Here is a 72,089-nt window from a genome sequence, read left to right on the forward strand (position 1 = left end):
TATATAATATAGTTTTTAATAGTTTTTAAAACTATAATATATAGTTTAAAAAAACATTTTAGAAAATATATATAATATATAATTTTTAAAATCATTTTGAAAACTTATATATATATAGTTTTTGAAAACATTTTTGAAAACATATATATTATAGTTTTGAAAACATTTTTTTGAAAACATATATTATATAGTTTTGAAGATATTTTGAAACCATATATATTATATAGTTTTTAAAACCATTTTGAAAACTTATATAATAAATAGTTTTAAAATCATTTTGAAATTTATATATATATAGTTGAATTTTTTTTTGGAAACATATAATATAGTTTTAAAACGTTTTTGAAAACTATAACATATAGTTTTAAAACATTTTTAAAATTATATAGTATATGGTTTTGAAAATATTTTTGAAATATATATAGTTTTAAAACATTTTTTTAAATATATATTATATAGTATTTTATTTTTATTTATTTCTTGTTTATTATTATTTACTCATTTATTTATTTATTTATTTTTTAGGTCTATCATTAAGGTCCAATCAGTCCAGGATTAGGGCCTGAACCAACTCAGTAAAGGTTTAGGGTTCTATCATTAAGTCCAGCGCCGCATGAATCATAACCGTCAGATCGAGATGGGATCAATGGTCAGGATTGCAAAATAACAAGGGTTTGTCTAACCCTTAAATGCGCAGCTAGATCCAGACCGTTGGATCTGACCCAATCCAACGGTCGAGATCAAATCCGGGAAGGTACCAGAAGCCTCAACGCCACCACACACCGGTCATCGAGATTTTCGGCCGAGGAGATCGGGACTGACCCATCCCGAAATCCCCGGCCAACCAACCACGATGAGCACCGTGACAATCGGAACCAACAGGCCACCGGTGGGGTATAAATACTCCCACCAAGCCACTGCCAAAGTGGGAGGACGACCAAGAAACGAAACCAAACATAGAGATCATTGGCCAAAACAGAGCCAAACCACCATCACCGGGCATCAACCGTACCCAACTTCAACGTACAACAGATAACCCAAACCACACAAGTAAACCAAAACCATCGTTCGAGAAAAGAGAGAACCCGAGAGATATCAACAATACACAACCAACGAAGATACCAACAGTAAACAAAAGCCATCAACACAAGCAAGCAAAACCCCAAAAATATCACATCAACACAAACACAAAAGACCCAGCCACACATAAAATATCAAAGAACCAACCACAAAGCCGAAGAACTTGGGTAAACGAAGGGACACCGACGAGGGGTAAAACATCGAAACTTATGCTCTAGATCTACGTCGAGTCGTAGGGATTTTGGGGATTTAGGTTTGGATTAGTATTGAGGAGGTAGAGGACGTTTTTGGAGAGTTTTGGCTTTTTCCGGTCGCCGTCGGCGGCGGCCGGAGATCGCCTTATAGAGAGAGGCGAGAGAGAGATATCTGTTGAGGAGAGTTGTAAATTGGAAAATGAGAGGAGTGTGGAGAATTAGGCGTATTTTGGGGGGGGGTTCAGTGAAACGACGCCGTTTTGGGGTGCAACAAAACTACGTCGTTTTCCAACTCCCCACCCGTGTTTTCAGATTTCCCTTTTGGTCCCTTGAACTTTGTAAGGATTCATTTTGGCCCATGATTCGAATTTAGCTCTGGTTTCTATTTTAATTTTGTTTTTCAATTTTACTTTATTTTAAAACGGTCCCTTTTCGTATTTTTATGATTTATTTATTTCTGATGTTTTATTTTAATTTCATATATATATATATATATATATTATTTTTATATACATATACATATTTATTATTATTATTGATTATTTACTTCTTATTTTGTTTCCTTTTATTTTATTTTATCTTACATACATTTTTGGTTTATTTAATATTTAATATTTTTTATTTTTATTTAATTTCCTTTTGGTTTATTCTTTTATTTATTCCACTTTCATTTTTCGTTGATTTTATTATTTTATTCACGTTATTTTTACTAACATTTTTTTACTATTTTTTAGAAGAATCCCAATCGATCAAAGGTAATTAATTCGGATTGAATTTTTGAGTTTCAATTTAAATTTAAATTTTCGCAATTAAAGACAACCGATAAATTAATTGGTACCGAAAGGGCGGTTCAAGGGTGCTAATCCTTCCTTGACCGTAATCGACTCCCGAACCCGACATATTTTTGGTACAACGCAGATCAGGTAAGATGGTATCCGACCCACCTAAATTCGTTTTAAAGTGGTCGATGGCGACTCCCAATCCACATTTTCCAAGTCGAAGCCCAATTCCGGGGCCCAACCGAAAGACGGTCGCGACAAATAGATCTGAGCTACAGCTAACTGGCCATGCCTGGCAGCTTCATTATCAACCTTAGTACAAGAAAAAAACTTGTCGAGAAAGATGGTCCCTTTCTTCTTGAAAATATCTTAATTACCACAGTGGGCACCACAAGATTTATGATTTTTTAATATTCTAGAGTAATTATGATGTAGTATATGTTTAAAAAAAAATTAATTTAATTAGAACACACAACACATCTTACATGCATAGTTGCTCAAACGCAAGATCTATAGAAATAATAATATTATCTTTTTATCACATGATTCAAGTTTACTATGTTTCTCTCGCCTTTCAACATACGAAGTAGAATATTTGAACGGTAATACTACTGTTTCTCATTTTTCTTCTACCTCTCCTTTTCTTCCTCTTTGTACTCTTAAAACATTGGAACAATGACAATCTTGCCCCTGCCTTACCTGGTCTTCCTTTGATCTCACCATAGATCACATAAAATATATTCTTATGGTTATCATCACATCTCCACTCAATATTTTTATCATTAATCAATCTTTATCACCACTTTACATGCATATATATAACCTGGTTTTCTTTCATTCTCCCTTTCATTTCTGGTGTAGAATGTGTTTATCGTGGGACAGACACATTAACGGCCACTGTGATATGGGTTATGGGTTTTTTTGATGAAAAATCCAAAGTGTTCCAAGAGAACTCAAGTGGAAGTTAGGAGTTTGAATGGGACAAAATGTTATAATCAACCCATAATAAATATGAAAACAAATCAGGATCAAACCATGCTAAATCACCAAGAACAAGAAATACTAGATTTACAGAAGCGTATCTGAATTAATTGATAGGTTGAAATCTTTAAGTCTTTATCTGGTTGTGTTCTTCCAAGTAGATAGAGTTCTCTTAAGTATAAACTCTCTAACGGGTATAAGAGTAAATACGAGATTGTCTAATTCTTGGGGACCATAACCCCTTTATATAGCTTATTTAAGAATCAGTCATTCTATGTACTTATAACTCTTCCCCTCATTGAATTATAAATACAACTTTAATAGTATTTATACTCTTTATTTCCATGACACTTTTAATACCTTATGACTTTATAACATAATTGGCGACTTTAATTTATGTTATATTTTATGATAACAATATACATTATAAATATGTGCACATAATTTTGGATTTTAATCCAACAATCTCCAACTTGGGCAACATATATTTCCTGATAAATGTATAATATTATGACCTCAAAATTTGTTATCATGCAATACATATTCTATAACAATCTCGTTCATCAACTATATCCATATAGGATCAAAGCGGTCTTTGTCGTATCAATCATGACTAGACCCATCAATGGTCACGTGTACAGACACATTCAAATGACATAGATCAATCATGAAGTGTAACATGAAAATTACATGCAATGTGAACCACACATGTCGATTTCTAACTAGTCCTCTTTAAACATTAGTGAGATCAAATTTTACCAAAACCAGAGTGTGGATAAACCAAAACAAACTTAATTTATGCAAAAATAACTTTAACATAATATCCTTAAAGTGGAGTAAATGAAATTGTGTCTATAAATGAGCATTGAAATTATAAACTCCCACTAAAACTGAATATCCTTAAATGATATTACACCCACATAAGTAGTATGTTCATAAAAGATCTTGGGTGACAATTCCTTAGTAAACACACAATTATAAGTTTGTACCAATATGCTCTATAAACACATACTCACTCTGAATTTTCTTTAACAACTGGAAACATAATATCTATTTGCTTAGACTTAAGGTGTTCCTATTATATATGGAATAAAGGACCACAACTTAGTTGTCACAAAATAACTCAAGTGGTATTTCTTATCAATCCATAATTAGCAATTCATATGACAAAATTTTGCTTCTATATTCCAATAATTTAGAGTCCATAAACATGATGATCTCCTACTTACAAGACATCTGATATGTAAGCATGTAACATTTTTATTCTTAAATGTATTGTATGAATTAATTTGGATGTTATCCAACGATATATACCTAAATTCTAAGATATCTACTTAATATCCTAAACTTGAGTATACATTAAATTCATTATTTGTTTTAAGAATAAGGAACATTTTTGCATTTCCTTAGGGCACCGATGAAGACTAAACTTGTTTCCTTTATCAATAAGAGTATCATTTGATATGCTTCCACTAAACTTATAATATATACAATTGTCAATCAAATTTATCTTAAAACTAAAAGAGAAAATCACTCAGTGAAATTTATTAAACAACTAATGGGAGTCATATTTTAAATCTTAAATGGATTTCCTTAATTTGCATATCATTAATTTTGTATCACCAGATACAATTTTCTGATTGCACTGTATAAAATATCTCATCAATGTTACTATTGAAAAACACAATTTTGAAATCTAACTTACGTAACTCAAGATTAAATATGAGGAACAAGTATCATGATTTACTAAAAGAGTATTTCAATGAAACCAAAGATAAAGTTTCTACAAAATTATTGCCTCCTTTCTAAGTATATCCTTTATATACAAGACATGCCTTATACTTGTCAACATCATCATTTGCATCCATTTTGATTATAAATATCCATTTATAACCAAATAATTTTGCACCTTCAAGTAATGAGACAAGTTTCCAAACTTTATTTTGTTGTATATAACTTATACTCTTCTTACATGACATTAATCAACTTTTGAGAGTCTCAACTTTTATGACATGAAGAAAGTTGATTAGATCATCTTCCATCATTCCACTGTCATCCTTGTTTCTTGTAGAAACATAATTTAAAATATATATTTTCTCATCTCGTGGATCTTCTTAATGACACTTATTCTCTGAGATTGTTGAGTTTGTTCTTTCGAAATGATTTCTCATCTTAAATGGAGATTTGTTCAAAATAACCTTATTGAGATTTTAGTTTCACTTTCTGATTAATGACATGTATAAACACATGTATATCATCAAAAGTGATAATAGGAATTGAGTTATAATCCAATTCCTCCTTAAAATCAATTTCTCAAACCTTATTTCTCCCAACAAACTCAACATCCTCAAAAATAATGTAATAGATATCATCTTAAAAATATTCTTAATTATGAGATCATAAAACTTATAACCCCTAAATCACGTAGAATAACCAAACTAGGTGCTTATTGTTTTAGAATTTAATTTCTCCTCATATGTCTTACCTTATTACAAAAGAGAACAACCCTTTATAACATATTATTGTATCTTTTGAGTTGAAACCTTAACAACTACATTCTGATTTTATTTTTGCCCTTATCTTTATATGCACTTTTCAAATGAGTACTTTCAAACTTATTATGCTTCAACCTTTCTACCTCTTACACATAATGAAAAATGAGCTCATTTAGAGTTCGTTTCTCCTTTTGAGTTGGTAAACTTTATAGAAAGCGATACTAAAATCACAAGAACAAATAATTCTTTTAGAAAAACACGATCTTAAGTGTCTTAAGTCTTAAAGCAATATGAAACATATCCATAATGTACTCCCTCATATTTCCTTGATCCTTATAGTTTGTAAACATCAAAGAAGTCAAAAATTGATATCATTTAAACCTTATTGTTTTGAGGGGGAAAAACATTTCTCAATTTCGTCAAGAAAATTTTGGTCTAAGTAACCTGTTTAGATTATGCGCCCCTAAAAAATGTTGTGCTTCATGATCATTAGACTTATGCAATTCAAACAAATTTCACCTATGAAAAATATCTTATACTAATTAAGGATGTTATCCCCCATGAGAGGAGGAAATTGTTCTTTCCTTAGTGCAAAGTTTATGTTCATACAACCAAAACTTTATGTAAATGCATTTTTCCATTGCATAAAAATTGTCTCATGAAGCATGAGAATAAAATTGATATTACCAAAAAATGTGACATCAAAAGAACTAGATGAATAAATAAACAACAAGCTCACATAAGCAAACAATAAATTCAACATAATGGCTAATTATCATCCCAAGATTCCAAAACACTACATCAATATCAAGTATTTGGACAATAATATTAACAATAAACAATATTCTTGTTGTAGTTATAAAAAATTGTCGATAAGTTATATCGAACAAAATACTAATCTTTAGACTAATGTAATGCTCATATAAAATACATTATTATTGTCACATATTATTACCAACTGTGTCTCTTGAAATTTGGCCAAATATTAACTTTCCTTTATGCCAATTAATAAACTCATGAATTACAAGAAACACATAATCATCTTGATATTTTAAATAAATCATTCTATACAAAAGAGGCCACTTTGGTGGCATTTTGTTTTAACAAATCTACTAAAATATCAGACTTAACTAAAATATGAATTAATTTGTTTTAATATATATATATATATATTCTCTAATAACCAACAATCAAAAATGAAAAATCAAATTGAATATATATATATATATATATATATATATATATATATATTGTATTAACAATATAAATAAAATCATATAAATATTATCAATTAATCAATTTCTCTTAATTTCTCTTTCAATTAAATTAAAAGATAACCAAAATAATAATAAATTTGAATACACTTAAAACTTATCTCAAGATATTAAATGCTCCATTAATATTTCATCTTAAGAAAAAATATCCACCTTAAGTGATATCTGATGTAGTAACCAAACACTGATAATAAGAACATGTCCAACGAAAATCTTCTTTTGGGTTGATTTATTGCTCATACATCAAACCAAACAATTATCATATGCTTATTACCAAAGTTGTACATGCGATTATGTCAAACTATTAATCTTCTTTTTTGTCAATCAATACTAACATATCCTAAGTTACATGTACAAAATATGTATAAAATATTTTCCATAATTGAGGCAACTTAACAACTTATTGCTTTAACTAAGTCATCTCAAAATAAATATTGGTATTCAAAATTAATATTTCTATAATAATCAAAGGTGAAAACTGAAATTTTCGATTGAACTACAGTATCTGAAATAATAAAAAATAGAGTTACATAAATGGTGCTATAAAAAATTGGAAGCTCAATTCTTTGATTGTTTCTGAAGCCTTATATTTGTCGTGTTTTCGTATTTTGGTTACTGGACCTCCCTTTTTTGATTTAGTATACTTTTTATCATTCTATTTTATTTTATTTTAGTCATTGTTTATTTATGATTTAACTACTGTTATTTTATTTTATGCAATTTAGTCACTGTTTATTTCTGATTTAGCTATTGTTATTTTATTTTATGCAATTTAGTCACTGTTTATTTCTGATTTTGCTACTATTTTATTTTGCTATATTTTAGTCCTTTATTCAATATTTCAATTTCAGCCTTACTTTTTTGTTCGCTTCAATTTAGTCCTTTGTTTTCATTAATTGTTTTTTAGTTTGCCCTTTATTAATTTCAGCCTTATTTATGATGTTTTTTAGTTTTTTTGTAGGGACCAAAACTACTATTTTCTCTTTTCCTTATGTGTCTTTATTTTTAGGGGTTATTCGCGTTTTAGTCCCCTTATATTTGTCATGTTTTCGTATTTTGGTTACTGGACCTCCTTTTTTGATTTATTATACCTTTTATCATTTTATTTTATTTTATTTTATTTTATTTTATTTTAGTCATTGTTTATTTATGATTTAACTACTGTTATTTTATTTTATGCAATTTAGTCACTATTTAATTTTGATTTATTTATTGTTATTTTATTTTATGCAATTTAGTCACTATTTATTTCTGATTTTGCTACTATTTTATTTTGCTATATTTTAGCCCTTTATTCAATATTTCAATTTCAGCCTTACTTTTTTGTTCGCTTCAATTTAGTCCTTTGTTTTCATTAATTGTTTTTTAGTTTGCCCTTCATTAATTTCAGCCTTATTTCTTATGTTTTTTAGTTTTTTTGTAGGGACCAAAACTACTATTTTCTCTTTTCCTTATGTGTCTTTATTTTTAGGGGTTATTCGCGTTTTAGTCCCCTTATATTTGTTGTGTTTTCATATTTTGGTTACTGGATCTCCCTTTTTTGATTTATTATACTTTTTATCATTCTATTTTATTTTATTTTATTTTAGTCATTGTTTATTTATGATTTAACTACTGTTATTTTATTTTATGCAATTTAGTCACTATTTATTTCTGATTTAGCTATTGTTATTTTATTTTATGCAATTTAGTCACTGTTTATTTATGATTTTGCTACTATTTTATTTTGCTATATTTTAGTCCTTTATTCAATATTTCAATTTCAGCCTTACTTTTTTGTTCGCTTCAATTTAGTCATTTGTTTTCATTAATTGTTTTTTAGTTTGCCCTTCAATTTAAATTCCTTTTAACATAGTCTTTGTTAGAGCATTTGTCTTTTAAATTAAACTCGTTTTGATTTTTATTTTAACATTTTAGTCCCAATTTAGATTACTTTTATTTTAGGTTTAGTCCTTAAATTAGGAGAATTCTTAATTTGATATTCGCTTTTGCTTGAGGTTCTAATTTATTTATTCGAATCTTAAAATTAATTTAAATTAATACTAGAGCCTCTATTTTATGTTAGATTTCAAATTAGACTTTTAATTTAGGGAATAATTCGAGTTAGCCCTCGCCTAAATGATCAAGGGACTATCTCGGTTATTTGATTCAATAATTGATTTAAAAATCAAATAGGGTAAATATTATAGCCTATATTTAGGTTTAATCCTCTGGGTTCCTTAAATTTCATAATTTGACACTTTTATCTAGAAAAAGCCTTAATTCACCCTTAGCCTAATTAGGATGAATAAAATTTGTTTGATTGAATTTTATTTTTAAACCTATGGCAATGTTCACTTATTAGGGAACTAATGGTATATCTCCCTCAAGTATGCTCAGGGGGTGACTACAAGTGATTCCTGAAATAGGTCAAAATCCTTTTCAAAAATGCATCATGATTTATGAAATTAAGGTAATGTCCGGTTATTAGGCACAATAGTTGATCTCCCGCATTTATGATAGGGGACGAATGTTATCGACCTTAATAAACGAATACCCTTTTGACCTTTGCATCTGGAATGATTTTTAAATTAAATAAAGCTCGATTTCAAAATTTTCGAATTTAAATATAAGGTAATCAACTAGGCACCAATTTTTGGGCGCTTGTAGGGGTGCTAATCCTTCCCCACGTGTAACTGACTCCTAACATGATTTTTGGATTTTCGCAGACCTTAAAATTTGGTATTTTGATAAAAATAAAATGTTATATTAAAATCACCAGGTTTTTATTGTGTCCCAATCGCACCTTAAATGATTGGTGACGGCTCCTCACATTTCGAAATTCTTTTAAAAAAACCCCGAGTTGGTATTTGTGTTTCCCTGCTCAGGCGAAAAACAGTGTCGACAACTTGGCGACTTTGATGGGGACGTTTTGTTTTTAAAATAAATTGAGAGTCGAGCCACGAGTTGGTTACCCTATATTTAGGATTTTGGGAAATTATGAGTTTGATCTTATTTTAATTTACAATTCATTATGTTATTTCAAATAAAACATGATTTTCTCTCTACTTAATGCTTACACTTCTGTGAATTTATTTAAGGCTGTTGCATATCATAGCTCTAAACCCGAGCTCCAACCCTTTTTACCTAAGTAGGGAGAAACTTCACACCTCACGAGGAGCACTAGGCTTCCTTTTGTGGGTCTGATAAAGTATCTCTAGAAATCATCCTAAGTTGCCTATCCAAATATTAGATCTTAGGTACGCTTTAAGTGGTGTGATCCCCCAAGCACAATATGATTCACAAGTCTGTAATGGGCCTAAATCGGAGTCAACCTTAGCAGGTTGTGAAGATGACTTGGGAACCCTTTACTAGAACCCAGCCTCATGTAGAGAATTTAGTAAACCTACCCTGCTAGAGCCATGTGGATAACCTAGGAGAACTAGAACGCATGTGGTTATGACTATTAATTTTCTTTGTATGTTTTATTTTTCAGTCTCAACTTTGAGTTGAATTTAATTATTGCTGCTAAGATTACATTTCTTTGACTAATCATTTTAACTAACTTGATTCTTTTTGTTTCTACTGACATTGATTTCCTTTTGTTTGGTCTTGTTGTATTTTTGCATGAACATGACTATCCTTCAAAGGTATTGATCCCTGAAATAACAGATCATTTAGAAGGTTCTTGAAAAATAATACCCACATTAATGCCTTTCACTGGGATCAGTAGAATTTCGAAGATGTTTTATGTATATCGAGTAGCATCAAGAGAGAGTCTACCTACTAAGGAGATAAGTCAAACATCTACCTACTGAGATAGAATGGTGGACTCGAGAAGATTCAACGTTGAAGCCAACAACTGAAGATCACGAAGCAGCTCAAAGGACTTCTGAAAGTAGGAGATGAAGTAGAGGCTTTGAAGATTTTCAATATGCCTAAATCTGAAAAAGAACAATGCAATACCCAAATGCTCGCAAGAGTTGGACAACTTACAGATAGACCAGATCTTTACTTCCCCAATGTACCGAGACATTATCAGTTTTTCAAGAATTGTTCAAGGAAAAATTATTTTGGGATAAATGTCTTTCGCATACATTCATTTTGCATGACATTTGTATTCCTTAATATATTTCCAAATCATGCATTAAAACATTCATTCATTAAAACAAAAATAATGAGGTAAGGTTTTCGATCGTAGTGATCCTGGTTCATACTAGTAGCAAGAACGCTTAACATCTTCATGACACAAGAAAAATGCCTAAGGAAATGGAGGATAAGCTAGCCAAAATTAAAAGAGAACAGAAAGATATGCAAGAATAAATGAGGAACAAGTTGGCAATAATTGAAGCTAGTATCGCAAACTCTAAGCTCGATCTGCTAAACAAGGTGGAAGAAATATTTAGGAGACATTCGATTGTTGTAAAGACTATTGTGGAAGACCCTACACATCCTTCGAGTTTTACACATGTTCACATTCCTGAGCACACCTCTGTGCACCAAGGAATCCGATCACCAATCTGCTTCACTATCGATAACCCATAATATCATGCTAGAACTTCATTCCCCGCTGATTGTCCTATTACTTCTAGGCTGAATCCAGGTGAACGTTGTACTGATAATGAGGTCCCTGACCTAAATGAATTAGTTGAAAAGGAAAAGATTACCCAAAGAGTGAAAATTTAGAATATGTGATAAAATCTAAGGAGATGGTCGAGTCATTCTATGGGTTTGACGCCAAAGAGCTAAGTTTGGTTCCCGATCTAGTTCTCCCACCAAAGTTCATGATTCCATATTTCGAGAAGTACAATGGGACCACTTGTCCATCAGCTCCCTCACTATGTACTATAGAAGATTGGTGGGTTATACCGAGAATGAAAAGCTAGTGATACATTACTTCCAGGATAGTTTGACTGGATCGGCTGCAAGATGGTACAACTAGTTAACTAAATCTCATGTCAAGTCATGGAGAGATTTGACTAGGGATTTTTAGAGCAATAGTGTAACACCCCTGACCCGTACCCGACCCGAATACAAATCTGAGGTGTCACATTGACTTTTAAAACACTTTGACTCATTTTAAAATTCGAATAAAACTTTACAATAAAAACAAAGCTTTACAAAACATAGTTACAAACATATCAATACATCTATGACTTACACATTTTTGTACATGCCAACAATCAAATCACATATTATTTAGTTTACTATGATCTGATATTCTCCAGAGCTATGTTGTCCTGCCCTTGCTTACCCTGCTGATGTCTCCGAACCTATGTCTGAAAATAATCACACGCTAAGTCTACGACTTAGTGAGACATTATGAGCAATATTAAACCGTAAAACATTTATTTAAACCTTTTAGAGAAAAATATTTATTATGAAAAATCAATTTATGTTTCATATAAATAGAATAGGCTTTTATTCACTGTTCAACTTATAATCACTTTACATCTCATATAACTACATATACACTTATACACTTTTCATTCTTTATCAATTTGTTTAATTTATATTAATTTCTTTAATTAGCCTAACATATATTGATGAGAACTCTAGGTATGAGAGTACATTGAGGTTGTGCACTAATGCAGTCACCACTGCTCACATAATTTGCACCGAAGTGCCACTTATTTGTCCAGAATGACCACATAGGTTTGTCCCGAAGGACCACATAGGTTTGTCCCGAAGGACTACATAGAACCCTCAACTCTTGGCATGCCAACTATACCTCTAATTCTCATACATATACCTTGGGCTTTAACCATATAATTATTTTTCATTTCATTATTCAAAGTTTTTCTTATCCATGTAAAACAGATTCACATAGGGTATTTAAACGTAGAACATTCTCACTTAGCATATTTTCACATTTATTATTCAAGTATCTTTTATTCACATACAAGATTTACTCATAGTAGTTCTTATAACATTTCTAATTTATCATTTATGTTCCATAGAACATATTCACTTAGCACATATTCACATAAAACTTTTACATAGTAGTTCACATAGTATTAGATTTAAATCCATATATCATCTACTCATTTCATTTCAACTAGCCTTTATTAACTTATCATTTATTCATAGAGATCATATAAGCATAGCATTTCATATTTCCTTATTCCAAGTTATCATTTCTTCTGTAAAACATGTTCACCTAGTTCAGATATTTATTCTCATAGAAATACAATTTAAATATTTCTTTATAAAATATGATTTAACTAAAACCATAAATAATTCAAATCATTTAGTTTAACTATATTTGAGGTTGGCTCATCGCAAGCCGTCCTCCAATCATAAATAAATTAAGTAAATAGAACTCACATTTACCTCACTTAAGCCTTAAACAACTCCTTCTTTCTTTCACTTTATCTTGGTACGTCCTTTCGTTCCGCATTTTCTTTCAATCAAATCTACACATAACATGACCCATATGAATACCAGAATTCAATTAATATCTAACCCATTAACTTTTATTTAAGAAAAATGAAACACTTAATTAACGTTTCTAAATGAACAGTATCGGTACTAAAACCATAATACCGATACTTCTCTTCTATGTCATCGATACCCACTTCAGTACCGATACCATTTTAGCATTTTGGAATTACCTTTTCCATGACAATATCGATACCTTCCTCTTGGTACTGATACCTCCACATCAACATCGATAATACTTCAATCAATATCGATATTGTTCATCGTATTCATACTCTTCTCTTACATTTTAACCTTATAGTATCGGTATTGCAGTGCCGATACCTTTACCTAGAATTTATTTATTTCACTTCGAACATTTACCCAACTTCACTCAAACCTCCTACTTTAAACTCCATTCATGCCTTTAAACTCACTTACACTCATTACCACTAACTTATATACATTAAAACCCATTTAACACCCTAATTTCTCCATAGAACTCTTGAAACTAAAAATCATACCAATTTTTTAAACATGTTCTCAATCTTTTCTAACACTTCAAATCCCTTAATTAGACCTTTGACAACTCAAATATGCTTTTAGAATTCAATTACTAACCAAAATTCATCCTTTCACTTAGAAACCCATTTTACTAATTTATTCTTAAATCACCAACTCTTAGTTTCTATTCACCTAAAAGCTTTCCTTAAGCTTCCATGCTACTAAAGGATTTAAAATCAACCCAAAAATTAAGGGAACAACAAACTTGAAAGTAACTTACCTTAACCATGGAGCTTCATGTGAAGATGAAGAAAAGAAGAGCCAGCTTCTAGATTATTATCCCTTTATTTTATCCTCACATGCTAAATATCTCTTAAAAATGAATTTTAAATTCATTTCCTTCTAAAAAACCATAATGCCATTCCACTTATCCATCTTTACTAATAAGTCCTAAACATAAATTTACAAAATTAGTTCATGAACTTTTCAATTTATCAAAATTTAATCACTAACTTTTAAATCCTTACACTTTAATCACTGACCCGATGTTTGGGGTATTACAAATACCACCACGTCACTAACTTAGTACCTGGCAGATGGACGTTGCAAAGCATGGAGATGAAGTGCAACAAGAGCTTCTAACAATATTTACAACGATGTTGGTACGTTGCTTCTCAAGTGCATCTATCAGTGACCGAAAGAGAGTTGGCTACTATGTTCATCCATACACTAAAATCTCCCAATTTTAATCGCATGATAGGGGTTGTCGCCAAGAATTTATCTAAAATTGTCATGTGTGGAGAAATGATCGAATCAACTATCAATAATGGCAAGATAAGAGGTTCCGACGGTACTGACGTCAAGAAAAGAGCTGAAGTCAATACATTGAGGTCTTATTCAGCTAATCAGGGGACCAAACCTTATAAAGTGACCCTAGAGAAGACTCCTATTGGTGAAATTCCAGTGACATATGAAGAACTGCACCCATTACTAGTTGAGAAGAATCTCATGACTCCAGTTCAGTCTAAACCGAAAGAACCCATATTTCCTGAAGTGTTTGATACTAATGCAGTATGTAGCTACCACATGGGAAGCTCGTGGCATACTACTGAGAATTGTGGGGTATTGAAGCGTAAGGTTTAGAATTTAATTGATTTAGGGGTGTGGACATTTGATGAATAACGGGGAAATCTGATGTAAACTAAGAAAAAACCATTGCAACCACTATGAACTTTTGATGCACTTGCATGTTGTCTTGTTTGAATTTCTTTTCTTTCTCTTTCCGTTAAAAGGTTTGTTAGTCACTTGACAATCAAACATTTTAAATAAAATGCTACATTCTGAAGTTATGAGCAATGAGTAATTTTCAGACTCGAAATGCTTTTAAGTATCCACTAGATTAAAAACACTTTTAAAAATCAGAGTTATAGATCTTTGACAAAATGACAAGATTGAAAACTGATAAAACAAAGACCCTATACCTTACCATAGATGATACATTCAAACCCATACCCTTCTCTTGTAGGGACCAATGTAGCATTCTCCTCTCATGAGGAAATTATTAAGAGGCTTGGAATTCAGGTATGAATAGAATTCAGGTATGAATAGAAGCGAACAACATAGGGCATCTCTTGTGTATGACATTGCAAAACTGCCTAGACTACACTTCTGTTGAAGACATTCAGTGATGATCCTAATCTTTACAAATGGAATAGTAGAGTAGACGAATTTAGTTTATGTAAGTTGTTTAGGAACTGAACTCTAAATATGGGATTTCCTAACCATCAAAGACACCTAGACTATAACTGGTTCTTCTCGATAAGCTTAAGAAATTCTAAATCTAAATACTCAAAAGGATAATAAGTTATTATTATAGATTATACAATAAAGCTGAGCTATTCCACTAAAGCAAATGGTTATAGAAGAAACTTAAAAGCCCTGACTTTATGAATAGATTGCATTTGAACCATGACATTACTCGGATACTCGACAATTCGGTGTTTGCTTCACTGCAATTGTCAAGTAGAAGATCTTGTGATGAGACGAACCCCTCAACTAGCCTAATGAAGACGATTATAAGATATATACAATAAAGTTGTATTTAGCTAGCCAAACAATGGAAAATTAAATCAAGTTGATCTAATAATGAGTTCTGATGAAAATGGACTAAGGGAATTAAAGAACACCAATTATAGTCGACTTCACACAAGCACTTAGGAATTTTATATTTTAGACTGATGTCCCCGCACTACATCTGTTAAGGGAAGTCTATGAAGCTTGAACAAATGAAAGATTTCAGATAATCAAAATGCAAGTGTTCTAGAAAGTCTAGTGATTAATTATGCTAGTTGCGTCATTTTTTCGCATCTGATTAAAATGCCAAGCCAAAAATAGGGGCACGTTGTAAAGTTCACAAGGGCCAAAAAAGAAATGACATCTTAATGACTGAAACCTCAGAAAATTTAAGGAACTAACTTTAAACCAACCTATCAATTTTGACACTTTTCAAAGAGCTGTTGATTCTTTTGATATTTAATGAACTCATGTTCTAGGATTTGCTTCAATTGTGAGCCTAAAAGAAGGACATTTTTCTTCAACGAACTTTTCATATTTTGAAAATAAAAAGAAATAAAATATTTTCAAATAGGACAATCTCTATGAAGAGTTTAGCTTGGAAACTGACAAAGGTCCCTCAGATTTGGAAATACATAATCAGAAATTGGGGCAAATAATTTGAATTTTAGGGAGCAAGAAAAGAAGATTTTTGCAAAGAAATGCAATGGTACACCTTGGCGTGGGAGGATATTGAAGGCAAACAGATCAATAAGCGAACCAAGATTGCTTAAGCACCTCTTCATTGCTATTAATAAAAAATGCATTACACATACATGAATTTGCATATTTGCATCAAACATCTATAATCATGTACAATAAAAACTTTAATTTTTACTCTTACGATGGTACCATTAAAATTTCTTTTGAAATCCTGTCTTTTTCAAGGACATTTTCTCTTCTCATGAGGACATTCAGGATAGTTGCATTCAGATACATATTTGTGCATATCTTTCAGAAAAAAAGAGATTAAAAGACAACAAGACGTCCTCAGCAAGTGGGAGCAATCATATTCAGATTCAACATTTTCAAAACAAAAATTATCACGTTGGAGACATTCTTATTTAATACGAATATTTATCTCACTCGAGATTGTTTTCCTTAAAACAATATTCATCTCGCTTGAGATAGTTTCACTTGAAACTGAAGATTAGTCTCATTTGAGTTTGTTTTTCTTAAAACAAGATTTTACCTCGATTGATATAGTTTCACTCGAAACAGAATATTCATTTCACTCAAGATTGTTTTTCTTACAACAAGATTCATCTTGCTTGAGATAGTTTTCACTCAATAAAAAAAATTTATCTCACTTGAGATTGTTTTTCTTAAAACAAGATTTATCTCGCTTGAGATAGTTTCACTCGAAACAAAAGATTTATCTCACTCGAGATTGTTTTTCTTAAAACAAATTTTATCTCGCTTGAGATAGTTTCGTTCGAAACAGAAGATTTATCTCACTTGAGATTATTTTTCTTAAAATAAATTTTATCTCGCTTGAGATAGTTTCGCTCGAAACAGAAGATTTATCTCACTTGAGATTGTTTTTCTTAAAACAAATTTCACCTCGCTTGAGGAAGTTTCCCTTGAAATATAAAATTTGAAATTGTTTCACTTGAAACAAGAAGTTTATCTCACTTGAGATTGTTTTTCTTAAAATAAACTACGTCTCACTTGAGGGATTAACATTTTATTTGTTCGATTCACAACACTTCGAATCAGTAACACCTCACTTGAGGGATTAACATTTCCTTTGCTCGATTCACACCATTTTGAAACAGCGACGTCTCACATTAGGGACCGACATTTCCAGTAAAGAATTCATGAGAAGAACTTATTCAACCTTGGCTCGATTCATGGTATTTCGAATCAGCAACGCCTCACTCGAGGGACCAGTATTTCTAGTAGAGAATTTATGAAAAAAGAACTTATTCAACCTTTACTCAATTCACGACATTTCCAGTAGACAAATCATGATGAGAAGAACATGTAACTTGAAAAACAAATATTGATCTAGAAAATGACACTTTATTATCTTTGCTTCATTCCCGTTTCACAGCAATGAGCAAAGAGGGGCAGCTGCAATCACCATTTTTTGCCCTTAAAAACAACCAAGCTCCAAGGTCCAAATATTAACCAAATCGGGCCTCAAGCCCAAACCAAACCTAAAACCCTTAACAAAATAAAAAACCAAAACCCGAACAGCCCCATATCGGACCCGACCCTGACCAAACCAAACCTGACCCAGGTCTAACCCTAACCCTAACCCCTAGAGTAACCTCCCAAATACCCCTATCAGTGACCATCGATTCTCTGTCCCAATCCCAGCAAAGTTTTGCATGCACGCCCTACTCCACTTAACATGTAGAAACAAGAAAGAAGAAACAAAGATTTCAATCATTTCATTTATGTAATAAACATGCATAAAAAACCCATGCAATGCACTGTAAAAGGCTCTCGGATTCTAAAGAAAATCCTCTGTAACACAATTCTTTTTCAAAGCAATAAACAACGAGCAGTTAAGGTTATTTTTTTCCTTTAATTTTTTAATATCTTTTTCGATTTTTATTATTTTAGCTTCAAATCTCAGTAAAAAAGGGAATAAAACTCTCCTCAGTTTTCGAAGCAATAAGCAACGACAACGTTTTTATTTTATTTTTAAAAAAATAGTAAACAAGTGAAAAATCGTTTTTTAGTAGCATTAAGCACAAAAAAATGTATATTTTTAGTTTTCAAATCAATAACAGCAACCAAGGTAATTTTACAGTAAAAAAGAAATAAAAAAATAAAAGAAAATAGATCTAGTGTTACCGGGTCATCGGAGGAGTCGTCATAGCCTAGGAAAGCCGAACGATCTCGGCCATTTTCACGTCGATGGAGGTCATTTCGTGCAAAACCAAGCCCATATATGTGACGAGGAGCCTGAGACGAGTCTCTCGAAAAATTTTGGTGGCCAATGGCCACCGATAATGGCCCACGACGGCTAGTTTTCTAGAGATAGGGGAGAGCCTCTCTCTACTTTTTTTAAAAAAAAAGAAAAAATGAAAAATATATATAAAAAAAGAAAATTTTTGTATTTATAGAAAATTTTCAAGGGAAATTACTTTCTAGTCCTCCAACTTTTACCGTGTTTTTGCAAAGTGGCCACTGGCAGGGATTGTTTTCATAATTTTCCTATTTCTATTTATACTATGTAATTTTTGGTATATTTACTGTTTAATCCCCCACTTTGAGCATTTTTTTCAGTTTGGTCACCTGTAGGGACCACAACTACTATTTTCCCTTTTCCTTACTTGTCTTTATTTTTAGGGGTTATTCGCATTTTTAATCCCCTTATATTTGTCGAGTTTTCGCATTTTTGTCATTGGACCTCCCTTTTTTTATTTAGTGCACTTTTTATCATTATGTTTTGTTTTATTTTAATTTAGTAATAGTTTATTTCTGATTTAGCTACTCTTTTATTTTGCTATATTTTAGTCATTTATTCAATATTTCAATTTCGGTCTTACTTTTTTGTTCGCTTCAATTTAGTCATTTATTTTCATTAATTGTTTTTTATTTTGCCCTTCAATTTTAAATTACTTTTAACTTAGTCCTTGTTAGAGCATTTGTCTTTTTAATTAAACCTATTTTATTTTTATTTTAACATTTTAGTCCCAATTTAGATTACTTTTATTTTAGGTTTAGTCCTTAAATTAGGAGAACTCTTAATTTTGTCCTCGCTTTTACTCGAGGTTCCAATTTATTTATTCGAATCTTAAAATTAATATTAGAGCTTCCATTTTAGGTTAAATTTCAAACTAGTCTTTTAATTTAGGGAATAATTTGAGTTAGCCCTCGCCTAAATGCTCGAGGGACTATCTCATTTATTCGATTCAATAACTGATTTAAAAATCAAATTGGGTAAATATTAGAGCCTACATTTAGGTTAATCCCCTAGGTTTCTTAATTTTCATAATTTGTCACTTTAAGCTAGAAAAAGTCTTAATTCACCCTTAGCTTAATTAGGATTAATAAAATTTGTTTGATTGCATTTTATTTTTAAACCTAAGCATATGTTCACTTATTATATAATTAATGGTATATCTCCTGCAAGTATGTTCAGGGGTGACTACTGATGATTCTCGAAATAGGTCGACATCATTTTCAAAACCGCATCATGATTTCTGAAATTAAGGCAATGTCTGATTATTAGGCACAATAGCTGATCTCCTGCATTTATGCTAGGGGGCGAATGCTATCGACCTTAATAAACTAATATCATTTTCAACTTTGCATCCGTAATGATTTTTAAATTAAATAAAGTTTGAACTCAAAATTTTTGATTTTAAATATATGGTAATCAACTAGGTACCAATTTTTGGGCGCTTGTGGAGGTGTTAATCATTTCCCACGTGTAACTGACTCCAAAACCTGATTTCAAAATTTTTGCAGACCTTAAAACTTAGTATTTTGATAAAAATAAAATATTCTACTAAAATCACATGGTTGTTATGGTGTCCCAATCGCACCTTAAATGATTGGTGACGACTCCTCACATTTCAAAATTCTTTTAAAAAAAAAACCTCTAAGTCTGTATCGGTCTTTCCCCGTCCAGGCGAAAAACAGTGTCGGCAACTATTAATAGTTAAAGGATCAACGACGACATCATAATTTTGATCCAAATTAAATCAATTTGATAAATAAAAATGATAAGAAATATATGAATCAAAAAATAAATTTAAAAGTGTTCAAATACTTGTCACTAGCAAATTATCATGAATTTCTAAACAATGATAGGTCCCAAAATATGCAATTTATATTATATTACAAAAACAAAATAAATATTTTTTTGTTGAATATACGATATTTCTAAGTGTTCAAGTACTTAGCCACTACGCTAGAACATTATCCTTATTACACTAAAATTAATATTTGATTTATATAATAGTTAAATTAAAGATTTAGATTATTTCAACTTCATTTGTGAATGAAAAATATATTAATATTTATTTATATTTTTATATAATTAATATTAAATCATTCTTCTAAAAATAAATTTATAGTATTTACTTATGATAAAATATAAATTTTAGATTATTTAAAATTATTAAATATTATAAAATTTAAATTATATTATAAATAACTTAAAATTTATATTTTTAAAAAATATTTATTTATGATAGAATCGATTGTATCACAAGGTACCTCTCAACTCAACTATTATTATAAACTTTAAAGAACGGACAATCACGCAAATTTAAATGTAGACTTTGATTCCAACTCTAGAATGATAAATATTAATATTAAACCATTTATGTTATATAACTTTTTAAAATGTTTATTTATGTTCCAAAATAGTGGTATAAAAAATTTCCATAATTATACAATTAATGGTATTGATGCATGCGTGTATATCAAAATGTTTAATATTAGATGACTAATTGATTTTTAGTACACACTGAAGCCATGAATAAAAGTAGAAAGTTCTTATCTACCAGATTTAAAAGATAACTGAATCTTAAACTTTTAGCATGGGGGTAAAATTAAAATTACTGCAAAATCTTTTGCTAAGCAATCAATAATTTACAGATAATAAAGCAAAAAAGTTGAAAAGAAATTACATAGCAATGCCAATAAAATTACTAGTTAACATTGGCAGAGGGAGTAAAAGTGCTAATAGAAACTCACATTTTCGATACGCCATATGCACTCTTTTCTCAATGTTGAGTCTGCAAATATTGCTCTGATGAAATCTTTCAACTGACAAAGAGGGACAGATTGTTACAAATACACGCTCATCAACATACCTCAAAAAATAAACTCATACATACCTCTGGTATTGTGAAACCACAGCTGATGAGTTCACCGCTTTCCCAAGCTGACGTTATTAACTTTAAAGACGTATCTAACAATTCTGTAATACAAAAAGAAATGAGCCTAATTCAATTACAACAATTCACATTTAAACATTACCTCTACCCCAATGTGATGGCACCCAAGAGCCAAGGCCATATAATATAGGGTAAACAACGTATTTAGTCCCCGCGATTCCGTTTTGGTCACCAAACTATTTTTTTCAATATCATACCTACATTACGTTTTCGTACTGTTTTTGGTACCCGCCGTTAAAATATTTACGTGTCACTATACGGTAATACTACATCATCATAAAAAAATTATCACTTAAACAGTTCTGCTCTTTTAACAGCGGTGACCAAAACAGAACAAAAATGTAACGTTAGGTATGATTTTGAAAGAAAAAAATAATTGAGTGATCAAAACCGAACCATGGTAATAGGTGGGTGATTAAATACGTAGTTTATCCTATAATATACGGCAGCAAACCAACTCTTTTCATGTATAGTATAAACGAGATACTTGTACTCAAATTTCTCAGGCTTAGTTTAAATAGAGCTGGAATGTTCAAGTCAAATTCAAGTATTCTAGATCTTCACTCACGTAGCTCATGTAACGATTGAGCTTCTTTTTTAAAAACTAGTAATCTTAAATTGAACTCGATCTTGAAAGTAGACAAAAATAATTTCAAGTTCGAAGTTCAGAATATGTATCAAGCTTATTTTTAATAGATAAACAAGCTTAATCGAGCCTAATCATATAAGCTCAAGCAGTTCGACTTTTATCAATCTCAAGCTTTAAAAGTGAAAATCAATCTGAAACCAAACTTCTAACTTTGAATTTCGAGTGGAACTCAAGTTTCTGAAAACATTAATCAAGAGGTTTAAGGATATGAGACAAACGTGCCTGCTAGTTTCTGAAGTTTCCGTAAAGAAGGAATGCTATCATCTATAGGACGGCAGGAGTCTTCTGACTTCCCACTAGAATCGATGACGGATGTCAGAGAGTTCAATAAAGAGGATAGGTTATCCAGCATCAAATGGATTAGTCTTTGCAGATGTTCAAAAAGTTGGTGGTTAAGATATTTTAACTGAAATATGTAATAAAAACTACGAATACTACGATAAAAAGTAATCGATCAGACCTGTAGTGTTTCTTCCGCAGCCAGATCATCAAGCAAAAGTATGTCTTTTGTGATTCTAGAGAAGACGGACTCTAAAACCATGCACATACTTCTCTTAAAAGTTGAAGGCCGTAACAGTGGCTCCCATATTATATGTACTTTCTCAAGGATAAAAACAACCTGATTATCAACCATTCAGCTTCACTGTCAGTTGAAAAAGAACAAAAATAATAATAATAACAATAAATAAATCAACAGTACCCGTTCTATGCTGAATTTTGCAGATTCAAATTGCTGCATTTGATGGGTATTTTGAAATCCGTCAGCGCCATCTATAGCCTAACAATCAGAAACATCAGCGAAAGGTCGTACACAGAGACAAATAATATTGTAAACAGGGATAATAATCAAATTACAACTGCCACAGATTTATCAGTTATAATTCAACCATTCATCATCTTTGAGATCAAAACTATATAGCTTCACCATTCCCAACTTTATTACATGCAGCCATATATTTACAAATTTGAAAGGCTTCCTCATACTGTACCTTAGACATGCAAACTAACCTAACAATACTTCAAAAGTGCAATAACAAATTAAGAGAAATCAAAATAGTTCAAAGCAAAAATAGGCAAGAGACTTGAGTTTTAGCGAGATGGAAACATTTTAAAAAGTTTTCATACTTGGGGATATTTCCATATGTGACACCAAAAGTATTCAAACTAGTGCACAAGAGTTGCAGGCATCAGTGCAGTGACCAAAGTATTCAAACAAGCAGTGCACAAGTTTTACCCGAATTTGCAAATGGTGAAAAAAAGAAACAAAATGTGGACCTACGCTTCAACTAAACAAGGTTAGGATGAAAGTGTGGCCTTGTAACCTTGTAATTAAATAGAAACTTTAATTTTTTAATCAAATTAATAATGGATTTAACTTGAATTATCCAGGGCGAGGGCAGCCTGACTAGACCACACCCATCTTAGGCCGGCCTTGCGTTTTGATTTCTAAGTTTCTTTTTAGTTCCAATTTTAAACTACATTTAAAATATTTAAAATATCAATATAATAGTTTTGATTTTAATAATAAATATAAAATAAAGGGGTGGGATGAGCCCAAACTTAGGCTTTTAAACAGTAAATTAAGCCTCCAGTTTGAACTCTAAGGTACAATCAGTTTTATGTAATCACCATCCAAAATTTTCAGGCAAACCAGAATGACAAATACAGAGGAAACCTACCTCTATCAAATTAAAAATAACAATCTGAATTTGCCTCTGCAGTATTTCTTCAGCCATGACATGAAATCTTGGAGCCATATCGGCAAATACAGCATGTTCTTTAATGGAATCTGGAAAGTCGGCGCGGTACTGACATTTAGGTTCAAATACATTAGTTAACATGTATGGAGAAAAAAATAAAAGTCAAAAAGACATAAAAGGCCCCTGTAAGAAAAAAAAACCAATGACCCTCGTATTATTTTTCTCTCAATGTGACCCTCCAACTAAGAAAACAAACCCAATGTGGCCTTTTGCCCAACGTTTTTCGTCGTTGACCGTCACAATACTGGCATGCCAGTTTACAGTGCTGATGTGACAATCAATCTGCCATTTTGAGTTACCAATTTAGCTCATCTGCCATGTCATCCGCCATGTTAATATGTCACTCTGGACTGTCATGTTAGCACCGTTGACTGTCACATCAATACCATGAACTGCCACATCAACACATAACAGTAAACGAAGAAAAAACGTTGGTCAATGGGTCACATTGGGTTTATTTTTTGAGTTGGAAGGCCACAATGAGAAAAAAATAATGTGATGGTCACATTGGACTTTTTTCAAAAGTACAAGGACCTCTGATGCTTTTTGCCAAAATAAAATAATGGAAGGGCAAAGGAACTTTACATTAAACAAATACAATCACTAAAACAGTAGCAAAGTTGCATCTATCTCCCTATTCAGAATGAAGGGCAAAGATAAAATATAAATTTATCACACGAGTCCGTATCTTTTTATTGCCATCAATTGAACCCCTTATTTCAAAAAGTGTGAACCCCTATATAGATGGAAATTACAACATCATTAGCACTTTCTTCCAATTTCGATAAAACTGGCACATGAAAAAAATGTGGAATAAACATTGCAACGTGACATTTTTATCACATTTCATTCATGCCTCTCTCCCAAAAGGGAAAAGGAAATTGTTTCAATGTTTCCCTCATGTAAGGGCTCAATTGATTTTGAAAAATAAATCAAGGACTCAACTGATTACGATATAAGGATAGGAGCCCATATGATACTTGAATTAAGTACAAGGATTTATTGAGTTTTTGCCTAGTACTAGTTGTAGATTTGCAAATATGGATAGATATGTCCAAATAGTATATATGCACATTTCATTTTGTTTCTTTCTTTTTTCTCAAGCAAGTTATAAGTCTACAACATACCTCAAATGTAAGCCCAAGTATCTCCCGAGATAAAGAAAGACAATCATTGTGCATGAGAATAGCAACTTGGTTGATACCATCAAGCTGCCTTTCTAGCTTCACAAGAGAAAAATAAAGGTTAGAAACAATAGTCACAGCTCACAAAACCCTGCAACACAGCTATATGTAGTATACCTAGCTTATACAGAACTCAAAGCAAAGTACAATGATAGAAAGTGGGTGATCAAATATACGACAAAAACATTCATGATATTTATTGCAAGCCAGATAAGATCTGTAAAAATTAAGGTCAATTACAGGGTGCACATGATCAACCTAAAGCACAATCAACTAAATGGATGTCAAAAGCAAAGACCAGGCATCTTATAGAGTAATAAATTCTTTGCTCCAAGAGAAAGAATGTTATTATCCATTTATAATAATCGTGTCCAATTAAAAAAGGACCAAAAATCTATGAATGCAAATATTGAGAGAGGGATTTCAGAACCAAAATAATGGAAATTATCAATGGTCCGCAAAGATAGTCCAGATGATATATGGTTGACGGATTGATGCTTTGTAATGAAGAGATTTAAGGATATGCAAATATGACAAGTCAATTTAAGATAAATGAATTGGGATTACAAATTCCCATACATGGGTATAAAACACTTCAAGGCTTTTAGTTAAGGCACATAAATTAAATGGGCACTCTACTTCAGTCTGGGCTACAAACCTCTGGTCTTTTGCATAATCGTAAATGTTGCACATATATCAGTACATAAAAAATTTCTGGTAGCTCAGAATGCATTTTACTCTTGCATGGATGTGCATGCGTATAGGCATACACCAGCCTTCAGTGTGCACAATCAGGAATCACACACTACCATGTCTATAAACACAAGTAAACAACAATAGTGATAATGCGTCTTGATAAATTTGAAAGGATAAGGTGAATTAACTTCATAATTTCAAATACAAACCTTGACAGGGATAACAGCTTCATAAAGAAGTATAGCATCTCTTGCAGCATGATAGAACTCCAAAGCAACTCTTGTGGATGACAAGCAAACATCCTGCAAGGGATATGAATAATATTCAGTTAATTTAAATAAGATATGAAAATGCATGGGATGAGAGACTGCAAATTGTGAACCATGTTTTATAATGTTTTGATATAACAAATTAAGGCAAAATGTTTTTGGACTTGAATTGAATTTATTCAAATTTTTCAAAAATAATTCAAAGTCCATTAAAACTAGAATTTGAACACAAAACTGTTTTTCAGGTACGAAGTACCGATACTGTTTTTACAGTATCGATACCATATGAACAGTATCGATACTGTTCATATGGTACCAATACCTAAGGTAAGAGAAGTATCGATACTACCAACTTGCTCAAATTTCAGAATACAAAATAGGTACCGATACCCAAAGGGATGCCGATACTACTTTACATAGTAGTATTGATACCATGAAATATCGATACCATGAAGGATAATATCGATACCGTCAAGCCCTATAGCTAATTTTATTTAAATATTACAAAGGTAGTACCGATACTCCATATAAGAGTACTGATACCCTCTGCCCGGAGCAGTTTTATTTTGCAGAGAAAACATCCCAATGGCTAGAAATCATCTCCAACGGCGAGAAACAACCACAAAATTATTTCAACATATAAATATAAGTTCAAGACACTTGAAGAAGGGTTAGAACACCTATCCAAGTAATCAAACACAAGAGAAGAGTTTTTCATTCCTATTTTACTTTCTCTTGTAAATATTTTGCTCTTGTGAGCTTTAATTTGTAAACACCCTACCTTGTATAGGTTTTATTATTTACTTCTTTTATCCTTTGTAAAGAAGTTTTTGGTTCTAGCTAAGCCTTTGAAAAGTTAGGGAGTTTGCAAATGTTATCTCTTTGTCCTTGAAAAAGAAAAAACAAATTAGTAGATTTGTTGGAAAATCCTAAGTGAGGAGCTTAGGTAGTGGATGTAGACTTTGGTTGAGAAAGTTGAACTATAAATCCTTGTGCAACAATTTTTTATCCCTTTAATTCTCCTTACTCCCTAAAATTCTCAAAAAGCCAATTCAGCCCCTCTTGGCAAACTTTTCCGTTTGTCAAATTGAGCTTCGTAAATCCTAACAATTGGTATAAGAACTTGACTCTTTAGAAGGCTTCACATCCTTGAGATGGTTCTTGAAGAAGCTCTACTGATTTTCTACACAACCGAAAAGAAGATGGCTTTGACCTCCGGCTCTTACTATAGTGAAAACTCTCAACCCGGTCAACAAGTCACCTTATTTCAATGGAGCAAACTCAACCGGTCAACAAGTCACCTTATTTCAATGGAGCAAACTATGTCTATTTGTAGAATAGGATGATGCTTTTCATTCAAGCAAACGATCTAGGAGCTTGGAACTCTATCATAAGAGGATACTCCATTCCAACCGGTGAGATGGATGATTAGAGTGATGGAGAGAAGAAGAAGTTCCAACTCAATGCTAAGGCTATGCACATCCTCTTTTGTGCATTAGGCCCGGATGAATATGGAATTGTCTCCTCTTGTTCTAATGCGAAAGAAATTTGGAACAAACTCCAAATCACTCATGAAGGAACCAATGAAGTGAGGGAAACCAAGATCAGTCTTCTCAACCATAGCTATGATAATTTCAAGATGAAACCGGATGAAGACATCAAAGCTATGAAGGATAGATTTTCTATGATTGTCTACGGTCTCAAAGAATTTGGAGAAGTGATCCCTAATAAGAAGTTTGTAGGAAAGATGATCTACTCTCTTTCAAAGTCTTGGCAATCAAAGAAGACGACGATTATCGAAACTAAGAACCTCAAGTCACTTACTCTTGATTAGCTTATTGGTTCTCTTCTCACTCATGAGTTGATGGTAAAAGAAGAAGAATATGAAGAAAAGAAGAATAAGAAGGAGGTACACATTGCCTTCAAATACACCAATGAGAAAATGAAGATACAGATGAAGAGGTGGATGAAGACAATGATGAAGAAGAGATGACCAAGCTCTTCAAAATATTCAAGAGATTCATGACTTCCAAGGAAGTGAAGTATGAATCGAGCAAAAAGAAAAGTCCCCTGGCGTGCTTCAATTGTCAAAGAACGGGGCATATCAAGTATGAATGTCCCCTCATAATGAAGAAGGGATCAAGTAAAAAGAAGGCATTTGTGGCAGCTTGGAGTGATGAAGATGACTTCAATGATAAAGATGAAGTAGTCAACCTATGTCTCATGGTCATCGGAGAAGATTCAATGGTAACTTCTAACTCTAGTGAATTAAATTCTTATTCTTTTGATGAATTATAAGTTGCTTATAGTGAGTTGTATTTGGAATTTGCGATCATGAATTCCAAATATAAGAAATTAATTTTAAAATTGAAAGTTGAAAATGATTTGGTTTTGAAAGCAAATGTTGATTTTGAAAAACAAAATGAATCTTTGAAAATTGATTTAGAGTTTTCAAAAGTCAAAATCAATAATTTAGAAAAAGAAAATTTTGATTTGAAAGTTAAGCTTGAGAACTTAACAAAAGAAAAAGAATTAATTTCTAAAAACAACTAATTTCTAAAAACAACTCATTATGTTTAAAAATGGTAAAATGCTCACATTGTCATTTTCATGTTCATTTTGAACATACTTGTCTTTTGAAGAAAGGAAAACGTTTTAAAATTAGACAAGAATGTGTTCCTAAGGGAACAAGGAGCATTGAAACTAATGTTCAAGGATCCAAAGCAATTTGGATACCAAAATCTACTTGAATGCCTTTTGTAGGTGTGTGGGAGCAATGGTGATGAAAGTAGAAATACTCAAATGCTCTAGCCCATAGTTACATAATCGCTCAATAGCCCACGATCTACGAACTGAACGCTGCGATCCAAAACGCGGTACGAACGCGTTCCGGTCGTTCCAAAAGCGCGATTCAGTACAAAAGCTTTTACGATTCGGTACGAACACGTTCCAAAATCGCCGAAGACGAAAAAAGTTGAAGCTTTCTTCGTAGATCTTCGTTGATAGAGACATTTTTAGGCGAAACTAACCTTGGATCTGAAACAAGGGTGAGGAAACGCTTCGGGTGACATCTCTCTTTTAATTCTGATGCCGACGTACGGTGGCGGCCGTCGATGACGCGGCGGAAAACCCACCGAAATCTGGACGCCGGTTGTATCTCCCTCTCTCTCTCTCAAAACTAAGAAATGAAACAAAATAAAAATAAGCCCGTTTTGGCTTATGATGATGATCCAACCTTCCCACCCTTGGATCAAAGTAGATCTAATGCCTTAAAACACTTTGTGTTTTCTCCTATAGATCAATGACGTGGCGCGACGAGAGCCTTAGGATCAAGCCTTCAACCAAGGGCTCTAAGTGATTTGTGTTTGTTTGACTTGGATGGATGAAGTGGCTAGGAATAAGGGCCCTTGGATCAAAGCTCATAATGGTCCAAGTTGATTTGTGTTTTCTTTACTTGGTTTGATGAGCTGCCATCCTAGAAAATACCAAAATTATTAATTTCATAAAAACAAGGGTCCCACCTCATTTACCTGCCAAAACCCGCGGCAGAAATAAGGCAGAGAAGACCAAATTTTTATTTTTAAAATTCAAGTTTATTGGGCTATAAATGTGTTATCTTGAGAAATTCTTGTAATGAACACTTTTTATTGGATTTATCTGGTAAATAGTGATTTTGTAATATGAACAGGTTTGGTCTGGAATAAAATGGACTCTAAAATTTGTTTTTAAAAAAAATGCAATCGTTTTGGCTTTTTCTCATTTTCGTGTTTCTGGTTAAGGGTAAATATTTGTTTAAATCTTTGTTTTTTTTTATGTGTTATTTCAGTTATTAAGAAAGTTTTAATTTCTTTTATTTTATTCTTACTATTTATAGTTACTTATAAAATTTGATGTAAAAAAATAACAACCTAAGAAACTGGTACATCGTACCAATTTACATGGTACATCGTACCGGAGCGAAAGGTACCGAATTTTAGGGTAGCGAATTGCGATCCCGTTCCACGTTCCCGTACCGGAGCTACCGCGATTGTGACTATGCTCTAGCTTGAAAAGGAATGGGTAACCTTAAGCTTGGTTGCCTATTTGTTGTTTACATGCATGAGTTTTGACTTGTAAATAATTTTATGTTTTCTATCTCATGTATGTTAAAAAGAATTGTGATAACATTTTCTAAAGTTTAATGATTTTTCATAGATGTTTGTTCATCATAATTAATTTTGGTCAAAATTGGTTTTAAATGCAAATGATCTCTCCCTAACAATTGATATCAATTTTTTAAATACTTTGATTTCACAAATTTTAATTTTTGATCTAAATTTAAATATTTATGCATTTGATTTATTGCAAATGATATCTCTTTAACAATTAATATCAATTTTTTTTAAATGCATAACATTTTTTTAACAATGATATCTCTTAATGCAAATGCACTTAAATTCAACATTTTGTATTGCATAAAGTTTATTAGACTTAAATATATTGAATTTCATGAGTTACTAACATGTTTGTTAATCTTTGCTGAAATTCAATTTTTTTTAAAGTGTCATGCTCTTAAAGTTTAATTTTTGTTTGGAAAGTTTTTTTTAAGGGAGTTTTGATTTTTCAAATGATTTACCATTTACTCTCAGTTGTTATTTTTAAACTTTAAAGTTATATTATTTTTTGTATAACAAGAAGGGGAAGAAGTATGAGTTTGAAAATTTCAATTTTAAGAATGAAAAAGGGAAGCTTTAATATTTTCCAAATATTTCTCTTTTTCGTAAAATATTTTATTAAGGTAGAGTTTTGCAAAAAAAAAAAACTCAAATGTGTTGTTATATAAAAAATGAGAGATTGTTGAACCATGTTTTATAATGTTTTGATATAACAAATTAAGGCAAAATGTTTATGGACTTAAAATTTATTCAAAGTTTTCAAAAAAATAATTCAAAGTCCATTAAAATTAGAATTTGAGCACAAAACTATTTTTCACGTACGAAGTACCGATACTGTAATATTGTTCTTACAGTATTGATACTATTTAAACAATACCGATAATGTTCATATGATACTGATACCTAAGGTAAGAGAAGTATCGATACTCTCAAGATAGTATCGATACTACCAGTTTGCTCAAATTCCAAAATGCAAAATAGATATTGATACCCAAAGGGGCACCGATACTATTTTACATAGTAGTATCGATACCGTCAAGCCCAACGACTAGAAACGACTAGTTTTATTTAAATATTACAAAGGTAATACTGATACTCTCTATAGGAATACTGATACCCTCTGTCTTGGGCGGTATTATTTTGCAGATAAAACATCCCCAACGGCTAGAAATCATCCCCAACGGTTAGAAGCGGAATAAATTCATTCCAACATATAAATATAAGTTCAAGACACTTGAAGAAGAGTTAGAACACCTATCTAAGTAATCAAATACAAGAGAAGAGTTTTTTCATTCCTGTTTTACTTTCTCTTGTAAATCTTTTGCTCTTGTGAGCTTTAATTTGTAAACACCCTACCTTGTAGAGGTTTCATTGTTTACTTCTTTTATCATTTGTAAATGTAGAAAACAGACAAGTCTGTTATTTTTATTCTTGTGTACATTCAGTAAAACATATTACATATTTATATACAAATTATGCCTCTAAACTAGGAAACTCTAAGAAAGGAAACTAATCCTAGGAGATGTAATCCCTTGAAATAAGGGATTGAAAAACAGAAAATAATTACAGAATCTCGTAACTTAAGGGATTGACAACTCATTTCTATAATTCCTACACTCCCCCTCAAATTGGTGTATATATGTTGTATATACCCAGTTTGAATGACATCTCATCAAAAGTCACTCGTGGAAGGGCTTTGGTGAAGATATCTGCCAGCTGTTTCTTCGTCGGAATGTACTGCAGTTTTGCAACTCCATTATTGACCTTCTCGTAAATAAAATGTCTGTCTATCTCAATGTGTTTCGTTCTATCATGCTGCACTGGGTTTTTTGCTATACTCATAGCTGATTGACTGTCACTAAAAATCTCAAAATTCTTCTTGTCATCTAAGTCCAGTTCTGTGAGCAGTCTTTTAATCCACATTCCTTCACATATTCCGAGAGCCATTGCTCTAAACTCCGACTCAGCACTACTTCGAGAGACAACAACTTGTTTCTTACTTCTCCAAGTCACCAAATTACCCCAAACATAGGTACAGTAGCCACTAACTGACCTTCTATCAATTAATTCACCTCCCCAGCTTGCATCCGTATAAAGCTTCACTGTTTTGTCTTAATTTTTTCTAAATATAAGTCCAGCTCCTGGGGTAAATTTCAAGAACCTTAAAATTCTGTTAACAGCTTCCAAATGTTCTTCTCGAGGATCACTCATATGTTGGCTGACAATGCTCACTGAGTATGCAATATCAGGCCTGGTCAGTGAAAGGTATATTAACTTCCCAACTAACCTTTGGTAGGTTTCCTTGTTTACTGGATTTCCAGTCCTTTCCTTGCAAAATTTCAAGCCTGGCTCTATTAGAGTTTCAACTGGTTTACAGTCGAGCATCCCAGTTTCTGCAAGAAGATCCAAAACATACTTACGCTGGTTTATGACCAGCCCTTCCTCGGACCTTGCAACTTCTATACCCAGGAAATACCTCATACTTCCTAAATCCTTGGTTTCAAACTCTTTTACAAGATTCATCTTTAGCTTTTCTATTTCTTCTATATCACTGTCAGTTATAATCATATCATCCACATAGACAATTAGGAGGGTTATCTTACCACTCGGTGTAATTTTTCTGAATAATGTGTGATCCGCTTGGCTTTGTTTGAAACCATTCTGTGTCATAGCCTTAGCAAATCTATCAAACCAAGCCCCGGGAGACTGTTTTAAGCCATATAAGGATTTATTGAGCTTGCACACAGTTTTCTTAGTGACCTTTCCTTCTAATCCGGGGGGGGGATCTCCATGTATACCTCTTCTTCAAGGTTCCCATTCAGAAAAGCATTCTTTATGTCCAGCTGATGCAATTTCCAATCCATGTTAACAGCTACTGATAACAATATTCTAATGGTATTCAATTTTGCAACCGGTGCAAAAGTCTCCTGGTAGTCGATGCCATAGGACTGGGAAAAACCTTTAGCAACCAGCCTTGCCTTGTATCTTTCCACACTCCCATCAGAATGATATTTGACTATGAATATCCACCTGCATCCAACAACTCTCTTCCCTTTTGGCAAATCTGTCAAACTCCATGTCTTATTCTTTTGCAACACTTTTATCTCTTCTTCCACAACCTTTTTCCACTCGGGAGATTGAAATGCTTCTGTCACATTTCTTGAGATTTTCACAGTGTTAATGCTGGCAGTGAAGGCCCTGAAATTATACTGTAATTTCCCATATACATCATACTTATTTATGGGATGAGCAGTGCATTTTCTTACCCCCTTCCTAATAGCAATAGGAAAGTCATCAAGATCAACAGTAGTAGCCTCTTGGTCACCATCATTACCTTCTGTTTCAGATGCAACAGGATCCGAATCTGGTTCTTGGCAAATGCTAGGTTGACTGATTTCTTCAGCAACATCTTTCCTTCTTCTTGAGTAAACACTGAGTTGTTTCGGTTGGGGAGTTATGGTTTCAGGGTCATTGTAAGGTGCATTTTTGGTAGTGGTGGAAGGTGTTTTGCACGGGCTAGAGTGCTGAGATAAGGAGGAAGGTAATTCATCAGAGTTATTTAGGTTATTCCCATCACCCTCCCTAAGAACTAGGACAGTGCTAGCCGGCTTTGGAGAGACAGTAATAGGTAAGGAAATGATAGGCTGTAAAGAAATATCGGTTTGAACAGGTTGAAATTCCTTGTAACTAATAGGCTGTAAAGAAATATCGGTTTGAACAGGCTGAAATTCCTTGTAACTATCCCCCTGAATTTCTGTTCCTGAAAAATAAGGTTGGTTTTCAAAAAATGTAACATCAAATGAGACATAGGTCTTTTTTGTGGAAGTTGAGTAACACTTGTAACCCTTCTCACTCGAAGAATAGCCCAGGAACACACACTTTATGGACCTAGGATCTAATTTTCCTCTGTTGTGGATATGAACAAAGGCTGTACACCCGAGGAGAAAGACTTGAGTTTAAATGTTTAAAATGGGAATACAGCTGAAACAGAACCTTAGTAGGAATTTTGAAATCTAAGGTCTTACTTGGCATTCTATTGATGAGGTAAGTGGCTGTAAGAAGAGCTTCCCCCAAAGATACTTAGGAACATTAGCAGCAAACATAAGAGACCTAATAACCTCTAGAAGATGTCTATTTTTCCTTTCTGCTATCCCGTTTTGTTGAGGTGTGTTGACACAAGAAGTAAGGTGAACAATGCCTTTTTCCTTAAAGAAATACCCAATGGTTTTATTCAAATACTCACTCCCATAATCACTCCTTAGAATTTTGATTTTTGTGTCAAATTGGGTTTCAACTTTTTGATAAAAACTTTTAAAGAGAGACTCAACCTCATATTTTTCTCTCATTAAGAAAACCCATGTTGTCCTAGAGTAATCATCTATAAAAGACACAAACCACTTATACCCAGAAATACTTTTGACAGGAGAAGGGCCCCAAATGTCACTATGGATGATGGAAAAAGGTGTTGGTTCAAATTTGGCTGGAATATATGGTTTTCTGGTGTGTTTGGCCATTTGACAAATTTCACAGGAAAACAAAGATGAATCTTTATTAATGAATAAGTTCGGTAACATTTTGAAAAGATAGAAAAAATTAGGATGACCTAATCTAGAGTGCCATAACATAATTTTATTGGTATTGAGATCAACAACAACAACAACAACAAAACCCAATTCCCATATGCAATGGGGTAAGGGGGAGGTAGGGTAGTAGGCTGCCCCCAACGCCAGGTTGAGAGTAGCTTCCGTGGAAGACCTCCGGCAATCAGAAAATTAAAAATATAGATAAAATGCAATGCATGTATAAATAAATACGTAAATACATAGTTGAACAGTATTCATATGCAGTCATTAATATCATATGCGCGTTTGTAATGGGTAGTAATCCCTGCAAATAAATCCCAGCGAAAAAATCTCTGCATATAGACAGAAACGTAAGACCCGACTAAATTTAAAAGTGAAGAGAATGTTACACAGAAGTCAACGATAGTAAGCCCAGTTCTAAGCCTTCATAAATACCAATAACAGAAACGTATAAAAAGTAGAAGTCATGGAAATTACTACAAAGGTATTGAGATCAGAAGATAAAATTGGTTTCCTAAGAGCACTGGATAAGGCATGATTATGAGATGCTTTACCTCCAAGGGTGTACAATCATTTTCCCAGCCTAGCACTGCCAATCACCCTCTTCGAGCCCTGTGCCTGAAAAATGCAACCACCAGTACCAAACATAACATTACAACCAAAATCTTTAATTAATTTGCTGACTAACAACAGATTGCATGCAAGTCTAGGAACATAGAGGACATTATGAAGTAGTAGATTTTTGTTTAATGTAACAGAACCACTCCCTTTGACTGTAGTGCGAGAGCCATCTGCTATTTTAATAGAAGCTGGTAAGCTGCTTTCACTATATTCTTCCAAGAGATCAATATTTTCTGTCATATGATCTTATGCACCCGAGTCTATTATCCATTGTACCGAGGAAGCATATGGATTATTTCCATCAGTAGTAGTATAAGTCACATTTGTAGGCTTGGCTGTCATACTGCTCAAAATCTGCTGCAGTTCCTCTATCTGTTTCTTGCTAAAACTGCTTGAGGAATCATCTTGAGAGGCAATATGAGGCTCCTTTTTAAACCTGGATCGTGGGGGCTGCCAATCGGCTGGTTTTCCGTGCAGCTTCCAACATTGATCTATCATATAGCCTGGCTTCTTACAATGTTCACACCAAAGGCGATTTTTCCTATGTTGCTTTGAAAATTTGAAATTTGAAATCTAAAATTCCTGGGGCTATAATTTGGACCATTTGGAAGACCAGAAATTTTATTGTCTTTGAAGGGGGAAAGCTTGATCAGTTAGAGTTATTTTTCTTATCACGAGTTAGGCTGGCTTCTTGGTTTCTAGCTAAGCACAAGGACGTTTTTATTCATAAGGATTCCTTGATTATGGATCCTTCATTAGCAGATTCCTACTCGCCCTACAGCTCTATGAAGTCTTCCTCATTCCCTTGGGGACCTCCCCCTTCTGGTTTTTTTTAAATTGAATGTGGACGCAACCGTTAGTGATACATGCACCAAAGTCCATAATACATGCTTCTTTGGACTAATATTTCTACTCGAACCTATTAGAAGAACAAAGTCTCGAAGATTCAAAGCATATCTATTCGGTAAGAATAATGTGAATGAATCATTAAACGATTCTAATGTTGCTCCCTTTAATGTTTCAGATTCGAGGTCGAATCTTTTTGAAGAAAGGGAGGATGATACATGCATCACAAGGCTCACACAAAGGAAGAAGTAATAACTCTTCCAAATGATCCACTCGTCCAAGCTTTGGAAAAGATCAGAACAATAGCAGACTTGAGACGACTTTTTGAATGGGATCCTGATCTTATTTGGTCAACATGTCTTCTTGAGATAAAACCGTCTGTCCCTTATCTTTCCAACAGTTCTTGAATCGCATAATTCTGATATTGGGAACTCAAGATATAGCCATTTTACTGAAGACGGTGCATGCAGAAAATCTTATATGGGATTAATACGGGATTTTGTAAATATTACGAATTTTCAATATTTTTATTGATTATTTGTAATATAACTTAATATAGGATGATGCATTATCTTTTAGGATTATATTTATTATTTTATTAGGAATTAAGGTTGGGTTAAAATATTATCTTTAGTTATTATTATTTTATTAGGAATTAGAGTTAAGACATGTTTAGTTTATTATTATTTTATTCATTAGTTATCTAAGGCCTTTAGAACTCAGCCCCTATATAAAGGAGGCTTCATTCAACTTTGTAATTCAAGATTTCTTTGATCAATAATACAACGAGAGTTTGTTTTTGCAAGTGTTGATTGCCTTGTGCCTTCGAAGCTTCTTCTCTTGGAGTTCTTTCAAGTTCTTGTGAGGGAGATTAATCTTCACACTCCAATTTGTCTTTTCATCACGACTAGGAGGGTTGGTTAGAGCCATTTATCGTGTTTGCCTTTTCATTGCGACTAGGAGGGCTCGATAGGACACTTATCCATCTATTATCCACAAATCCATTCGCACCATCAATCATCTTTACCGTTCACCTTCATAAGGGAGATCTTCTGATTTCTTTATTATCTTATTTCATCTTCCGTTTATTTATCGTTTGTTTATTTTATTCTAATCTTATTGCCTTGATTCCAGCACATAAAAGAAACCCTAAAGAATCCTAGCTGCTGCCGCCACCTTCCCCTATTCATCCCCTTTGTTCTTCATCGAGTCTAGAGCTTTCTAGGTTTAATTCTTCAACAAGAGCAACATTCATCAATCCGCCACCGCTTCCCTATCAATTGGTATCAGATTTGGGCCGATTCTTGAAAAGAAGCAAGCAATTTTGCTTCTTCTTGCACACAAAACTGTCAAGGTACCCCAACGAAGCTAGTTCAGAGAAGATTCATCGTTTCAGGTTCTTTTTATTTAATTTTAATTTAGATTCAAATCTTTCTTGTTAGTTTGCTATTTTTTTCAAAAAAAAAACAAAAAAGCCAAAATTTCAAAAAATTGCAAACGAAGGTATTTAGGACTGATTTTTTGCAGATATCACATCCATCTTAATTTTAATTTCCAGTCCAAAATTCACTTCAATCAGAGTTCATTAGAGCCTTCAAATACATCATTCAAGTTTTATCGACATATTCGGTCTAGAATATTCTCAAATTTCTTGAAAATTCTACAGGATGAATTTTGTGGTGAAAATTTCCAGATTGAAACTCTATATATTGGAGATAATTCACACAAAATGTCAGAATTTTTGGAGATCAAGAACAACTTCGAACAAAGCGATCAAGAAAAACAGATTGTTTGAGGACTCGCTGTTCAACAGAGTCTACTAGATACTACTGAAGGTATTTGGTTTTGAAATTTTACAGGTGGTTTCTTGACGCATCGAAAGACATTCAAGAATTTTTCCAGAATTTTTGGATACCGGTAACCCCCTCAAAAACGTTGCTCAAGTTGATCCAGCGTTTCTAGGTTTTCTGGTTTGGTCCTTTTTTCTTTGACTCTTAGTGCTTTAGGTTCTTTTGTTTTTCCCTGTTATTGTTCTTTTGCATTATCTAACACATTATCTTCCTTGTGTTAGTAGGACTAAAGAGTTTGCATACTTCTTCCTTCTTTGCATTCTCGTTCTCTTGGAGTCTAACCTTTGTTTGGCCTCTTAGAGCTTTTAGGTTTTTCTTATCGCCTTTGCTAGTAATCAAACTCCGATACGAACTGTGAAAGACTACTTGGTAAAGTGAGTTTTAAAGAGTACAAGATCGGCTTACTTGCCTCTCGTTGTGTTACTTTCTTGGAGTGACTTGTGAGGTTTCTTGCTTTGTTGAATTTATTTTATTTTTATTCTACTTTAAAATTTTCTTTTGAGTGTTATGATTTCAGGATGGGCGACAATAACAACAAGACACTTACGGCTATCTTAGCCACACTTACCCGACTCACGACTCAAGTTGAAAGATTTGATGAAATCGTGAGAGAACGAAAAAAACCACAACTGGATCTACCAAACCAAAATCCAAGACCTAACAATGTTGAACTTTTGGTACCCGGGCAAGAACAACTACGTTTTCAAGCACCCGAACTCTTTGCAAAACCAAAGTTCACGATCCAGAACTTCCAAATTCTAACAATCACTTCTTGGACCGACCTCAAACAAACCATGAGGAACCGATTCCTACCGACACATTATAAACGAGAAGTTAAACAACGACTACACCGACTTCGACAAGGTAAAAGTTCAGTTGAAGATTACTACAAGGAGATGCAGTCCTTACTCAATAGGGCTAACATAACCGAAAAAGAAGAAGTCACCGTGTCAAGATTCGTCGTCGGCTTAAACTCAAACATCACTGATCTTCTTGATCTACAAGGGTATGAAAACCTTGAAGATACACTAAAGAAAGCAATGACAATCGAAATACAAATCCGAAGGAGATTCCGAGAACATTACCAAGGTACTTCATCCTCTTACCAAGGTAATCCTTCAAATCCTTCCTCATCTTCTGCTCCATCTTCTCTGAAAAAACAAAGAGATGACAAACCTGACAAGGAGAAAGAACGACCAGCAAAGAATGACACACTTCCAGCCCCTAAAGATCAAATAATAATTTGTGAGGAGGTGGGGAAAGCAAAAAAAGAAAAAAATGAGAAAGAGGCAAAAGAAAAAGAGGTCACTAGTTACAAAAGCCAAAAGAATAATGATCCATGGGAGGTGAGTGAACATAATTGTGAGAAGCAAAGAGTGGCTCAAAATCTATGTGTGAGCACAAAAGAATTGAGAGAGAACCTTCTTTACAAACAGCCTTCCATCCTTGTTCGCTTTAGAGAATCAATTGTTTCGATTTCTAACATTAACAAGGATTTGTCTGGTGTGTTTTCATCTTTGTTACAGGATTTTCGAGAAGAATTAGGTGATCCACCTGACGGATTACCACTGGAAAAAGGAAAACAACACCAAACCAATCTAATTCAAGGTTCCATCATACCTCGTCAAACATACAATCTCGAAGAAACCAAAGAGTTAGATTTGTTACAAAAGGCTACATCCATGAAAGCCTTAGTTGTAACGTCATCTTAATGACGAAACATGACTTGAACAACTCCACATGCTTTATAGTTCGTGCACAGGGAATCCATGTAAATGATGAGAAAGTAAAAGCAACACGAGACTGGCCCACACCATCTTCCATCGCCAAGAGTTGTCGAATAGTGCTAGGTGACCCTCCTGACGGGTTACCACCTGAAAACCCTAATCACTATGCCATACCAATAAAGAGTCACGATTTATGAGAGTCCAAAGGTAAATATTTTATTACTCATTTTAATGACATTGTAACGTACTTCTTCTCCTTCTTACAAGGTAAGGCTCATGAAGTTGTCATCCATACTAAACACAACTCCTTTAAGTGCGTAACATACCGAGGTAAGCAAAACATAGTAGACGATACACTACCACGAAGGTATACTCTTACCTATCAAACTCATACTACTATTCCGAGAATTGAACATATCAAAGATGTATACAAGTTTCCTTGCCAACTAAACAGGTTCTACAGTCCACAAATCTCCTCCTGTGAATCATTAATTCATGAACCACACTTAGGAGACTTAAGAGATTACTTTAACAAACCATTTGACATAGTTTTTAAACACTCATTCTCGCCACACATTAATAAAAACCATGGAGAAATTATCTGAAATAATCATACAAAAAGCCAACAGTGGCCGGCGCCATGTTGAAATTCAACCAAAACATCAGATTACAAGACTTGTATGCAAAAGAGGATTTCAAGACTACAAGAAATCAGTTCCTACAAAGAAGAAACCTCGACTGAAACGCATAAAGACACATCACATTGATCCTGGTAAATGTTTCACAAGTTTTCCTTTCAACACATCTAAGTCTCTTTCTCTTGGATTTTCAGATTCGAGGACGAATCCTTTTGAGGAGTGGGGGAATGATACATGCACCAGAGTCCATAATACATGCTTCTTTGTACTAATATTTCTACTCGAACCTATTAGAAGAACAAAGTCTCGAAGATTCAAAACATATCTATTCGGTAAGAATAATGTGAATGAATCATTAAACGATTCTAATGTTGCTCTCTTTAATGTTTCATATTAGAAGTCGAATCTTTTTGAAGAAAGGGAGGATGATACATGCATCACAAGGCTCACATCAAAGGAAGAAGTAATAACTCTTCCAAATGATCCACTCGTCCAAGCTTTGGAAAAGAAGATCAGAACAGCAGCAGACTTGCGACGACTTTTTGAATGGGATCCTGATCTTATTTGGTCAACATGTCTTCTTGAGATAAAACCGTCTGTCCCTTATCTTTCCAACGGTTCTTGAATCGCATCAATCCGATATCGGGAACTCAAGATATAGTCATTTTACTGAAGACGGTGCATGCAGAAAATCTTATACGGGATTAATACGGGATTTTGTAAATATTACGAATTTTCAATATTTTTATTGATTATTTGTAATATAACTTAATATAGGATGATGCATTATCTTTTAGGATTAGATTTATTATTTTATTAGGAATTAAGGTTGGGTTAAAATATTATCTTTAGTTATTATTATTTTATTAGGAATTAGAGTTAAGACATGTTTAGTTTATTATTATTTTATTCATTAGTTATCTAAGGCCTTTAGAACTCAGCCCCTATATAAAGGAGGCTTCATTCAACTTTGTAATTCAAGATTTCTTTGATCAATAATACGAGAGTTTGTTTTTGCAAGTGCTGATTGCCTTGTGCCTTCGAAGCTTCTTCTCCTGGAGTTCTTTCAAGTTCTTGTAAGGGAGATTAATCTTCACACTCCAATTTGCCTTTTCATCACGACTAGGAGGGTTGGTTAGAGTCATTTATCGTGTTTGCCTTTTCATTGCGACTAGGAGGGCTCGATAGGACACTTATCCATCTATTATCCACAAATCCATTCGCACCATTAATCATCTTTACCGTTCACCTTCATAAGGGAGATCTTCTGATTTCTTTATTATCTTATTTCATCTTTCGTTTATTTATCTTTTGTTTATTTTATTCTAATCTTATTGCCTTGATTCCAGCACATAAAAGAAACCCTAAAGAATCCTAGTTGCTGCCGCCACCTTCCCCTATTCATCCCCTTTGTTCTTCATCAAGTCTAGAGCTTTCTAGGTTTGATTCTTCAACAAGAGCAACGTTCATCAATCCGCCACCGCTTCCCTATCAGTTAGTAGTGACTGGAAGAAATCGGGTATAGGAGGTATTTGGAGGGATCATTCAGGTTCAGTCCTAGGTTCTTTTCAAGAGTCAGCTGGTTCGGGACCTCCGACTATGATCGAACTTAAAGCTATTCAGAGGGGTATTTCATTATATGCTTCTGCTCAAGGGAGGGTCAAAGATAGGCTGATTGTTGAGAGTGATAGCAGGGTTGCAGTAGACTGGATCAACAATGTCAATTCATGCCCAGTTGTTTATGCTTTCGTTGTTAGTGATATAGTTGACAATCTTAGATCTTTGGGGGGGTTATAAATTGGGTTGCTAGGTCAGCTAATATGGACGCCGATGCTTTAGCAAAGGCTGTAATAGGCTAATTTTTATGTTGTTTGCTGTTTCAGTTTAGCATTTGATTCCTGTTCGGGTGGGATTTATAGACTGTTGTAAGGGTTATTTCGAAGAGATTTATCGAGGTTGTAATCTTATTTTCTTTTATGAAAATCTAAGGCGCTCTTTTCCTCCTTCCAATGATTAAGGAGCTTCTTTTCAAGATCCATTAATCAAGAAGAAGGTTTTTAATGAGGCCTTCTAATCTTATCAAAAAAAAATTCAGATTGAGAGGGGCTGGTATGGGAAGTGATTTCGGATGCTGAGGGATCCGGATTAGCCATGAAAAAACCGATGCTTTAGCAAAGGCTGGAATAGGCTAATTTTTATGTTGTTTGCTGTTTCAGTTTAGCATTTGATTCCTGCTCGGGTGGGATTTATAGACTGTTGTAAGGGTTATTTCGAAGAGATTTATCGAGGTTGTAATCTTATTTTCTTTTATGAAAATCTAAGGCGCTCTTTTCCTCCTTCCAATGATTAAGGAGCTTCTTTTCAAGATCCATTAATCAAGAAGAAGGTTTTTAATGAGGCCTTCTAATCTTATCAAAAAAAAATTCAGATTGAGAGGGGCTGGTATGGGAAGTGATTTCGGATGCTGAGGGATCCGGATTAGCCATGAAAAAAAATAGAGTTGAATAGGAATTGATTTAAAGAGAAGCGGAAATCGGATTGATCGCTCTAACCTGATACCATGTAAAAAACAGACTGTAGAAAACATACAAGTCTGTTATTTTTATTCTTGTGTACATTCAGTAGAACATATTACATATTTATATACAAATTATGCCTCTAAACTAGGAAACTCTAAGAAAGGAAACTAATCCTAGGAGATGTAATCCCTTGAAATAAGGGATTGAAAAACAGAAAATAATTACAGAATCTCGTAACTTAAGGGATTGACAACTCATTTCTATAATTCCTACAGTAAAGGGGTTTTTGGTTCTAGCTAAGCCTTTGAAAAACTAGGGAATTTGTAAATGTTATCTTTTTGTCCTTGAAAAAGAAAGAACAAATTAGTGGATTTGTTGAAAAATCTTAAGCGATGAGCTTAGGTAGTCGATGTAGGCTTTGGTTGAGAAAGTCGAACCACTATAAATCCTTGTGCAACAATTTTCTATCCCTTTAATTCTCCTTACTCTTAAAATTCTCAAAAAGCCAATTCACCCTCTCTTGGCAAACTTTTTTTGTTGTCAATTTGAGCTTCGTAAATCCTAACGCAAATAACTTCAGTTAATTTAAATAATATTCATACATTAATTATTGCATTTACCTACAAAACTATATTAATTATAAAGAGTGAGCAATAACATTAAACCGTGCAATCTTTTATCTGTAAGAAAATTAGGTCTATCAAGACATGAAAGGAACCCAGACACCTCTCAGATGTTGCCGCAATGAGTAAGAAAATGGACCATAGTATTGCAAAAAGAAAATAGGAAAATTAGTGGTTTACCTGAAGTGTCTGATGCACTAGCTCCATCAGTTGGGAGGATGCCTTTGATATCAAACACCTCTCAGATGAAAAAATCAAATCAACAATTTGTTTGGAAGAATTTTTAGCCATTCCATCATTCTTCAATAAAGGATCTTTGGAAGTGTAATCCTACAGAAAAAAAAATATTAATGAAAATAAATCAAAGATAGAAGCCCAAAAGTTCAATTGTTAAGAACTTACTTGAGGAACAGAGAAATCACACTGAAGGAGTAAATTTCTAGTTCTTCCCAATATTTCTTTTTTCTTCCTAAATGCAAAGTGAACCTCAACATTTTCAGCATAATTACTCAACCTGTAATCTTTTCCATCAGATGCTGATATGAACATCATTCCCTTCAAAGAAATCTCAAATTCTGATGTGCATTTTATTATCTTCTGAAAGTCGACAAGTTTGGAGGCATCTTCAGGAACAACCTAAAGATTCTAACGTCAATTATTACAAAGCTAAAAAGACAATACACCCAGATGGTCCTTCATAGAATAAAATATGATACTACCAAAACCATAATCATCACATAGCAAATCAAGCAATAAATAAATAAAATCAACGCTATGCCCTGGTTTTTCATGCATCATTCTGATGTCATCCATTTTGCAAATTGATTCAAATTGCTTACTATTTAATCCTACCGAAACATTCATATATCTTCAAAACGAAAAGTTTTTAGGACTCGGTGGAGACTATACATGCAAAAGTAGATAGTAAAGAAGACAAAGATGATTAAGTTCACATGGTTATACAATATAGCAACAGATATAACTGGAATCAGTGTAGTTCAAAAGAGTGATAGACAAAGACTATGCACAATAGCCTTCTATTTATTTAATAATTGCTTGCTTTCTTTCAAAGCTAATTATTTCCCTAAAAAGTTTATGGGGCTTGACCAGCCCATAAAAGAAGAAATGTATTTGAGATTCCCAAGGCCTGAGTGTAAAATACGATGCAATTCTAGATGGCACCAATTGTGTGATTAATGCAATGCTCGATGTTTCCATAAAAATAATTATATCCCTACACCTTTACCAATCATTAAGCTTCACACTTCTAAAAAAATTAGTGACAAGTCAGCAAAGTACCTTGTAAAACTACTTATATTAACCAAAATTAAATTCTATAGAGAGGTAAAAATAAAAGGCAACAAATAATCAATCATATCTATTAGAATTTTTTATTAATATAGAGTAACTTTTGAACTGACAAAAATGTCATCTCTATCCACTATATTTCTAAACTGCCATTCCAATCTTCTTTTAGAAATATTGATAAGATTTATCCAAATTATCAACAACTCTGCTTCCATTAAAACACTCAATAAAAAAATATTTGATTTTGTTTAGAAAAAGTTAAATTTTACAACCTTTTCATGTTGTGCAAGGTTATACAGATAACTTGAAATCTAAAAAAAATCATGTGAAAGGCACGTAAAAATAAATACTACTAGTCAATAAATGCAAGGCCAAGTTACACAGATAATTCATAATTTATGTAACAGGGTTAAACAGACTATAAATCCCAACCTTTGAGTACAAAAAAAAATATGATCCTGTCTAGTGCTAGCCATTAAAACTCTTGCTACACAAATGAGTACTATGTAAGAAAAATTAATAACAGAAAAACCCGTCATAAAACTAAATTGAAATAAGAGGAAATATATGTATATAAATATATTAATTAAACATACAAATATCTCGGATATCTCTGAGGGAAAGATTTGATCAATAATAATCTTTGATTGTACCATTTAATGCTAAATACTAAATATTAACCATCTCATCCATTTAAGGCACATATTAATGCCTGCAAATTAAGCCATCCTTAAATTTTTAAAGGCAGAATTAAAAGATGAATCAGCAGCTAAATCATGCAACTTTTGTACCCTGTACAGCCCCTGGTAAAATGTCTCCAATTTGTTTGCAGTACTACCAAATTCATGCTCTAAATACAGAGTACATGACAAATTGTACTATATATACTACAGGTATAGATTCTCCGCATGCCCACTTAATACAAAAATAAGAATATCATAAAAATCAATTATTGCCACTTATATGCAGGCATTCAGCATTCTAAAAGCAAAGTAGAATAGAAAGAATTGTCTTTTAGAAACCAAGCATTGAAAAATCAAACCTTTGAAAGAAACTTGGAGATAATAAGATCTGATATCCTAGGCCAGGTTAACCTTCCAAAAGAACGAATCCATGAACCATTCTCAAAGCATAGATGCTTGAAAATAAACTTGATGACTTGGATAACTCTCACATAGAAAACATAACCATCCACATCTACAACCTGTGCATATCAGAGAGAGGAGATGTTTCACACTGGAATCCATGAGTCGCTTTCAAGAAAATTGTTAAAAATAATTGTTTACATGGAGAAAACATTAAGTTATATAATTTCATGTCCCAATGAAAAAATCAGCTAGCTTTACTTTCTGAAGATACATCCTAGTTAGTTAAATTTTGCGTCAAGTATCAACCAAGGATTTGGAATAGTGATAGAGAGCACTCACATTATGATCTTGAGAAGGTAATATCTTCAATACTGCTTCTGAGATTCCTTCAGAACCTTGACTTACATCTTCTTCAAATGCAACAGGCGATTCATAGTTAGCAGCTGGAGTGATCGCATGCTTAATTATCAAGTCAGCTGCTTTAGCAAGGCTATAATCCAGAATTCCAGCAGCCTAAAAAACAATTTGATATCATCCCCATATACTAAACAACAATATATCAGTATCAATTGACCATGAAAAACTTAAACACTAAGGCAAGAGCAGACAATTTTCAATATTATTTATCTTCATCACAGCTCCATCATGGAAACATGATAATAAAAACTTGTCCAACTATAAGAGTTAGCTGGTTCATTCTATAAGCAAGAGGAACAAAATGAAAATCTTACATCCATTGCTTCCATAACTGTACGAAGTTCAATACCATCCATCTTATCAACAGATAATATGTACTTCACTCCAATTATTCTAGAATCCTGCTCGAACCGAACAGCTTTTTCCATCAATTTGGAAAACAAGTCTTGCACCTACAAAACCAAATCCAATTCCTCTAAAAATGTAAATCACCAATAAAATGAATAATAGAAAAAAGAAAGAGGAAAAACACAAAGAAATCAAAACATTAATCGTCAAACTTAATCTATTTATGTTTCCCTCAGTTTGCCTCTTCTCTCAGTAACCAAACATAACGTTACCTCATCGAATAAATCCGCCCATTGTTTCCGCAATAAAGTATAGACGATAGGCTCTCCTTCTTCTTCATCGCCAATCCTCAAAGCATTCTTCAACACTTTAACTTCCTCGGCGGCGAATTTCAGCCTGCCATTACTCAAAGCCAACCTGGCGCCTTCTAGTCTCTCGCAAATGGTTACAATTATCCTCAACAATCCTAACATTTCCCTCTTTTCCCTAGCCTCCTTCGTTACGCTCCCAATCTCAGATACCAACTTACAGATTTCGACATCGATCGGGCGTTCGGAGATCGAGGAGAGAATATCGGAGAGGTTTTCAGAGATTTCGTTAGTCTTCGAAACGGCATCGTTGCACTGTGAGAAGAGCGAGGCAAAGTCGTTGCGGTGAGAAAGAAGGTAGGAACGGACTTTCGATTTGATGTGAAGAGAGTGGGATTCGAGGCGGCTGATAAGAAAGCGGAGATCCGGTGCGGAGAGCGGCGTGGAAGGGTCGGAGAGGTCGTGGCCGGAGAGGAGATCGCGGACATTGATCTGATCGAAGAGTGGGTCCATCTTCAAAACGCTTCGAAGATGTTGGTGAAGATCTCTACGAAATAGGATAGGAGCAATCCAATAATGGGAAAATTGAAGTTGCTGTCAACTGGGTTTCATGCTTGCTTGTAACTAATTCTCTTCAACAAATAGGCACGCACGTTGTTTTACACAATTGGTTCAGTTGGCTAGAGGAACATCTAAACACTCTTGTGTTGTTGAAAACCCTCTTCTTTGATATATTGATTAGAGCGGGGTATATGGCACCCATGGGTTACCCGTATAACCCGCAGTCCGTGTGAGTTTCGAGCTTAAAAAAATAAAATTTATTTAAATTGTGAGGTTTTTAGTTTTGATCGTTAAATTCGTGGGTTTAATGGATATATTCGCAGATAGTTCGTTTAATTTAATTATTTTTTTTAATTTATTTTATGTTTTACAGAAGATAATTTATGTTTAGTCCAATTCACGTTTTATTTGCATTTTAGCCATAATCCAATTTACGTTTTATGTGCACAGAAATTTAAAACTCAATTCACGTTTTAATTTGATGATATCCAATTTTGAAGTTCAAACGTATTAATTATACATATAGTAACATAATATGATAACATAAGCAAAAAGTTTTCATCTTTTTATATACGTATTTACCATTTATAATTAGTACCATCAATATATATATAAATAAGCCATAAAAAATTTATTATACTCCAATAATTAATCATAAGAAAAACTATATATATATACGATAAAAAAATAGAAAAAAACAAATCAAAATATTAACCACGTATAAATATAATAATTAAATTACAAAGGTAAAGTAACATAATATGCAAATCTGCAAATAATATATAAAACTTGAGGCAGTGATCACTACAAGAAAATATACCCTTAATGATACGCGAACGATGACACACGCTAATTTATGACTTGCAAAAAATGTGTGTCATAAAAAAAATGTCATGTTTCTTAAAATCTGAACGATTTATGACTTACAATAACGTGATGTAAGGCGATTCTACCTTATCGATTGATTGTGAAACTATGAAGGAAGCAAAATAACCTGCATAAGATAAACGGTTACAATGGATAGTTTAAGGTGATAAACGAGATGGTTAATGGTCGGTTTACGAGATAGTAGCGAAAGACGATTGGTTGTGGATACGAAATGGATAACGAAATTAAGGAATGGTGAATATAATAGTATCTTAGAATAACCAAGGAAGAACCAGTGCTATAATGAGCAAAGACCCAGTGCTATAATGAGCAAAGACCCAGTGCTATAATGAGCAAAGACCCAGCTTTACAAATCGTTCTAAGGGATGGTAACAAGGATTTGGATAGTATCCTATAATTGACCAAGGAAGAACCAGTGCTATAGAGAGCAAAGACCCAGCCTTACAAATCCATTCTAAGGGGTGGTAATTAGGACTTTGACCCACTATCTATAAAGAGATAGGAACCACAAGTATCAAGGTGAAATAAGGAATGACGCCATAAGTAATAAATTACTTGATAAGTTGATAAAAGTCACAAAGGACTCAATAAGAGAAAACTCTCAAGTTTAATTCAAATTCAATGTTAAGTTTCTACAATGCAATATGAAGTCCATTTATAGGACGTGAATCATGCATGGTCGTTTGCATGGCCGAAAGTTCTATTACATGGGCTGAAAAATGCTTGTTGATGTGGCACATAATTAAACATAAATTGAGCTCAATTTCATGCATGAATTTCGATCAAATGGTAGCCGAAGTGTTGCTTTAGCCGAATTTCCTTCAAGAGATGTCTAGTAAAGACAAAGCCAAGTGGAGACAAGTATTATTCCAAGCACATGGGTTGTTTGTAGTGCCTTACTTTCTCACGCACATGGGCTGTCCTTATGTGCAATTGAATGTATGATTTGCAACAGCAAGTACACGTGGGTTGTCTTCATCTCATGCCTAAGTAAGTGGAAATATAATAAGGACAAAGGCTGGTGGGTGTGATGCATTTCCAGCTAAATCCACTATGCCCATATTCTGCCATGAATTGTTGAACGTTTTGGTGAGTTGTTCGTGCTTTTACTTTCCTTAGTGCTAGCTGAATTTGTAGATGAATTGTTTATGCTGCCAATCATATGTTATTCTCCCACTTATCCTTGTTGCCGAGTTGTTTATATGGAATGTCTTGAAGGTGCTTCAACATGCTGCCAAACTTGTTCCATATTCTAATAATTTTGTGTCGTGTTTTGTGAGCTGGAAATGCCTTGAAAATGCTCCAATATGCTGCCAAATATGTGTCATATTCTAATAGCCTTGTTGCCGTGTTTTGTGCCATGGAAATGTGTTGAAAAAGCTCCACTAAAACCGTCCAGCATGGGCAGATTCCTTGATGTTCCTATATGTGCAAAATAATGCATGTTTATTAACATTAAAATACATTAACAACACTTGAAAGTCCTAGATACAATGATCTTACACGTGAAAAATGTTAGATGAAAAGATGAATGCAAACATGAACAACACGTGAAGATTATAAGTAAAATGAATGCATTGAGTCAAACGAATGCATGTATGTTTATTATTAAAATATGCTGAGATTAATGCAAATGCAACTACACAATGATATGTATGTTGTTTATTGAAACATGCTTGAATGCATAACACGTGAACGTCTTAAATGCTAAGATGAAATGCAAAACTAATATAGTAGTATGCGTGACATGATATGCAAATGAGATAACTATGAATGCATGTGCATTAAATGAAATATAAAGATGTGAACTAATAAGTAATGCATGAACATGGTATTCATAAATGATAAATGGAAACATGTAATAATAGTATCCTAAGAAATTATAGGTATTCATAGCATAGATTTGAATGATATGAATAGCATGATCAACTTAGTATTGGATGGAATGAATGATATGATAATTTACACTAACATGTGAATGCATGATAAAATGCAATGTGAAAACAACATAATAAAACACAAGGTAAGAATTAACTCCCTTAGAAACAACTTTGAAAAACGTCCATGGAATTATCAAGTCATGGAGATAGTTGGAGCTAGTTATGATCGTATCATCCTCCCCTTCTTTAGAGCGATTTGTCCTCAAATCGAAGTAGTGTCTCATTGGAGACCTTCTTGGTGTATGAAGGATTGAATCCTCATGCTTTCTTCCAATAGATGATTCACACGAAATGTTCAGCCTCTTGGCTTTAATTATGGTAACTTCTCATCTCCTTGAATCATCTAGCTTATGTTCTCCATTGAAGTGGTTGAATTTGGTGCAACAATCAAACTTAAAATGACAATTGATCTTGCCATCATAAATTGCTTGGACAACCCCACTTATACGAATCAATTTGCTGCCAAAGAAATCAAAGTTAGTAAATGAAAAACTAATAACAAAATGAATAGAATTAGCAAACCAGGTGGATGTTTAATAGGAGTTGGTTACTGAATTCTTTTCAGGATCGTTAGTGCACTTGGAATGTTAATGAACAAAACTTTTGGCACTTCAAATGACGTTTCTTTTGTAACTTCATACGTCATTATCTTTGAAACGTCAAGAGACATGTTTCTTGTATCTTCAGCTTGAAAAGATATGTCTCTTTGAATATCCTGCAAGGAAAAAGAAATGGTAGAAGAAGATTTGTTAGGTAAAATTTGTTCTTCACTCGGCTTATCTTCTATACATTCATCATTTTCAATTTTGCAATTTTCAATTTGCTCCACTACTTGTGAAACATCATTTTGAACTCCAACAGATTCATTTTTAACCGTTCTTGTTTCTTCACAGCTTCTTTTTATGGCCTTCATCTTCTCCCATTCTTTTACTCGTGATTTAAGGATCTCTTAGCATTCTTGAACTTGATTTGGAAGCATATGCACCAATATGATCTTCTTTCCTTGATGTTGGAAAGAATACTTGTTGGAAAATCCATCATAAGTAGCCTTTTTGTCAAATTGCCAAGGACGTCCCAATATCATATGGCTTGCATTCATGGGTACCACGTCACAAAGAACTTCATCATTATATCTTCCAATCGAAAAAGGAATAACAATTTGTTATCATTAAGCCACTGAAGTTTGTAGGGATAAGAATGTTTAGACGTTTTTAAGCCCAATTTTTCCACCGTGTAAGTGCTTGCTATATTTGTACAACTACCTCCATCAATGATTACTATACAAAATTTATCTCCCACGTGACATTTTGTATGGAAGATATTATCTCTTTGTTCATCTTCTTGACTTTGAATATTCAAAGTCCTTTTAATTACAAAGTTGTTGGATGGAAGAGACATGTTAGTAAAACAAGAAAAATAAAATGTGTAAAAGACCTTACCAAATAATGCTCTCACAAAGCCTCACGATTTCACTCCAAGGAAACTTGAATGTCACCCAATCCGCTCGTGTTTGCACTCGAGAATATAAATTGGCTTTTGCAATTCCCCTTCTGATCTTACACACTCGATTAGCCTTTTATCGCTCAATTCTCTTTCTAAAGTTCTAAGTGACTTTACTCAAAACTGTCTCAAGTGAATGTTACTTGTTGTGCGTCGGCTGCAAAGAGTTACTAGGAATGGAAAACAAAAATATACAAACGGATGGCTTTAGAAATAGAAAGAAAAAAAATTACTTACACAAAGTTACTTCACAACCTTTCTATCACCACAATCAATTAAAGGTTTACTTGAATGGCTTGGTGATGAAACTTGTTGTTGAATGCAATATCCTTTCTTTGTTGATTTTTAATTGCTTGCACTTGTAATTTTCAAATTCTTCTCTTGCAATTCACGTGAACTTCCTTTTTTTTTTGTATTTTTTTGTTGCACGTTGCTTCTTCTACCAAAGCTCTGATTACCGCTTGATATAAGGTGATTCTACCTTATTGATTGATTGTAGATCTAGGAAGGAAGCAAAACAACCTGCATAAGATAAACGGTTACAATGGATAGTTTAAGGTGATAAACGAGATGGTTAATGGTCGGTTTACGAGATGGTAGCGAAAGACGATTGGTTGTGGATACGAAATGGATAACGAAATTATGGAATGGTGAATATGATAGTATCTTAGAATAACCAAGGAAGAACCAGTGCTATAATGAGCAAAGACCCAGTGCTATAATGAGCAAAGACCCAACTTTACAAATCGTTCTAAGGGATGGTAACAAGGATTTGGATAGTATCCTAGAATTGACCAAGGAAGAACCAGTGCTATAGAGAGCAAAGACCCAGCCTTACAAATCCATTCTAAGGGGTGGTAATTAGGACTTTGGCCCACTATCTATAAAGAGATAGGAACCACAAGTATCAAGGTGAAATAAGGAATGACGCCACAAGTAATAAATTACTTGATAAGTCGATAAAAGTTACAAAGGACTCAATAAGAGAAAACTCTCAAGTTTAATTCAAATTCAATTTTAAGTTTCTACAATGCAATATGAAGTCCATTTATAGGACGTGAATCATGCATGGTCGTTTGCATGGCCTAAAGTTCTATTACATGGGCTGAAAAGTGCTTGTTGATGTGGAACATAATTAAACATAAATTGAGCTCAATTTCATGCATGAATTTTGGTCAAATGGTAGGTGAAGTGTTGCTTTGGCCGAATTTCCTTCAAGAGATGTCTATTAAAGACAAAGCCAAGTGGAGACAAGTATTATTCCAAGCACATGGGTTGTTTGTAGTGCTTTGCTCTTTCACGCACATGGGTTGTCCTTATGTGCAGTTGAATGTATGATTTGCAACAGCAAGTACACGTGGGTTTTCTTCATCTCATGCCCAAGTAAGTGGAAATATAATAAGGACAAAGGCTGGTGGGTGTGATGCATTTCCAGCCGAATCCACTATGCCCATATTCTGCCATGAATTGTTTCACGTTTTAGTGAGTTGATCGTGCTTTTACTTTCCTTAGTGCTAGCTGAATTTGTGGATGAATTGTTCATGCTGCCAATCATATGTTGTTCTCCCACTTATCCTTATTGCCGAGTTATTTATATGGAATGTCTTGAAGGTGCTTCAACATGCTGCCAAACTTGTTTCATATTCTAATAACCTTGTGCCGTGTTTTGTGAGCTGGAAATGCCTTGAAAATGCTCCAATATGCTGCCAAATATGTGTCATATTCTAATAGCCTTGTTTTCGTGTTTTGTGCCATAGAAATGTGTTGAAAAAGCTCCACTAAAACCGTCCAGCATGGGCAGATTCCTTGATGTTCCTATATGTGCAAAATAACAAGTTATTTTAATTGATAGTGGTCTGTTATAAACAAAACACTTTCTACCAAGTATGTCATTGTGCCTTGTGAACCATGTGCATGTTTATTAACATTAAACTACATTAACAACACGTGAAATTCCTAGATGCTATTATCTTACACGTGAAAAATGCTAGATGAAAAGATGAATGCAAACACGAACAACACGTAAAGATTATAAGTAAAATGAATGCATTGAGTCAAACGAATGCATGTATACTTATTATTAAAATATGCTGAGATTAATGCAAATGCATCTACACAATGATATGTGTGTTGTTTATTGAAACATGCTTGAATGCATAACACATGAACATCTTAAATGCTAAGATGAAATGCAAAACCAACATATTAGTATGCGTGACATGATACGCAAATGAGATAACTATGAATGCATGTGCATTAAATGAAATATAAAGATGTGAACTAATAAGTAATGCATGAACATGGTATTCATAAATGATAAATGTAAACATGTAATAATAATATCCTAAGAAATGATAGGTATTCATAGCATAGATTTGAATGATATGAATAGCATGATCAACTAAGTATTGGATGGAATGAATGATATGATAATTTACACTAACATGTGAATGCATGATAAAATGCAATGTGAAAACGACATAATAAAACACAAGGTAAGAATTAACTCCCTTAGAAACAACTTTGAAAAACATATATGGAATTATCAAGTCATGGAGATAGTTGGAGCTAGTTATGATCGTATCATAATGTGTGACATATTTAATAATCATAATCCAAACAATTTAGCAAACAAATGGAGTAAACTTTTCATTGTGTGTCATCTCTAAAAGTCGTCTTTTAATTTCCCCCCATAATTTTCATCACATACGCATGCTTTCCCGCTGTAAAATTTCAAAGCCTACCTTTCCTCTGTCTTCACACACAACAAATCTATCTCTGTTTGTACAATCCCCTCACCACGCCATTGTTATATCCCCTCCCCAAATCTTTTGTTTTCCTTGGAGAGTTAATAATAATGGCGGTTGGTCGAGAAGTAGCAATATCAATCGATGGTGCGAGGGACAAGAACGTGATACTGTTAAAGAAGTTCAATATTGCTATCTTCCCCGTTCGTTACAACGAAATGTACTATGCCGATGCTCTGGCTTCCAGCGAATTCACAAAGCTTGGTTTTCCTCCTTTCCTCCCCCCAATATTTTATGGGTTTTCGTTTTTTTCTTTAGAAAGCATGTTATTCTCCCGTTGTTGTGTTCGATTCTTGTTTGGGTTTTTTTCTTCGCAATTGTTTCTTTTTTAATCTTGTTCTTCTGTATATTTCATATAATGGAAAATTTATTGGCTTTCTTTAGTAAATTAAGGAATTTAAGCTGCTGGTCTTGATTTATGCCTTCATTTCTCTTGTTTTTTGTTCTTTGCATTGGTTAATTGTTGGTCTTTTATGGTTTGATTTTCATTAACTTTTGATGATATACTACGAGTAAGAATTCTCTTTTTCCTAGCACCTATAAATCCAAAGGTCTTTTGGTTCTAATCTACAACTTTATGCTTGAAATTTTCCATATTGGCCACCATGTTCTCATTTCTTTTCCATGTTTCTCTAAGAAAATCTTTTAAGTTTGGGTGGTCAAGCCAGGCAGGCAGCATACGAAATGGTCTCTCTTTATTACGAATAACACCCCATTATTTTGGATTAGAATAAAGCCAGTCTCTGCCACAAGTTACCTCTCCTACAGGAGAAGTTTTGCCCCTGGTGATGTATGACGCTCAAGCTATTATCAAAGATGAAATCTCTAAACATCTTCCTGCCATCATTATTCCTACCACAAATCCCAAGTTTATTTTCCATTTTTAGATAGCAGTTGAAGTCGCCCCTAAGAATCCAGGCTTTGTCATTAACCGGGTTAATACTTGATAATTAGTTCCACAGGTGTTTCCTTTGTTGATATCCAGACTAGCGTAAATAGCCGTTATAAAATTACAGTCATTTGAATTTCGATCTTTAAATCTACCATGATTATATAGGTTAGAGACTTGGATAATTGTCATTTCCATAGAGTTTTCGCAAAGCACCCAGATATCTCTGCTAAACCCCTGATCCTCTATATGAAATGAATTGATGAACCCCAGTGGTTTTGTAACTTTATCAGCTTTAATTACACTTAATCTCGTCTCAAACAAGGCAACGATTTTCGGCTTATGATTTCTCATCAACTCCTTAAAGTGCCTCTGAAATGACGGACTCACTACTCCATGTGCATTCCAAAATAAGATATTAGCCATAGAAAAAATTATTTTGGGATTATACTTACCTCTGTACCATCCTGAATTTCCATATCAACTAAGCTTTCGAGGGTCCTAGTTGTGTGGTATTCAATGTTGTCTTCTTTTTGTTGACCTGGGTTGCCCTCAATGCTCCAGTTCTCAACTTTTTGTTGCCCTCTTCTTGTAAGGATAATCCTTATATCCAGTCATTTAATAACGGGGTGTCAGGTATTTTATGGTTCCCTGGTTTTTTAACTTTCAGAGCCTCCTTTTCCCTAGCTTACACTAAGATGGATTCTTCTGGTTGTCTCCTTTTTTATTCTCTCTCTGATGGATAAAGCCATATGGTTTCCTTCCTTTATACTAGGATCATTTTTAGTGATGAAGGCTCGTTCCTTAGCTATCACTTGATATTTCTTAGGTGCTTAGGTTTCACGAGATATCCCTTCAAGATTTGGTTTATCTATCTGAATAGGCTTTTCCACCAAGCTTGACTCTGCTCCCATGTTATTGGTAATTGTGGTTATGCTATAGTATGAAAACCCTTGATCCAAAGGATTATATGATTGCTTCCCTTTGTTCTTCAGATCAATATGTTTCCCTCTAGTCTTTGATCTATTCCCCATGATAGTCCTATTGTTCATTGCATTTCTTATGAATCTTTAGCGAATCTTTGTTGTAATCCTTACTTGATACTTGAATATTACTACCATCTTCTAACTCCAGGTTTTATAGAGAAATAAATCTGGATTCATTCTTCCCCAAATCTTCATTTCTTGTGGTGTTTCTGTTTTGTTGTCTCGGTTTTTTGATCTCTGTGCGGGAATCATCCATGCTCCAAAGAACTCCTCATCACTTTTTAGTTTGTTCCATTGGTTCAACAGTTATTGTCGTTATAAGGTTCTGATTATCTTTCTCTTCTTGAACTTCGTCACATCTCTCCTTGGTGTGTCTGTATTTACCGCAATTAAAACAAATCAATTGAAGACCATCATATTCAACCTTTTGGACAAAGCCATCGATACCTAAGAATGGGATAAGGGGTTTTTTAGGTTAACTACGACAGCTACACGGGCAAATCTACCTCTTCCTCCATCATTAGTATTGTATTCGATTCTCAAAAATCTTCCTATTAGCTTCGCTATTGTTCTTATCAGCATTGTCGAGTAATATCAATACTGAAGTCCAGGAAGTCGGATCCAAGCTGTAACTTTTGACGGATAGTTCTCTATCGCTGTGAATTCTCTACTCCACGGTTGTACGATGAGATAGATTCCAAATATTGTCCAAGCCCCTCGGTGAGCTCCTTTTCGTGGTCTTCTTCTCTTTAAAATTTGACCAGGAAATAATCATTATCAAGATCAATTATATTAAAATTACCATCTGGTTTCCACAATCTTAAATCTTGTTAGATAAGACTCTAAACCAAATATTGAACTATATTTGAGGATTATATTGCATTAATTCAAAAGTGGGTGGAGCCCTTACAATATTAGCACAGTAAAACTTGTCATGGTTGCCCTAAATCCCTAAAATACGTTGTTTTGTGTGACTTATTATATATATATGCCGTTATAAAATTTTAGGAATCATAGCGTCATTTTTTTGTTTCCCTTCTCCGTCGTTTCTCTCTATCTCCCCAACTTCTCTCTTTTCCCACATAAACAATAAACAGTAAACGGGTAAGCCCGTTTAACCCGCGAGTTAAATGGATGGGCCACATGCCTTAGAATTCAAGACCATTTATGATTGTGGGCTTTTTAAACCGCTCCGTTTAAGCCCGCACCGTCAAAACCTGTTGAGTTAATCGATCGACTAAATAACCAAGAGGGGGTGAATTGGCAATAATAATTTTGGTGGAAGCTTTTTCTAAAAAATAATTGCACAGCGATTTAGACTGGTTCGACTTTCTCAACTAAAGTCTACGTCCACTACCTTAGCTATCCACACTAAGGATTTTCCACAAATTCACTAATTTATCTTTCTTTTGAGGACAAAGAGTAACCTTACAAATCCCTCAAGAATTATTCCCCAAATTCTTGAGAACACTATCTCCCAAAGAGAACAATACAAATTTCGCAAACTTACAAAAAAACCTCACAAGGCAAGATGTTTTCACAATTCTAGAACAAAGAAAGAACACTCAAGAATAATACAATTGAGCACAATAAGTGTTTGTAACATCCTCAATACCTGGTTAGTGATCAAATTGTAAAGTTTCAGAATTTGGTGACTAGAGTAGAACAATGGATTAGTTCAATGATTTATTTGGAAATAAATCATAAAAGTTGTTAGTAATTATTAAATGAAGTAAAGGGTAAAATGGTCATTTGACAAGGAAGATTTTTATTTTCCCTTATAAGATAAGAAAACCACGTGGGAAGAGAGAAAAGGTTCCAGAGTTCTCTTTTCTTCTCTTCTTCCTTCTTCATACGTGAAGGCTTGAACAAAAGAGAAGAAAAGAGAACTCTGGAACCTTTTCTCTCTTCCCACGTGGTTATAAAGGATTTTTAGTTATCTTAAAATCAAAAGAAAAAGGAGTTAAGGAAGATTCAAGATTTGGAGTTCTTGAGTGAAATATTGAAATAAAGTTTATAATAAGAATTGAAAGTTGAATTTGACTTGTCATCAATAAGAATAAGATATTTATGAAGTTATAAAGGATTAATAACAAAGTTGATTTTAACTTTCAAGAAATCCAAATCTTTAATCTTCCTTAACTCCTTTATCTTTTGATTTTAAGATAACTTAAGCTTTCCTTAAGCTTAGTTATCATCTAATGATCATAACCCAACCTTAAATTTAACCAGAAATTATCTAAATAGAAGACTCACCTTTTGTTCAAGCCTTCAAATATGAAGAAGGAAGGAGAGAAGAGAAGAGAACTCTGAAACCTTTTCTCTCTTCCCACGTGGTTTCCTTATCTTATAAGGGAAAATAAAAATCTTCCTTGTCAAATGACCATTTTACCCTTTACTTCATTTAATAATTACTAACAACTTTTATGATTTATTTCCAAATAAATCATTGAACTAATCCATTGTTCTACTCTAGTCACCAAATTCTGAAACTTTACAATTTGATCACTAACCCGGTATTGAGGATGTTACAGTGTTCTTGAAAGCAAAAATGAATATTGAATGAAATAGGCTTGAAAATGCTCAAACTTGAGGTTTGATGCGTTGTCTTTGATTCTCTAGCTTCTTTTCTTGATTGTTGTTGATCAATGGCTCCTAAGCTTGTTTAAATACACCTTGGATCACTTCTGAACGTTGGGGGTTATTGGTGAAGTCAATAGAGTCGTTATTGTGTAATTATCATTTAATAAAACAGTTGGGAGTGTGTGTGCATCGATGAATAGTTAAGGTGCATCGGTACACTGTGTGTAAAATTCAAATATTTTGACCGTTATAAGACTTAGTGCATCGATACACTAGGGGTGCATCGGTACACTAATTACATTCAATGTTTCAAAAGAGCCAGGAGTGCATCGATGCATGGTCTGTGCATCGGTACACAAAATGAATTCGATGATTGAAAATATTCAAGAGTGCATCGATGCATGGCTTGTGCATCAGTACACAAAATGCATTCGAAATGGGTGTGCATCGATGCATCAATGAGTGCATCGATACATCCCTTCATAAAATTGATTTTTGGCTCGATTTTGGTTCGAAATACTTTGTAAAATTTATTCAAAAATATTTTAAGTTTAAAACACAATTTTACACTTTAGTAAGGATTGAAATTGTTCTTTGAAAAACTTGGAGTAATATTTTGATATTCGAATAATTGAATCGAATATGCTTTGAGAAAGATTGTAAAATCTTAAAATTCATTTATACTTAATTTGTTATATCGAAACATCAAAATGTTTTCAACGATCTCCTCTTTTTTTATATAACAAAACATTTAAGTAATTTTAAGATTTTCTTTGAAAAAAAACATTTTTGAAAATCAATTTTGTAAAATTACTCCCTGTTACTATAACACTTCTTATCCCCCTTTTTGTTAAATCAAAAAGACTCTATAAAACGTTTTTAAACAGGATTTTAAAAATGTGGCCAATTGATTTTAAATTTTAAATATAACTTAAGTTGTTAAAATCACAATCAAGAGAAAGGTTATCTAGCAATGGTAAATTGGTCATATTCTAAATGATGTAAATAATGCAAAAATTAATAAACAATAAGATCAAATTAAAAATTCAACCAAACCAAATATATAAATTAATTTCATTCAAAGCATTCAAGTTTAAAATATCAAATTCAAACATTCATATCATCCAAACTAAACAATCCAAAAACATCCAAAATGTTAAAAACAATAAATCCTAAGTTCAATCCACGAAAACAAAGCAAGAACGGTCTAATCATCCATAGGAGGATCAAGAGGAGGAGGATAACGTACTCGCATCTCGAGAGTGAACGCATCTAAACATTCATTCATCTCTCGTTGTTGAGCCCCCATAGCAGTTAGATAGGACTCTATTGATGCAAACCTTAGATAAAATGACTCCAAAAACGATCGAAAATATAGAGGCATTTGACCCTCTTGTTGTGTCGGCTCATCCTCAGGTACTTCATCATCAATATCTTGCATAAGTTGTTGAAGCTCTGGATCATCGTCATCTGCTGGTGTCGGAGGAGGTGGAGCTCGTGAAGAACTAGCTCCCGGTGTTTACTCAGTGGATCGAACCTAATGGTCATCTTTCTTTTTCCATCCCGATTTCTTTAAGAAATTGAGATTGATTTGGTTTTGGAGAGGGATGGGAATATTAAGCGAGACCTTAAGCCCGAGTTTGATAAACAAATTACTTAGGAGATAGCCGTAAACTAGAGTTTTTACATTTTTGGATGGGACAACGTTTACGGTATCGACTAGCTCACCAAAAATAATAAATGGTAAATTTATTTTCTTGTTATGTTGGATACAATGTATCTGCCATAAATCTATAACTCTAAGGCAATAGTACCTACCTCCTGATGGTCTAAACCACCAAGAGATCATCAAGTGAATGAATCGCTCGTGATGAGTTCTTAGGGTACTTACACTATCCTTAGATTTATAGGGTTTAACCACTAATTCTTTTTCATTATCAAGACCCTCGTTATCTAGTCCAAAATGGTGAGCGATAGTGTTGGAGTCAATAAAAATGAATTCACCTAAGAGATAGGATCGAATTCCTACGGTTGCGGTTTGACTCTTATTTTGAACACATACCGCATTGGAGTAGAAGATACGGACTAATTGGTGGTAAACGATGGGCTGAATTTGAAACAGTTTATCAAACTTCCAAGAACAAATGATAGGAAGATATTCGAAGTTCATATCGATCATTGCTTGAATAGAGGGAATATGTTCTTCCCTAATTTTGTATGATTAGAAGGAATTAATGAACCTATGATAGAGTTCATCTCTACAACGGCCAGGTTGGTTAAAGCAAGAATTAAGAATGGTTAATTCAGGTTTGTTTGGATTTGGATTTTGCGGTGGAGGAGGAATAGGAGGTCAGTTTTGACTCGAACGACTCGATGACGACCTAGGGCGTTTAGACATGGTTCAAGAAATTGGAAAGATAAGGTAACCTACAAATTTGAAACACATGTATGCAATATAATCAATCCCAAAACTCAAATGAGTTCGCAATATTCAAGGTTCTCTAAACCGAATCCTAATGGGCAAAGTTTGAAAATAATTTTAAAAACAATGTTTGAAAATTAATATGTAGTTTTCAAGCAACATAATTAAATAAAAAACATCAATTTTAAAATAAAATAAAAATACTTCGAAATTAATTTTTTTTGAAAAATGTTGTATTCTTGATGAAATTAGTTGAAGAATCTAGTTTATAAACACTATATAATCAATGCCCGATACTTAGTTTAACCTAGAACTAATAAAAACTAGTCCTAAGTTCAAAATCAATAAAACAGGGGTTTTAGAAAATATTCCCTTGAAATTTCGGATTGAGTGAAATGTAGTGATGTTTTGCACGATTTAATGATTGCTAGCAGGTTTATGAGATGAAAGCTTGTTGAATTCTTACTTAAAACGTTGGATTTGAAAAATTGTTTAGAGTAGGGTGATAGAGAGGGGCATATGGCGTGAGTAGTTTAGGTTAGGGGTTTTGAAATAAAGAAGAAATCAGGCATTTAAACCTAAAAACCCGTTGGGTGTATCGATGCACAACAGAGTGCATCGATGCATATTCAAGGAATGCATCGGTGCACCTTCATGGTGTATCGATGCACATTTAAGGGATGCATCGGTACACTCTCTAGTATATCGATGCATTATGCACAAAAATGTCAAAATCTATTTTTAACACTTAAAATGCTAAATTAATTAGCTCTAGTGGTATTGGCAACTCATATATCGAAAATTAACTATGTTTAATCAAACAAATCTATCCTTAAACATTATTTGAACATATAATTAATTTTCACTAAGAATCATAAACTCCCCCTAACTAATAGCAAGGAATGCAATCAAAAGAGTTATTTTTATAAGCATTTTTCAATTTTAATTAAAAGTGCTAAAATTATTTTAAACACTAAGTGAAGATAGGTCAGTTAAACCTAATTCTCTCCTAAGTGTCCAAAATCTTTCTTTATCTAAAGGTTTTGTAAAAATATCCGCTAATTCATGCAAAGTATCAACATATTCTAGAACTATATCTCCTTTAGTGACATGATCTCTAATTAAATGATATCTAATTTCAATGTGCTTAGTTCTAGAGTGTTGGTTGGGATTTTTAGTGAGACTAATATCACTAGTATTGTCACACTTGATAGGTATAGTACCTACTTCAATTCCATAATCTAAAAGTTGTTGTTTCATCCATAAAACTTGTGCACAACAACTACTGGCTGAAATGTATTCCACTTCAGTGGTAGATAATGCAACACAATTTTGTTTATTTGAAAACCATGAAATCAACATATTTCCTAGGAATTGGCAAGTACCAGAGGTGATTTTCCTATATATTTTTCATCCTCCATAATCTGCATCAGAGAAGGCATGCAAGCTAAAGCTAGAGTCTCTAGGATACCATAGTCCTAAACTATGAGTGTCCTTAAGGTATCTAAAGATTCTCTTAACAGCTAGTAAATGTGATTCCTTAGGACATGATTGAAATCTAGCACATAAGCAAACACTAAACATATTGTCCGGTCTACTTGCAGTTAGATAAAGCAAAGAACCAATCATTGACCTATACAATTTAACATCCACACATTTACCTCATTCATCTTTGTCAAGCTTTGTTGATGAGCTCATTGGAGTGGCATGAGGTTTCCCATTTTCCAATCCAAATTTCTTGAGCATATCCTTAACGTATTTTGCTTGATTGATGAAGATGCCATATTTTCTTTTCTTGATTTGGAGTCCCAAGAAAAATGAGAGCTCCCCCATCATGCTCATCTCAAATTCACTCTGCATTAGTTTAGGAAATTCTTGGAAAAAAACATCATTAGTAGAACCAAATATTATATCAGTAACATAAATTTGAACTACTAATACATCTTTACCTTTTCTCTTTAAAAACAATGTAGTGTCAACCTTCCCTTTTGAAAAACCTTTTTCGATTAAAAAGTTTGACAATCATTCATACCAAGCTCTAGGAGCTTGTTTTATACCATAAAGTGCTTTTGTCAATTTTAAAACATGATTTGGAAATTTTGAATCTTCAAAAAGAGGAGGTTGTTTCAAATACACTTCTTCTTTTATAAAACCATTTAAAAATGCACTTTTAACATCCATTTGATATAATTTAAATTCATTGAAACATGCAAATGCTAATAACATTCTAATTGATTCCATCCTAGCTACGGGAGCGTATATTTCATCAAAATCTATGCCCTCTTCTTGAGTATAGCCTTGAGCAACAAGTCTAGCCTTGTTCCTCACTATATTACCACTTTCATCAAGCTTATTCCTAAATACTCATCTAGTACCTAAAGTAGATTTATTACTAGGCCTTTCAACTAATGTCCATACTTTACTTCTCTCAAATTGATTTAACTCTTCTTGAATAGCCATAATCCAATGTTCATCATTTAATGCTTCTTTAATATTATTAGGCTCTATACATGAGATAAATGCAACATAATTACATATATTTCTAAGAGAAGATCGAGTTGTTATCCCTTTAGATGGATTACCTATAATCTCACCGTCCTTGACATAGTTGTATTCTCTTGGGTAAGAAACTTCCCTTTCTTCAATGGTTAGATTCTCGAGAACATTATGAGTTTCCTCATCTTTCACTTCTTTCTTTGATGATGGTTCTCCAACGTCATGTTTAACGTCATTTGTGTTTATAATACCTACATCATCATTCACACAAGAATCCTTCCTCGGAAGGGGATTATCATTGAAAACAACATGTATAGACTCTTCTACAACTAAAGTTCTTTTATTAAATACCCGATAAGCTTTAGAATTTAAGGAATAACCCAAAACAATTCCTTCATCACTTTTAGCATCAAATTTGCCAAGATTTTCTTTACCGTTGTTTAAAACAAAACATTTACATCCAAAAGGATGAAAATAACTAATGTTAGGCTTCTTATTTTTGAAAAGTTCATATGGAGTTTTCTTCAAAATTGGCCTAATCATCACTCGATTAATAACATAACAAGCGATATTTGTGTCTTCCGCCCAAAAAATATTTTGGCAAATTATTTTCACAAAGCATGGTTCTAACCATTTCTTCTAAAGTTCGATTATTTTTATGCATATTTTGGTATGTTGTGTTTTGTGTGTTTGTATTTAAGTTACATTTATGCACTACATGTTAATATATATGGCTTATAATTTGTAGTTGCAAAATGTATGTATATAATTTTGATATTAAAATGTAGTATTGCATGTTTCTTTATAACCATTATTTAATTAATTTTTGCATGTTATCCTCACGTGTATAACTCGACGTTATTATATAATTTGATTAAGGGTAATATCCTTGTAATTTAAAATCGTTTTAAGTGGGTTGTCTTAACTGATTAGATATCCACTTTTGATGATTTTAAACTAAAATGGTATCCCATTAGTGACACCAAAAAATGATCCATCACTTTAAAGTTTGGGAACAGAAGAAAAAGAAATATTCGGCTATTTAAATTTATCGAGAAAAGATAGTTAGAACTTATCTAAGATCTGGTCTCGATATTTGCAAATAATCGAATATTCTTTATTTTTCTAAAAGGCTTGGTAATTTTAATTTAATCTATTTTGGTGCTTTTGAATATTGTAAAATTCATGTGTTGTTTTGTCGAGGATCATAAACCAAATTAAAATTGAATTTGTAAATTTCATTGCAAAGATATTAATTAATCGACGAGGTACCGATTTAGGACGTTGTGGGGGTGCTAATCATTCCCCACGCGTAACTGACTTCCGAACTCATTTTCTGGTAACGAAAACCTAAATTTGTTGTTTTAATTAAAATTAATTTTTATTTAAAATGACAAAATATTTTTGGGTGTCCAATCACACCCTAATCAAAGATTGGTGGCCACTCTTCGAACCTGTGTTTTTATCGTGAATGAATTCTCAAATTTTCGAAACGAGAGGTTTTCTAAAATCACATTGTTTTTAATTAAAACTCAATCTTAAGAGAATAATTAAAAATGACGTGGTTTTCCAAATCTCGCGCCCCCTATTTTAAAAATCGTTTCGACAACTTGAACCTGAGATATTGCTTAAGCGAAATCAAGTTGTTTACCACTTAAACTAACCCCTGTTAATTAATTTTTAATAAATATGTTTTAATGGTATGTTTTCATCTGTCTTTATGACATATTGTCATATGTTTTTATGATCTGTTTTTATCTGTCTTTTAGCATATTTTTCTGTCGTTTGGTAATTTTTCAATTGTCTTTTTCTAAAAGTTGATTTGACATCATCACATTGATCAAGATGACATTTTTCTGTTATCTTATTGATATTCCCTGCTTTGAACCCTCAGAGTGAATTTGAATACCCGTTTTACGTTCGTAAATAGCTTTTCACAACATTCGAGTTTGATTTACGATTTTATCGGCGATCTTTCAATAGCTTGATAATCTTTTATGGTTCATTTGCCGATACAATCATATTTATTTGTATATATCTTTGTTGAGTTTCTTGGTTAGATATTTAATCTTTCCTCTTATGGTACTTATGATCGTAGGTTGCTGGTTTGTTTGAATGATTATAGGAAATTGAACTATATATGTATTTAATTTAGAGAAAATAACCTCAGTGACCAAAAATCCCATATAATATACGATTTTAACCAACTTTTTCCGGATTTGCCAAAATGACCAACAAAATCGCAATGCAATCGCTAATTTGCAGCGCGATCTCCATTATCGCAAATCAGTTTCCAGATTCGCAACGCGATTATTACTATCGCAATGCAATTTTCCCAATTCGCAATGCGAATTTGGAAAATCGCAATGCGATACTGACTATCGCAACGCGATAATACAAAATCGCAATGCGATACTGACTTTCGCAACTAGATACTGACTTTTGCAACGAGATAATACATAATCGAAATGCGATTTTCAAAGCGCCATTAGTATTGCAAAGCGTATTTTATTTTCAAATTCCAAACACGAATATTAATATATTGGAATACTGAACCGTTCACAGTATATCCCGTAATAGCAACTCATAACCTAAAACCTAAAATCACAACTCAGTCCCATCTCCATCTCTCACTCTCTCACCCATCTCCGACGAAATCCGTCCCCATCTCCGGCGAAATCTGTCTATCTCCATCTCTCAGAGCCACCCTCACAATCAGAAATGGAAAATCAACCAAATCAACCATCGAGGGTTAGTTTTTTTTAATTATTTTCTTTTTGAAATTTTTGCATTATTATTAGGTCTTTCATATTGAAATTGATGATAAGTTTACTGGTAATTTCAATAATAGATTAACCATTTCACTTAGATTGCTTATTAAATCAACCGAGAAACACAACGCGAAATGAAAATCGCAACGACAAAATCGCAACGCGATTTTATTCTCTCGTTGCGATAGTCAAATTCGCGTTGCGATTGTCATTTTCGTGTTGCGATTTTCATTTTCAGAAACTATTCTTCTTCTGCAAATTGAAACTTGAATGAATTGCATTACTTCAACCAAAAAACAAAGACAAATAAGAAATTCACAGTGTTGCAAATTTAAGTTTGAAGAATAAACTACTACTCTTTATGTTTATTATTTTTTTTGGTATATCTTCACAGTGTAGTTTTTGGTATATCTAACTTAGTATGTTTATTGTTTTTGTAGAACTTTTATTCGGCTCAATTGACCTTAAGAAATAAAGTCAGCCTGGCTAAAACAATTGCATCGAAGCTTTTACCCGCACAAAGAAAAATGTTTGAGGATACTTGCTTCGGGCCATGGCTGAAAGTACAACATCCCGGTAAAGATGCGATGTTGACACACTTGTTTCTTCAAACCATGACTAGGGATCTACCAGATACTATACAACGTCGTGATGAAGAGATATGGTTTGATTTTCCACCGGCGTATACGTGTTTTGGGTGGGAGGAGTTTTCCATAATCACCGGTCTACGCTTCGGACACGATGATGTAGGTCGGTACACTAGACACATTACCCGCCCATCATGGTTATCCCGGGTTTTTCCTGAGCTGGAGAGGCCGAATCTACACGTGGAAGACTTGACGAGCTTATTGAATAAGAAAGATGGTTTTACTCGGATGGATGACGTCGATGTTGTCCGAGTATGCCTTCTAATACTTTTGCATGCCAATTTTTTAGGCAGAGAGGCCATACAACCTATTCCGAATGATCTAATCAAATTGGTAGAAGACCTAAATGCGTGGAACCTGTTTCCGTGGGGCTCGTATTTATGGAAAGCTACATGGAATAAGTTATTGTCTGCCTTGGATGATCGAAAAAGTTTGCATGGCGATGGTTCCAAATACACTTTGACAGGCTTTATTTGGGCCTTTAAGGTAAGAACTTTTATATAATGTTTCCAAAATTATAAGTAATTATTTAACAATTACTGATGTTTGTTATTATATTGTTTGTAGATTTGGATATTTGAGGCCTTTCCCGCCATGAAGACATATGCATAAAAATTTCAAATGATATTCCCAGGGCTATTTCCTGGAAGAGGAAACGGACCTTGCAATGGGAAGATTTACCACGGTATACGACAATAAATAATGTAAGTTAACATAAATACTACCATATGTTTATAAACAAGTTATTACTAGTTCACGTTTAACTTTGTTTGAGCTTTTATATTGTTAGGAGGCCAACACTCCATTACAGAGGCTGACACCCACAAAAGCTGAGCTTGCCACTGATTGGTGGCAAGCTAGTAAGTGTTTTTTTGATGGCACAGATGATGAACAACCTCCACTTCGGGAGCCATCACCTCACCCAGAGCTATCACCTCACCCAGACTATACACCTTCATAACGACAACCATCACCTATTCTGTCACATCATCGAGCCTCTTCTCCACCATCACCGCAATATAGGCGACCGGCAAAGATGCCATGACGTTTATCTCCCTGTTCTCCACCTCCACCTCCACGGGATGAGTAAGGGGAGTTACGTGATGAGGTCAATGCCTTGCGTGAGGAGGTCGGTACTTTACGCAAAGACGATGGTGCATGGCGTGTTGAAGTGTCTACTTTACGCGGTGAGGTAGCCGCTCTACGTGAGATGGTAGCATCGTTGCAGAATGAGGTTCATACTCTACACAACGAGGTAAGTTTAAGATTTTTCATATTTAACTTGATGATAAATTTACTCGTAATTTCACTTAGATTAACCATTTCACTTAGATTGCTTAATAAATTCATTCGGTTGCTGTCAATACTGCTAAACTATTTTTGTTAGTATTTGTTTTTGGTTTTGTTTTTGTCTTTTGGTTGAAGTAATGCAATCCATTCAAGTTTCAATTTGCAGAAGAAGAATAGTTTACTTTTGCAACACGAAAATGACTATCGCAACGCGGAAATGGCTATCGCAATGCGAAATGAAAATCACAACGACGAAATTGCAATACGAAATGAAAATCGCAACGACAAAATCGCAACGCGAAATGAAAATCGTAATGCGAAATGAAAATCGCAACGACAAAATCGCAATGCGAAATGAAAATCGCAATGCGATTTGTGTTTCGCGTTGCGATTTTGTCGTTGCAATTTTCATTTCGCATTGCGATTTTCTCGTTGCGATTTTCATTTCGCATTGTGATAGCCATTTCCGCGTTGCGATAGTCATTTTTGCGTTGCGAAAGTATGTTTCGTGTTGCGAAAGTAAACTATTTTTCTTCTTGAATGTTTATATATGTTGTCCTTTTAAATGTTTATATAAGTGCTTACTTCTGGAATGTTATCTGATGCATTTTGTGAACTATGATAGAATAATGACTTGGGTGAATACAATGCAAGTTTGAAACATATTTGTCTTTGTTTAATATCATGTCTGTTTATTTACTGATTTATGTATTAATTTTTTTTAGCGGCCTGATAAGGTGGATGCTTTACGTCGGGTTTTCATTGGACGACGGAGTTCACGCATCAGATGGCGTGCACGTGCTATTACGTCTCCGTTCACCCCAATGGTGCGAAGACTCCGCAAAAAGAAGCCCGACTCACCTGTCATCCCTCAAGAGTCCCCTCCAATCGTTCAAGAGGCCCCTATCATCCCTCAAGAGTCTCCCCCCACCGTTCAAGAGGCCACTGTCATCGTTGAAAAGGTCCCTCCCACCATTCCAGAGCCCGATTCACATGGGGTAATATATCGAATTATTGAGAAACCCCCACCGTTGCCGGACATGATGGATGAGAGTTGGCTCTCGTATGAGTTACCGGCTAGTACCCTTCCGGTCTCTGAAGTGGAGAGGAGACAACTACCAGAAACAATTATGGATAATACCCTTTGGGCTAAGACCGCAGTTGATTTTTATCTACATGAGCGGAGCCAAGGGTGTTACACTGACATAAGCAAACTCAACGATGAGATGTATTTGTTGCTTAATCGGTCTTGGTGGGGTGTGTTATTAGGGGTTGAAGACAGTGGCTATTTCGATGGGGAGGTAAGTCTTATATTTGTCTTATATATGATTTTGATTAATTTTTTTTAAAATTAATGTAATTCAATAATATATGTCTTTTTTTGTAAAACAACATATCGATGCGTGGGTGTCACGTCTTCTAATAATAAGGAAGCTTAGGAAAAATAAAAAAAATTCGCGATATACAATAATGCCGGTGGCTTTTCACGCAGTTCACTTGAAGAATCAACGAAATGAATCATTTTCGTTGGGCAATGGACAAGCTAAACTTTATCCTGCATGGTGGGAGGTCGATAAGGTTAGTGTTTATTTTTTAAATTTTTTAAAGGTGTTCATAAATAAGTGCGCAAATAAATGAATTATTACTTATGATTGCAGGTGTTTATCCCTGTTTTGGAACGTCGTCATTGGCTTCTCGTCCAACTTCAGCTCCCATCCCTGAAGATAATAGTATATGACAGCATGATAAATTACATATCACTGTCTGATTTGAGAGATATTATCAAGGGATGGAGCTCTCATTTGGCTAAATTCTTGGATGGGATTAATTATTGGACTCATTCTGGACACAAGAAGCCAAAGAAGTTCAATGTCACAGTTGTCAGAGATGAGACCGTTCCATAACAATCGCCGGGAGCCAGAGGGGATTGTGGTCCATTCGTATGCATGTGCTTGGCGCGTTTGACGACGGGAAGCACAGAGTTTCTACCTCCCACCGATAGAGATAGAGCTGCAGTAGGCTTGTGGTTTTGGCATTATATGGCTAGAGCGATATATTCGAGACGCTGCCTACCTGCATACGCGTTATGAAAGTATCCATTGTTAATTGGTAAGTCAAATGCAAGTTTTGTTAACATATATACTCCTTTTGGTTTGAAAATGTTTGGTTAAGTACCTAGAATTCAATAATTTGCTTTTGTAGGTTTTAGATGTGTAGGAAGTCTTGTTTGAGCAAATGTTTGGTTTATGCAGGTTAATCCTTAAGTGAGCTGCATGAAATGGATGTACGGGTGCAAAAATGATTCATGAAATGCAGTTTTATTATTATTATTTTTTGATTGTTTAATTGATTTGTAAAAAATGATTTGTAAATGTTCATTTGTTTAATTGATGTGTACATAATTCTTATTTGTGCTTGTTTAATTGATTGAAATGTAATAGTTGATTTGTTGATTTTCAATCTGCATTATGTTGAAGGCAAAACAGAATGTCGCAACACGAAACTGACTATCGCAACGAGAGAATCGCAATGCGAAATCAAAATCGCAACGAGAGAATCGCAATGCGAAATAAAAATCGCAACGCGAAATGAAAATCTTAACAACAAAATCACAACGCGAAACTAAATGGCAACGCGAAACTAAAATCGCGCTGCGATTTTCATTTCGCTTTGCGATTCCCTCGTTGTGATTTTCATTTCGCATTGCGATTCTCAAACTCAAGTTACTAATACATGCCTAACTGAAAATGTTAAAAGTTCACACATAAAATCTACATAATACAACGTTTGCATTTAAAAATCATCTAAGTTAACAGTCCCAAAAGGTGAAGCCGGTTGTGATTGGGATTTTGAAGATGATTGCGATTTTGATTGCCTTTCGCAACGCGATTCTGACTTTCGCAATGCGAGTTTCAAAGTTCGCAACAGGTTTTAGTTTCGCAAGCCTAATTTTTTGTGTATATATCTACGCAGAAGCAACAACTCATAACCTAAATCCCTAAATCACAACTCATTCCATCTCCATCTATCACT

General features: G+C 33.6%; 1 protein-coding gene across 1 annotated transcript; it reads right to left on the bottom strand.

Moving 5' to 3' along the window:
- Positions 1-21,428: 21,428 nt before the first annotated feature.
- On the bottom strand, positions 21,429-47,923 carry LOC120173962 (centromere/kinetochore protein zw10 homolog). The gene is made up of 14 exons (XM_039180983.1): positions 47,241-47,923; positions 46,935-47,072; positions 46,543-46,716; positions 46,158-46,319; positions 44,210-44,443; positions 43,988-44,137; positions 26,187-26,279; positions 25,225-25,320; positions 24,017-24,145; positions 23,038-23,115; positions 22,798-22,956; positions 22,560-22,710; positions 21,629-21,711; positions 21,429-21,557 (listed from the first exon to the last, which is right to left on the bottom strand). The coding sequence occupies exons 1-14, from the start codon at positions 47,787-47,789 to the stop codon at positions 21,471-21,473; spliced, it is 2,283 nt and encodes a 760-aa protein (XP_039036914.1). The 5' UTR covers positions 47,790-47,923; the 3' UTR covers positions 21,429-21,470.
- Positions 47,924-72,089: the final 24,166 nt, after the last annotated feature.

The sequence above is a fragment of the Hibiscus syriacus genome, unplaced genomic scaffold (genome assembly GCF_006381635.1).
Source record: "Hibiscus syriacus cultivar Baekdansim isolate YM2019G1 unplaced genomic scaffold, ASM638163v2 tig00111996_pilon, whole genome shotgun sequence".
Lineage (NCBI taxonomy): Eukaryota > Viridiplantae > Streptophyta > Magnoliopsida > Malvales > Malvaceae > Hibiscus > Hibiscus syriacus.

Excerpts from the sequence above, each read along its gene's own strand:
- LOC120173962 (XM_039180983.1), bottom strand. The coding sequence starts at position 47,789 with ATGGACCCACTCTTCGATCAGATCAATGTCCGCGATCTCCTCTCCGGC. Across the intron at positions 44,138-44,209 it reads GTGATTTCTCTGTTCCTCAA|GATTACACTTCCAAAGATCC; the intron begins GTAAGTTCTTAA and ends TTTTTTCTGTAG. Across the intron at positions 24,146-25,224 it reads TACTTGGGCTTACATTTGAG|TACCGCGCCGACTTTCCAGA; the intron begins GTATGTTGTAGA and ends CCTAAATGTCAG.